General features: G+C 43.7%; 1 protein-coding gene across 1 annotated transcript; it reads left to right on the plus strand.

Annotated features, from left to right (window-relative positions):
• Positions 1–4,240: 4,240 nt before the first annotated feature.
• On the plus strand, positions 4,241–10,963 carry LOC142495609 (gastrokine-1-like). The gene is made up of 6 exons (XM_075601302.1): positions 4,241–4,364; positions 4,456–4,509; positions 5,470–5,607; positions 6,974–7,084; positions 8,456–8,585; positions 10,769–10,963. The coding sequence occupies exons 1-6, from the start codon at positions 4,353–4,355 to the stop codon at positions 10,840–10,842; spliced, it is 519 nt and encodes a 172-aa protein (XP_075457417.1). The 5' UTR covers positions 4,241–4,352; the 3' UTR covers positions 10,843–10,963.
• The last annotated feature ends 61,126 nt before the right edge of the window (positions 10,964–72,089 follow it).

Consider the following 72,089-nt stretch of genomic DNA (forward strand, 5'->3'; position numbering starts at 1 on the left):
AATGGGTTAGTCTGCTGTCTCCCCCTCTGTTCTGCCCACAGATGGTCTGTCCCCAGACTATCTGACACCCAGCATACACTGCTTCATCCTTTCCACCATTTGCCAGGACTCGTGAGTACCTCTCTGTAAAACCCTGTAATGGTGCTGAAGGAGAATCTTTTCACCTCCCTTGATCACTGAGCACACACAGAGACACCTACACCTCTACACAAGAGACTGTACCTTATCCTGTTTTCCCTCAATAAAACCAAGAAAAGAAACAGATCTTGTCGTGCTTAGGAAAGAGGGCGAGTTGGCACTATCTGAGCTAAGACATAACCACGTGATCCTCTAGCTTCCAGAATATTTTTATTCTTCATTGACAGACTATCACAAAGGAGACAGAATAGTATGCAACAAATGTAACCACTAAGAATCCTATAGTACCGTGATGTATTTGATTCTGCAACTATTTGCAATTTGTTTGTCTTTTAAATGTTTGTAAATGTGTTTTGTTCATTGTTGGTGTTCCCGTGGGCGTGACAACCGGCATCTGATTGGTGTAGCTTGCTCTGACAGTGCGCAACCAATTCCCTTCTGGATTCGCATACACTTAAATACCCTGAGCTGAGGTTTATGTGAATAGGGACCTTGACAAAGCGCTTGCAGCGCGAAACATGTTGGCCCGTTTTTGCCCTTTTTTATGATCAAATAAACTAAACTATTTTTGAAGTTACCCTCTCTACCTCGTTTTTGCCTTGGTGGTGCAAAGCAAACTCTGTCTACGTCTGTGCTATATCAGCGGACTGCACACCGGTGGATCCTAACCTTCCACCACCAGCAGCAGCAGCAGCAGCAGCAGCAGCAGCAGCAGCAGCAGTAGAGACAAACATCAAAAAACACGTTTTTATCCTTCATACAGGATTTCAATTGGAAAGACAAAAGGGGGGTTGTTATACATATATATGAAGGGCTTAGGAGTATTATTTTGCATTATTTAAATGTCCTGGGAGTTCACTCAGAGAGAGTTTTTCAGGACAAATGCTTTCTCCAAATCATTAGCCCACAAATCAATTCCCCCTCTACAATCAAGCATTCATTGTGGTTTGGAAAGGACTACCTCTTTCAGTATTTTAAAATATATTTACATTCTGTTTACTAACTCTAATTGAGACCCAGGATATATCTGGACTTTTTTGCTAAGGTAATGAAACTGGCTGTAATTTAATTTTTTTTACATAGGATTGAATCCGGGGGTCTTCCGAGCTAAAATAAATATGCAGGTCAGCTCCGGATGCCCCAGAGACCCCCGGAGACAATCCTATTCACTAAAAATAAAAGAAACGCCATGATATGTTGATCTCATCACCCTTTAGATTGTGAGAAAAGAATGCAAGTTGTTATAGTACGATGTGCATATCAGAGTTTAGTGGATAGCAGTTGCTGGCAAAAAAATGCGCGTTTGGGCTTTTTTTCTGCTACTGCACCACTTGTTATAGACAGAGTATTATAGCTCGGTAAAAAGCTGTTTTAGTGCGATATTGCCATGTAATCGAAGCTTTGTGAACAGCTACACCCGCAATATCGCTCTAAACGGGCACTTATAGTGCAATAATGCACTTATCGAAGTTCAGTAAATAGGCCCCTAACAGAGATAGCAGGTGAAGGAATAAGTGCAATAAATTGCAGATATGACCGATTATTAAACTAATCATTTATATTGACTAATACAAAAAAAAATACACATCATTCTATTTTAATTTAAATGGCATCAATCAGGTATTTATCATGAGGAATGCGTAAAAAATTATTTGAAAAAAACAAATTATGCGTAATATGTATAAAGTCTTCATTCCCACGATGCCCAATTTTTTAAGGTTTGTATTAATTTATAGCACAAAGGTCTGAGGTTGGACCGAAACAAGAGAACGAGAGAGAACGAGAGAGAACGAGAGAGAACGAGAGAGAGAGAGAGAGAGAGAGAGAGAGAGAGAGAGAGAGAGAGAGAGAGAGAGAGAGAGAGAGAAACATAGCTGGCACTCCAAGCAAACAACACAATTCAAGGTGCATGCTCCATAGCAAATAGCAGAACAACTAGTGCTTTCCCAGGTGAGAAAGCAAAGAAGCAATACTCAAACAAGTATAGTAAATCAATTGTATTAATAAAAATACATCAGCACACTTCAAACCAATGTTTCGGTCCAGGGCACGCCCATGAGGAAGGTCCTTTCTGGACCGAAACGTTGGTATGAAGTGTGCTGATGTATTTTTATTAATACAATTGATTTACTATACTTGTTTGAGTATTGCTTCTTTGCTTTCTCGCCTGGGAAAGCACTGGTTGTTATATATATATATATACATATATATATATATATATATTCAGAGTGCCTGGATATATTTTCAACCTACAAAATAGAAGTTCCGCTTGGATAGTTGATTCAGGAGCACCTGTCGCAGGACGTCAATATTGTGAGTGCTCACTATTCAGTTCATTTTCTTACTTTATTAGCACTGATATTTTTTTTGACTCTACACAAATGTGAAAACATAGGTTAGTACATAAACACTACAGACGAAGCCAAACATATTTGTCTCCGGTGCCGTCACTGCAAAAGTGAAAATCTGCAGCGCCGGAGCCAATGTCTACCATGCTTTTCTTTTTTGATACCCTAAAGGTTTTCTTTCACCAGGTCCGAACAGATCCAGCTTGTACTCTACGTAGCATTCTACTTTTTCAGTTTGCTGTAGGAATAAGATAAACTTTCTCTGGCTAACTGGGAAAGTAGAACAATGAATCAGTTGGAGTATCCTAATCCAACCCAGTAAGTAAATACAAAAAAACAATCTTGTGACTTTGATGGCAAACTTCGATATGGGTTAGGTCAAAATATATATATATATTTTTGCATATCTCTTGGCTTAAAGAAATGGTGACAGGTTGCAATGATTATTATTTCAATGGAGCAGCCTGTGGCACTGACGGGGTGGAATAATTTGCTGAAGGGTAATAAAAAGCAGAGGCAGTATGTGTACTGTAAGTGGTGGCAATCATAAGTTTAGAAAATAGTAATGCTTTTTTCAACAAGTATAAAGAAAAAGGATCAGAAAGTTAAGTGGCTCTATACTTGGCAGAGTTTTTTACTACTACATCATGGGGTCTGGCACTCCAGGGGCCCTATGACATAGTAGTGTAACCCTTTTGTAAAGTATACCGCTAAGATACACACTGCTCCCTGGCTGGCACCTTTTTTTGTGCTATGCACAGGATGTGACTCTTTGATAGACATGGCCCCCAGCCAATGACATTTGACTCAAGAGGAGGGATTAAAAGGGGGGGTCTTTCAGAGTCCCTGGCGGAGCACGAGGGGGCCAAGCTTTTTTTATTTCATTATACAGCAAATAAAAATACCCCTTATGAGCATATTCACAGGTCTCAGATAGGTTCACAACCCTGCCTTTCCCCATAATCGCTCAGCATGCAATGCTTCCGCTGCAGCAAGGGATTCTGCGTAATGACAGGCAAATGAGCACTCATTGTTTGCTCCTTATCTATTTGACACCCTGTGAGTGCTCATATGCCATTACCCAGAATCCCAGGCTGCAGTGGAAGCATTGTATGGTAAGAGATAATGGGGAAAGGCAGGGTTGCAGACCTGTCTGAGATGATAATGTGCTCACCATCGGTGTTGTTATTGTCTTTGCGCTGTACGGTGGAGGTTTTTGTCACTTTTTTACTCACCATAACTTACTTTTTGTTTTGTTTTTAGGAATACAGTGAAATATTCTTTGCAGTGACTCAAAAGGAAATACTTCTGTGAATTTCCTGAAAACTGCAACTCAATGTCTGATTAAAAATTACATTATACAAAATTATACAGGGCCTGGGAAGTTACCGAAAATGCCCATGTCTGCTTCAGGATTTGTACCTAAAACTGCTTAAAATAATTCATTTGTTGAAAAGTTGCGCATGCACAAGAAGCAGTAGCGCAAATTACACTGTTTCATGTTACTTATTGGTATTAGCCTTGGCAGTTAACACCAGCCGTTAATATGACAGGTAGACACTGCCCCATGCTCCTACTAATTTATATAAACAAACCTTTGCACGCCTAATTTGTTTCCGGAGAAATACGCCCAATTTTGATAAAACTGGGCAGTGCCATTTCTACTGTATCTTGAATTCTAGTTTCATAGATAATTATTAGATCAATATATCTTGCGTAAAGAATCTGGACTCGTTCCAAAACAGTTGTGCAGATATTGCATTTTTTCTGTTCCTTGAGCAAATATAACCTCCCGATATAAATATACACAGTGTGCTTAGGAATATTCTGCTCCTTCAATCTTTCCTGTAAAGAAGACACTCCAGCATGAAGTTCCTGGTGAGAATATTCAGCTGCATTATGTATTATCAGTGACATGAGATGATACATACTGTAGTAACATTTCCCCATTGTTTTCATTCTGTTTCAGATTGTGTCAGTTGTCCTGCTAGGAGTCTTCCTGGCTCAGTCTCTAGCAAATGATGTAAGTAAAGTACTGTAGTAGGCTATGTTGGTATCTTGCCTTTAACAAACTCAGTATATATTGTAGACCAGGAATCCTTCAGTATTGGGGGAAACTATTTAGAGACACCTTCTTTCCAGCCAGATAATATATATTTTTTATTTCAATGAAAGAAGAAACAAAGGCACCTAATCTATTAACAAAGTACTTGCGTTTGCTCAAGTTATTTCCCCAATAACATTACAAGAAGACACAAAAGAGGAAATGTGCCAAATGTTGCAAACTGGAGGAGTGGCTCAGTGAGTAAAGACACTGACCGAAAACAATGACACTGAGTTTGAATCAGGGGAACTTGGTTAAAATTGCGGTGTCAGCTCTTTGTGACTTTGTGCAAGTCACTGTATCTCCCTGTGCCTCAGGCACAGATTGTAAGCTCATCTGGGCAGGGACTGTCTGTAAAAATCCTATGTGCCATGTACTGCGCACTATACCGTAATTGGGAAGTGCGTTGAAGCTCATTGGAAGAAGAGTGCTAAAGGAAAAAAGGTTATTATAGTTCCAAAAGCAGATAAAAATCACATTGCTGTGACTATGCGTCACTTTGTATCACAAAGCTTTGATCCAGTATTGTGCCAATTGCCCCAGTGAGTGATATGGGGAGAGGTTATAGCAGTTAGGGGAACAGAGTGTCACCCCAATACTATAATGATAGGCCCGACTTTGCTCCTATAACTAGTGCAGTTTCCTTCTCTCTTTGGGTTTTTTAAATCCCCAGTATAACCTCTACCCGTGAGAGATCGGAAGCTAATATAAGAAGCTAGATTACTGGGTTTCATGCATGTGACGCTGGCACACATTGATGCAGATAGAAAGTGATTGATACATTTCTATCATAGTACATTATCATTCTAATTAGTGCTTTGAAATGAATAATTCTTGTACACATCTTAGCATTTATTTTTATATTGTTTTGCAACCCAGTCTGTCAATATCAACAACTCTGGGAATGTAGGCACCAACGTTAAACAGAATGTGAATATAAACAATCAGAACAATGTTGCCAACATCAACAACCTGAATGGATGGAACTCCTGGGATTCCGCATGCGACTATGGCAGAGTGAGTAACGATCAATGCGTGCTGTAAAACGTATAGGAATCTAACCCTATGTAATGTACCAGCCACAGACTGTACAGTGCTAGTATGTCCATATATCCAATGTCACATATTGCAGTGCTGGAACAATTAGAACCTTCCTTTCTATTGCTATCTTCAGTACATTACCTTACATTTCCTTGTTGATTTCCAAAGCAGGAAGTGGTTGTGTCCTATTAGAAGCTGCAGTGACTCCACCTGTTGATATACTTCTTTTTTGACAATCAATATTCACTGATTCAGAGGTTTTTTTAAACTCATTATCAGGACATTCCATTTATCTATTTAAATCACTTTTTAAAATATATTATTTATATTGTGGTTTTATATGTATTACTTTTACACGTTCATATACACATTTATCTCTAGATCGCTGATTACTCTCTTGTTCATAAATATATATATTTGTAGAGGTATCTGTACCGTGTTAGCCAAATGTACAATATAATTCTATCCCTTTATACCCAATAGGGACCACATAGTACCCACACACATGTACAGAAATGCAACACCCTATTACATTTCAACCCCTACCCACACCGTTGTTGTACACTCCCCCTATACATACACATTTTGTAAAGCGCTGTATACACTGATGCCACTCTAGAAATTAGGATTTACACATACTCACATATACACACACATACATACACATACACACATATACACACACACATGCTTACTCTAACATCACAAACATTCAGGGACCATTTAACACCTTAAGCTATAAATCGCATACTGCACAGGGGGGAGGGTTATGCTTCACCCACAGAGATAACATTCCTAGCTGTCCTGTTTGACAGTAAATTTCTTGGCTTAATTCATTGTAACGTCGCTCGAAGAAGAGATCACTATATCTCGAAAGCTCGCACAAATAAAAGCATTTCGGTAGTCCCAGAACGGTATCGACGCTTCATTTTTTATTTTATGTAGCAGCAGCCGGCACACACAAATACTGTTTTAAATCCAGATGCTAGTCCCATAGAGAATAATAAAAATAATTACCAGATGTTAGTACAGCAAGGAGAGACAGCACACAAGGAGTAAACTTTCAAAGTGATGTATTGAAGAGATGAACACTCAAAAAAATATATACACATACATACATATATTATTATATATATACATATATATTATTATTTATAACAGATAGAGAGGATGGGAAATTTAAAAAGAGAATAAGGGATTCACAAAAGATTCTACTACTCCCTATAAATTGTGCTTAACTCTGAGTGCACAAGAACACCTGTGAACAACACCAGGACAAAGCCACATGTCAAACAAGGGATCCTTACTTCAGTTCAGTATCTATACGACTCTTCTCCTGCAGGGATATGCTGCTACCCGACTGTTTTCCAAGAAGATGTGTATTGTCACCAAGATGAACAAAGATACCTTCCCCAGCCTGGCTCAGCTCAGCACCTTTGCTAAGGATGAGAAGGTGAGGAGTGTGAAGGATTAGCATGTGTCTTCTCATTGCTCAGGCACTGTAAAATAATGAAGGGTTTATTAACTGCTCCTTTGATAGAGGTGGAAAAGCAGGGGCAGTCGATACTAGGACCAAAGTGTACTAATGGCAGTGATATTTTTAAGAGGTTAATGCCCAGTAGGTCTCTTAAGACTTAAATATAGCCTTAAATCTGCTCAACTGACACCTTTTTTTCCCCATCAAATCAGACACCTAAAAGTATTTTTTAATTATTAAGTCAGTTTGTAAACACCGCGAGCTGAGACTTGGGAGGTGGTTTGATTGCCTCTGGCTGCTCCATTTTGTCTGATATCACTGTGTGTTCAGCAAGTTTTACAACCACGGCCCCTCTCTCCCGTTAAGTGTTTTGGCAACCTATTAAGGACAGGTAAAGGAAACACTTCATTGACAAACCCTCCCCCCAATCAGAGCAGAGTCGGATTAAGGATTTACTTTGCCGGATGCGATGCACCAGCTTGGACCCCCCATTACACCTCACTCTTATTAAGAGGGTATACAAAACAAAGATAGATACACACAGAGGCAGTCACACACACTTCCACATAAAGAGACTGACAGGCTCTTCTTCCTGCCTCATTAATGCATGTTGGGGTCACCCAGTCTCTGGACCCTAAACAGGTGCCTGTCAATTAATTTGTCCCTGATTCAGAGGCCCCTGTGGCAGCGAAGGGGTATAGATGTAATCTGTTTATGAATTTGGTGAATGATACACAGTTCCAAACCCTGCCATTAATTGCAATTAGCCCTTTATCATTGTACAGATGTAGCAGCCAGCAGGTGCAAGAGTGCAGTAGCCACACCCCTTTTTTGTACGTGGCTAATCCTTTTAAATGGCGTCTGCTCCTGCCGATCCGTTGTGTGTTTCAGCAAAACTGTCTGCTGCCCATATATCTTACTTAAAGAGCCCCCTTGACCCAAACTTTGGCACTTTACTTTCCAAAAGTTGGTTAAAATTGTCAAGTTTCACCAATATTTACATTTCAGAAATCAAGAATCAATAAAAAGCCTAACTCTCAAATATTTCTCTACTGACAAAATTTGTTGCAGAAAAAATGGCAGTGACATTTTCTAAGCAAACCAGGACATATCTCTAAAGTGTAAATCTGTCATCTACATTTTCAGAGCAATCCTGTTTTTTTTTAACTCTTGTTCCCTTAGGATTCTGGGATTTGTAGTCCGGACATTTATTGAGTAGAAGAAGGGTTAAAGACATTCTTATTGTGTAGGAGTTAGAAACGAGGACATTAAATCTGGAGTGAGTAGACCAGTATAATGATCATGCGTCCCGTTCTACCCTTCTAATATTGATATTTGTATGTTTAGAACCCTCCCAACCCACAGATGTTGACTTACACGATCAATCAAACCCCCATTGTTAACATTGGAGAGTATGGGGAGCACATCCAGTCCCTGTGCAAAGGATTGCCTACCTACACTGCTCAGAAGATGTCTGGTGAGCACATGTACTGTAGATACAATGTATTGGAATGGATAGCCCAACCATGTCAGGCACTGGGAATTAGAAATAATAATAAGAAAAATAGGGCCATATTTACTAAGCACTGCTACTACATACACTGGCGACACACTTTATTCGAGCTTGGCTAGTCCCACGAATTCGGGTATACCCGGGTGTATTGAGGTTTGTGACTGTTTTCTGCCCGAGTACATTGAGTTATTTTCCAAGCAGGGATTGAAGCATTTTATTCCCGCTGGCTGCAATACTGCACAGTATATATATATAAACTGCATTACAATTCATGAATTTATGCCATCTGGTAGACACGCGAAGCATTGCAGCCTATTAAATCCTAATCATTATCATTTAACAGATCAGCCGCCCATCAGCCAGGCATGAACCCAGGCTGGGAAGGCAAATGCAACGGGGCTTGTCAGAGGTTAGTAGTGGCTTATTCCAGGTATCTGCCAGGTACATACCGGGTATTTGCTCGAATAAAGTGTGTCGGTGCAGTAAGTCACCAGCACTGCTTAGTAAATATGACTCCTTATGACCCATTAAAGTGAACACTGTAATGGATCTTCTGAACTGGAAGGTGTCTTTTAGAGTAAACCGGTTTAGTAAATGTGCCCCTTTATGGCCTATTCATTTGAATAGGGCATTACGATGTCTTCCAGCATGGAAGGTGTCTTATGGAGTAGTGCTTCTTAATAAATATGGCCCACAGTGTTCCCGGACTTCATATCATAATACATAAAGGCCACAGGGAGATAAAGCACAGTTCATAAGGAACTTTCCCTACGGTTCGAACCTGGCTTACTTAGTTTAAGGGCAGTGATATTAAAACTGAGACATTCCACCAGCCTGATTTTAATAGGTGTGCCATTATCAAGGATAAAGCATCTAGTAGACCACTTGAATAGGCACTACAACAACATTCATGTAAGAACTGTATAGTAAATAACAGATTATAGGGTGGATGGAGTCATTGGAATACAATGTTTCGGGAAGCAACACACTCCTTTTTCAGGCTGGAAAGGAATTAAATGTGGGGATAACATATAGTATGCATATACAGCAGCTAGTATACACACCAAGAGCAGGGCAAGACATTGACATTGAGGTCTTGGGTACAGAAAAATGTGTACATTTTTTATGAGTCATAACACTCATACATATAAGCAAAAAGGCACAGGCGTACAATTTCAGCAGTATATAGCAGTAGGTAAGTATATGCCCCCATACCTGTGTGAGTGTGCATGTGCAATCTGTGTTTATCATGTATATAGTAGTGTGCATATCAGTGTGTCTGTTTCGACTATCGCATCAATGCATTTGTGTGTGTAAATGTATGTTAATGTGTGAGTACTATGTAAGCATCACATGTGTATCAGTGTGTTCAAGAATTTGTGCACTAAAACTGCATAGCTTCAGATACTGGCATTAGGGTTCAGCAGCTGTAAATGGCAAATTGCCCCATTAACCTCTCAGTGGAAAGTAATACACAATGCGTTGCTGGTCGCAGGGAACGGGGGGGGGGGGGTTAGGAGGGGGAATTCCTACAATTCGCTCTGTCATTAATTATCTGCCATGTAACTTTTCAGCAGTCATTTTAAGCTCCCTTAAGTACTAGTGAATAAACTGAAATGTGGAAAGTGGCTAAAGCGCTCAAATGCAGGTGCAATGAATAAAATAAGCCAAACCACTAAACCAGGGTACTAATAAGAATAATATAGTACTTAATGTGCAATAGTATGGGTACTATCCTCCTGAAGACAGGTGGTAGATGGTACAAGCCCACTCACCCTCAGTCTCATTGGCAGGTTCCCCTGAAAATAAGCAATACTCACATCCTGGTAGTAGATAGGCAAGCTGTGCAGCTACAATTATGCAATAACAGGAAAAGGGAGACCAAAAAGCGCACCAGCAAAAACAAAAGAGACCTCTTGTCACATTAAAGTGCCCTTTTAATCATTTTTTCGTTTTGGGTCCTTCCTGCTCCGTTTTTGCTGGTGCGCTTTTTGGTCTCCCTTTTCCTAGTAAACTGAAATGGCCTGTTAATCACCCTAAGCAAAAAAAAATAGCTATAGCAGATTCTTGCTTAACTCCTTCACTGCCAGACTGGCTTGCAAAGGGGTTAAATTGACATTTTTATTCTAACAAGCCTGTGTTTTCAGATTTTGGAGGACAGTTTGGACTCTGTACCAGTTCCAGCATCATCACAATTCTTGGTATCAGCTTCTGCTTTTAAGATGAGCACACAGAAGCCTTGTGACCTGCTTCACGTCAACATTCTTTACCACCGTGACCTCTCCCTGAGGCTTTTCATTCGTCCTCTGTGATGTCCAATAAAAATACTTTTCTGGGCTAAATTGCTTGTCTTTTCTCAGAGCGAACGGAAAACAGTTTTTCTTTATGATAAACATTTTACAAAAAAAGTTAGCAGTGCAAATAAAAATGGGAACACCAACTCGTAGATTGTAAGCAGAAAGGTGCGAAATCGTTGAACCCCTTGTTTGCGACAGGGGCCTGCAATGCATGGCTTCACAGGCCTCTTTGGCAGACAAGGGGTTAATATAGCTCATCATTCTGTGTCAGTTCCAGTTGAAGAAGGAATTTAAATGTTGCCACAGATGAAGTGCATATGGTTGATCCTTCAGTTTCTTATAGACATGTTTTGACTGCGAAATGAAGGTATTTAATATGAAAAAAAATACATATTCGGTGCAGTTAGATCAAAGCAGAAAATAACTTGAACATTGAATATGTGCGTTATTTAAACGGGCAGTCCCTCCTAGGACCAAAGTGTACTAATGCCAGTGACATGTTTAAGAGCTTACACTGGGTGTTTGGATGTCTTTTTTTAACCAAATCTGACACCTACAAGTTTTTTTTAAATCACTATTTAAGGTTAGTTTCTAAATATGATGAGCTGAGACTTGGGAGAGGTTTGATTTCATCTGGCCCTTTTATGTGATATCACTGAGGGGGTTATTGAACGTGGCAGTTGTGGGTAAATGCCAGGCCTGCTGTGGCCTAGCACTGAAGTTCTGACCTGGGTCCTGGGTTTAGGGTTGCCAGGTGGCTTCTCCAAAAATACTGGACACAATGGTAAAAGTTGCAAACCCCCCAATACATATAAAAATACCCGCACACCCCCAATACATATACAAAATACCCCTCCCCAATACATATAAAAATACCCGCACACGCCCAATACATATACAAAATACCCCTCCCCAATACATATAAAAATACACCCACACCAATACATATAAAATTCAGACTTACCTTGGGGATGGTCTAACGCCGGGTCCATCAGAGAGGCCCGGCGTGCGCCAGCATCAGACGCTCGGGCTGGGACAGAATGAGGAGAGACCTGCAGCTGGGGTAGAGCCGGGGCCCGGTGGCAACTACTTTGTCCCTGCTCTTCCACTGCAAGTTTAGAGAGGTAATACCAGACACATACATGTCCGGTATTATCTCTCATTTTTTACCGGACGCAGGGGCAAAATACCAGACTGTCTGGTTAAAAATTGGATACTTAGCAACCCTAACTGGGTTGTCGAGTGAGGGGAGAGATGTCATTGTCCAGTTGGCCTCCCCTGGCCTTGTGACACTTGTCCAGTGGTTGAGGGGGTCGGGGTGATGTGCGATGTATTGGGTGAGGGACCATGCCCCTTGTTAAGCAGGGCCGCCTATGAAACCTTATGTTTTTAGGACACAGACCTTCATGCAGACACTCTCCTGTTAAATGCCCCATGTTAAGGTTATATCCATATAAAGTTTACATTTTGTATGCAGCATGGCACCCAAGGGGTGTGTTTTTAAATTCTGTTGTTCATGAGGGTCTGTGTCCTAAAAGTTAAGGCTTAATGGCTTAATTGGTAATCAAACAATGAAGGAGGTACTTTGTCTTCTTATGACTACAGTTTTACCACGAACTGGCTCTGCTGGTTTATACAGTACTACAATGGCCGGCACGGCAAAGCAAGTTATGGCAGAGATACTGTGAGTATGGGTCTGAGAGCTTTAACAGCCTCATATATATTCCCTATAACCAGAGAACCTGAGGCTTATACTTGTAACCCACCTTTAATTACCCTTCAGGTTAACGGGTTTGCTGTAAGGGGTTAGTAGCAGAATGGCATATACTGGGTCCCACCCTGTGTTGCCACAGGGATGCTGACGTCCGAGGGAGTATATCACCTGAGATCTGACTCCAAAAGACTGTTCATGGTCCCAAGGTGCAACAAAGTATCCGGCCGCTCCTCCTCCTATCCCATGCACCCCAAAACTGGAACAGTCTATCGGAGACTCTCACATCCGCCACCAGTGTAAATTCTTTCAAAACTAAAGCTGTCTCACATTTTAATCTGGTCTGTAATTATCTCTAACTGTGCATGCAATATCTTGTAAAGAATGTACTGTGTAACCCTTTTCACTTAATGTAACTATGTATTTGTAACCGTGTATTTGTCATTATAACTCTGTGCCCAGGACTTACTTGAAAACGAGAGGTAACTCTCAATGTATTACTTCCTGGTAAAACATTTGTATAAATAAATAAATGTAGCCCCCTTTCCCGTGTCTAAGGGAACTACGTGTGCTGATGATTACCTGCATGGCTTTTAGGAGGCCTAGGCCTCCACTACAGGGAGCCTGGGGTGGTCTCGTTCCTCAGGTTACAGTGCCTCCACCTGAGAGGGATCCTAGCGCAGCAGGATAACCCCTCACAGGAACCAATAAAAGTCAGTAATTACACACATAGAGTATATAACAAGGAGTATTTACTGAACCGAAACAACACTAATATATAGCAGTACACACGCAATATAACACAATGTCATGCATGGCCCCACAATGCAATGCCCACACCATAACACCACCCCTGTGGAACAACCAATGTACTGAGGTGCCCTGGGCACCTAACCACCCCGGTGTCCACAGAGCCAGGCCCACCCAAAGAGTGTGTGGAGTAGCGCTACTCACTGTGTATGGCCATTGGTGCACGTAGGGTACCTTCCTGGTCTTAGGCCAGACCAGACCGACTTGGACGGTATATCCGTCAAAACCGCAACGTGGTCCCACGCTGTGGTCTGCTGGATCCTCTCTCTCTCTCGTCCTCAGGCGTCCGCCTCTGGAGGGAGCTCCAGCTGGAGGGTGTCCCTTTATATGTCTATTAGAATGCATGTAGTCTGGTCCCAGACCGCAGGCCACAGCTCACCGCATGGCGTCTGTCACCGGTGCACTAACCTGACACTAATGTGCTAATGGGAGCTCCCCAATTGGAGGTCTTCCCTACAGCACAACAAGCTATGGTGGTCAGGGTCTAGCTGGGGCCTAAGGGGATATCTGGCCTAGTCCAGCGGAGCACTACTCCCTGGACCTTACCTCACCCCTTGCCGTCCTGCTCCCGACTGGCGCACGGTCCTAAGCACACCAAATGTATCTTTCTCCTTTCCGTGGGTTCGGGAGCCCTATTGGCTATCAGGCCTCATGTGGTGTACAGCCCATGGGGCTGCTGAGATTCATAGTCCCGTGCGGAGCCTGGCTAATGGCTGCCGCACTAACGGTGTACTGCTCATGCGCATAGACTCTATCGCACATGCGCAACTAGTCAAGATGGCGGCCCCCGCTTGCCCGGTGTGCCCCGAAGCTCTGGTGATCCAATCACCAGCCTGCAGACTTCCCCCTACCTGGCCAGAGTGTAAAGGGTGAACCGGCTTCATAAATATAGGATAAACCAGTGAAACAAAAACTTAATAAAGCGCAACAAATATAGTGATAAAGTCAAGCTGCTGCCTGAACACCAGCGGTTATAGGATATAAGGAACGTACTGGAAGAGAGGTTTGTGAAGGACAAGAGGAGAGGAGCCTCTGGGAGCGTAGCTAGGGATGATGTTCAAGAAGTAATAGAAGAGATCAGGCCCCCCTTATTTGTTATGTTACAGATAGGGATAGTGCCAATATAGCGAGGATCCCAATTATATGGCCAACGGAAACATGCAGGTACCACATAGGGAGAAACAAACACGCCACAGCGGGCAATATGCAGAGGATCCCCGGATGTCAGCGGATCCACTTTACAGGCAGATCTATTTGAGTATTCTCCTCAATCAGTAGAGAAGTGGCATATGTTGTCCTGATCTTGGTCCGGGGTGGGGAGGGAGCGATGATTTCAGGAACACACCAAAAAATAAAGGACATAAAAATAATAGTGCTGTATATTAACACATTTGAAATATAATGAACTCTTGGCTCTGTAGAAATTCCTACTTACGACAAGTGGAATAAAAAAAACAATGGTCTGACTCTGTAAGTGAATGTAGAACCGGATCTCCAGCAGGGAAAGAGGCTCAAAGCGAGGGATTTTTCAAATAGGAGATGATGCAGGTGATGTAAACCCAGATCAGATTCAAAATGTGGTGTTCATGTAAGATAAAAGCGGACCATAGTGTAGATCAAAGATGAAAAATTTATCACATAAAGGCAAAGTAAGAAACGTACTTACAATAAGTACATCACATATGTACACATAAAGGTATCTTGAGACGGTAGAGTCCCGGTCCCGTATGGAGAAGCTTGCTATTTTGTCCTTCTATGGCTCCCGCTTTGCCGCCGATGGATGGCGTCTGACGTCACATCCGGTATGCGAGTGAAGACGTCCGTTCGGGAGTAAGAGGGATAAGTAGCAGGGGATCAACAGCAACTCAAGTGTCTTCACTTCAGGGGCAGCTGCAGCAGACTGACAAGTGGCTCTACGCGTTTCGCTGTACTTGGACAGCTTCCTCAGGAGCAAGATAACACCCCTAGTGGGTGGACACCAATTTATAGTGTAACGAATTGTAACCAATTACAAATCACATAAATAATCACATATAAAATATTACACACAGGTTCGCCTAAAACAGGTACATAACTCTGTGGTCAAAAAAACGACGCAATAATAGATTTAATTTAATAAGCTTGACTAACATAAAATATTAAGCTTGAGCAACATAAATTGTTGCATGATTAATGACAAATATATTAAAAAGGCAATTATTGAAAAACTCATAAAAAACTCATAAAAAACGAGAGAGGGAAGAAGAAATGGGGGGAGAGAAAGAAAAAACCAGTGATGAGCAATAAGTAAATATTAATATCCATTATAGAAACATTAAAAAACATACTTAAAAAAGGCAAGTGCAGAAGGTAATATCATATCCGTAAATTGAACGGCACATCAGGTCTATGGGATCCGAGTAAACAGAGAAATTAAACAAGGAATGGGGCTATTTCGAAATCTGCATTTTTTTTGGGTTCATCCTATTTCACAGTGTTTATTTTATTACACTATTATCACTTTTGTGGGTGTTTCTAGCGCCGATTCAAATCACTTGGGTTCACTTGTTTATCTGTATTTGATTTGGTGGCTGCCTCACACTCTTTATATATATATTATATATTTTGATACAAATGGATATTATTTCACCGATTATTTTTGCTAAAAGACATTCTAGGAAACTACAGTTTAATTATCAAGATATAGACACATCACATACACCTGCTTCACATGATCTTTTAGAAGAAGAATTTCACAAATTAGATAGATTACTTATTAAGGATACAAAAAAATGGCTAGATTTGAGTTTTTTAAATAAATACATGAAGTGTAATAGAATTCCAAGAGGCCTTAGATTTTCCAAAAATCCTTCATTTAATTTGGATGATGAGAAATTTGTGAAAAATTGGTATGAGACTGTAGATAAATGCTCATTTGATCTAATGTTGTCCTTGATTAACCAACACAAAAAAACATCAAAATAATAGACGAAGAAGTGACTATTATAGAAGAAAAATTAGCACATTTAGAGGACACAGCAGAATTTAAAATTAAAGATCGTGATCTCAAAAGAAAAATAGACAAATTAGAGAATGATCTTTATATATTAATAAAACTAATAAATTCTTGCGAGATGAAGGAGATTATCAAAGAGGAGAACAAAGAGATTGGAAGAAAAAGAAAAATAATTACCAAACTGAAAGAAAATATGATAATTATTATAATAAATCTGACTATAAATCTGACAAACCATATTCTTCTAACACCTCTTATCGTAAGGATAATACAAACCCCATATCTCACTACAAACCCAATATACCTCGGAAAGATCCAAAAGATTCAAGATATTCTGATCCTCATCAGACAACGGAACACATACAATCACATAGTAATACAATTTTAGAAAAGAAATCTGCTCAAGAAAGAGATCAACGCAGAGATCAGGAATATCAAAGAGAGCGGGATCGTGAAAGGGAGAGAGAGCAGAGATTTGAGGGAGAGAGACAGAGAGAGAGGGAGAGACAGAGGGAGAGGGAGAGACAGAGAGAAAAAGATTTAAGGAAAAAAGAACAAAGAGAGAGGGTTATTAGAGATAGAGAGACACACAGAGAAAGAGAATCTCATAGAGATAAAGAGTATTTATCCAATAGAAATCATAAAGATAGAGAATTGAGAGAAAAAGAACAGAAGGAGAAAGAATATCAAAGAGAGAGAGAGGCAAAGAGAGAGAGAGAGAGAGTTAAGAAGAGAGAGAGAGGAAAGAAGAAGGAGAGAAAGACAGATATCAGCCTACAAGGCAACAAAAGACAAGTAGATCCCGTTCCCCTATTGGAGCCACGGGATCTGATGATTTTTTAGAGTTGGACAAGACTCTCAGTATATGGGAAACGGCAAATCCCTACACCCCACTTCTGGAGAAAAAGGAAGACAGTGTACAACACAAAAAAAGAAAAAAACAGAGAGGGAAACGAGGGAGAGGAAGGAAAGGGGAGAGAGTGAAAAAAGAGAATCCTAAAGATTATAAAAGTATTTTTAATTTAAGTTCCACCATTTTCTCAACCCCACAATTGAATCTCATTTCGAAAGGATTATCCTTTGCTCCAACAATAGGGCCGAATAACTTTGAGCTATTTCTGGATGCTAACAAGTACCTAAGAAAACTCACTGTTAAAAGATTTTTTCTTAGCAAAAATGTAGAATCAAGATTAATTCATCCTAATCCAATAGTTCAAAAAGAACCAGAAAAATTCAAGCATACCACATTAAAGAATAAGTCCACCTTTTATCAGACATATTATAAGGGCAACCATTTGGAAGTCTTTTATGATTTAATTGTTAAGGACTTTGAAAATTTATCTAAAAACAATAAGTCTAAAATTAGAAATAATCTGACAAAAGAGGACAAAAGAGCCTTAGAAGAAATTACAGAAAATACAGACATAATTATAAAACCGGCTGATAAGGGAGGGGGAGTAGTAATTATTAATAGAGAGGATTACCTAATAGAAACTAGTCGCCTTTTGGGTGATCCCCACACCTATGAAGTCTTAAAGAAAAATCCAACGAAAGCATTTAGTAATGATCTACAAACACTTCTAGCTAAAGGGAAAGATATTGGTATTCTAACTGAGCAAGAATATAAATTTCTGATGAATAAAACACCACAAATACCAATATTCTATATATTACCGAACATCCATAAGTGCCTAAAGAACCCCCCTGGTAGACCAATAATCTCCGGTATAAACTCCCTCACCTCCAATTTATCAGCATATATTGATAATTTTTTACAAGGATATGTAAAAACCTTGAAATCATATTTGAAGGATACAACCGAAATACTTCAAATTCTAGAAGCATTTGTCTGGAAGGAGGACTATATACTGGCAACTATAAATGTTTCTTCATTATACACCACTATTGCACATAATTTAGGATGTGAAGCTATCAAGTACTTTTTGGATAAAGACTCGGAATTACATGAATTGAAGGCCAAATTCTTGTTGGAGAGCATAACTTTTATATTAGAAAAAAATTTCTTTTTATTTCATAACATCTTTTATATTAAGAAATGTGGCACCGCCATGGGACGAAGTTCGCCCCCAGTTATGCAAATCTCTTTATGGGATTCTGGGAGGACCATAACATCTGGTCCAATGGCATGCTGGGGGAGGGCGTTGTCCTGTGGCGGCGCTACATTGATGATATTATTTTAATTTGGCAAGGTGATCAACAAGGTTTGGATCAGTTTCTTTTAAATTTGAATGATAATGTGTTGAATCTAAATTTTACTTCTACAACCAGTAAGACTTCTATTGACTATTTAGACATAGTCATATATATAGAGGAAGGCACTTTGAAAACTAAATCTCATTTTAAAAATGTTGACAGTAACAATTATAGTCTGCACTCCAGTTGTCATCACCATTTATGGATGGATAATGTACCTTACAATCAGTACAGAAGAATGAGCAGGAACTGTACAGACGACACTGTTTTTAATGAACAATGCAAAATACTGGAATCACGCTTTATACAAAAAAAGTGCAAAAGAGATACACTAGATATAGCGTTTAATAAAGCTAAAATGTTACAAAGAAAAGAACTATTAGAACCTAAAAGTGGATTAAAAAATGACACCAATAATTATGATACAGCATTTCTAACTACATACAACAAAGAAGCAAACAATATTAGCAAAATTATAAGAAAAAATTGGCATGTTTTAAAAACCGATCCAATTTTAAATAACGTACTTCCTGAACACCCTAAAATAATTTTAAAAAAAGCACAAAATATAAAAAATATTGTGGCTCCGAGCGCCCTCAAAAAATTAGGGACAAAAAATAAGGGATGGTTTAAAAATATAGAAGGTTTTTAGGGCTGTTCATCGTGTAAGGCATGTGAACTTAAATAATCAGATAAAAAAAGTTTCATATGCAATAACAGTAAAGAAATTTTTAAGATTAAACAATACATAAACTGCTATACAGAATATGGTTTATATGTTTTGCAATGCCCATGTGGGCTACAATACGTGGGAAAAACTACAAGAGCTATTCGAACACGTATTGTAGAACACCTTAGCAATATTAGACGCGGCATTCTCACACATAGTGTATCAAAACATTTTGCAAACTACCATAATCCAAACCCAAAAGATCTAAAATTTATTGCTATTGAGAATGTTTTACAGCACTGGAGAGGCCGCAGCAGGGATATGGATCTGAGCAGATGAGAAATGTATTGGATCCACAAATTGAATACACTTATACCAAATGGACTCAATGCAGATTTCGAAATAGCCCCATTCCTTGTTTAATTTCTCTGTTTACTCGGATCCCATAGACCTGATGTGCCGTTCAATTTACGGATATGATATTACCTTCTGCACTTGCCTTTTTTAAAGATGTTTTTTAATGTTTCTATAATGGATATTAATATTTACTTATTGCTCATCACTGATTTTTTCTTTCTCTCCCCCCATTTCTTCTTCCCTCTCTCGTTTTTTATGAGTTTTTTATGAGTTTTTCAATAATTGCCTTTTTAATATATTTGTCATTAATCATGCAACAATTTATGTTGCTCAAGCTTAATATTTTAAGTTAGTCAAGCTTATTAAATTAAATCTATTATTGCGTCGTTTTTTTGACCACAGAGTTATGTACCTGTTTTAGGCGAACCTGTATGTAATATTTTATATGTGATTATTTATGTGATTTGTAATTGGTTACAATTAGTTACACTATAAATTGGTGTCCACCCACTAGGGGTGTTATCTTGCTCCTGAGGAAGCTGTCCAAGTACAGCGAAACGCGTAGAGCCACTTGTCAGTCTGCTGCAGCTGCCCCTGAAGTGAAGACGCTTGAGTTGCTGTTGATCCCCTGCTACTCGTCCCTCTTACTCCCGAACGGACGTCTTCACTCGCATACCGGATGTGACATCAGACGCCATTCATCGGCGGCAAAGCGGGAGCCATAGAAGGACGAAATAGCAAGCTTCTCCATACGGGACCGGCACTCTACTGTCTCAAGATACCTTTATGTGTACATATGTGATGTACTTATTGTAAGTACGTTTCTTACTTTGCCTTTATGTGATAAATTTTGCATCTTTGATCTACACTATGGTCCGCTTTTATCTTACATGAACACCACATTTTGAATCTGATCTGGGTTTACATCACCTGGATCATCTCCTATTTGAAAAATCCCTCGCTTTGAGCCTCTTTCCCTGCTGGAGATCCGGTTCTACATTCACTGACAGAGTCAGACCATTGTCTTTTTTTATTTGTCGTAAGTAGGAATTTCTACAGAGCCAAGAGTTCATTATATTTCAAATGTGTTAATATACTGCACTATTATTTTTATGTCCTTTATTTTTTGGTGTGTTCCCGAAATTATCGCTCTCCCACCCCCCCCCCCCCCCCCCCAGACCAAGATTTGTTTGTAGGGAATCTATACATATTCCTCGGAAGGTTGAAAAGTATTTTTTGGGGTTCACCCTATTTCACAGTGTTTCTTTTATTACACTATTATCACTTTTGTGGGTGTTTCTAGCGCCGATTCAAATCACTTGGGTTCATATGTTGTCCTGATGTCATGTGACGTCTGTCACCATGGCAACGCGACACTACAGAAGGCACGCCTCTCCGGATTAGGTAAGACCCCTCTCACAAACGAACACAGACACAGAGACACAGAAACACACACAGACACACACCTCTCTCTACCGTTTTTTTGCTTGGCTACTTTTTATTTTATAAACTGTCTGATCCTTATAACGGCATGTAACTTTATAATCCCTTTTTCTACACAAGCACTGTAACGTCTTTAGTTATATAAAACCTGCGTGTGTTTGTGCATTGATTGAACCTATGCCTTTATAGGAATTACCTTCATTTTCAGACACGTTTTGTGAAATTATGTTTTTCATAATTTGTCTATTCTTCGGGGGGACCAGAGTCTTGAGCTGTAAAGGTAAATGAATCTTGGGGATGGCAGCTTCACTGTGGTGTAATGTGACCGATTGGGCGGATGTGAGTACTCATTTATGGTGGCCAGTGGAGAGATGAGTGGGACCACTGGGAGGATAGTTGTTACCCTTTACATACACATGATACACCTAGTTCGGCTTCACTGCTTGATCAAGCTCTACGGCTTGACCAGGTGCATAAACCGACAATGGATCATAGTGACTAAGCCCCTGTGTGTTCTACAACAACAGTCAAAGTCAGAGACTCCCTCTCTCCTTTCTCCTCTTACTCTGGGGGAAACCCCAACAGGGTGTGGACAAGGCAGTTGGGGGCACGGTGGGGTTACAGCTGTGCGAGGCATGCAGTACATTTGTTATTCAATTATATATACTATATGTTCTTATTTGATGTTCAGTAAACCTGTAATCTATTATATATATATATATATATATATATATATATATATATATATATATATATAAATAAGTGTGTGTATTGTATTGGGTCCTGTGTGCAGTGCTAGGATCCTTCACAGGTGGAGGCGCTGTCACCGGACAAAAATCTATTTTTTAACCCCTCTTGCTGACCTGAAATTCTTATGAACAGTTCAACAAACAAAGCATTGCACTTCACATTAGTTTGGGAAAAAATAAATATAAAAACAAAAAATGCTTTTTAAAAATTATTATATTTTTATTGTTTAATCAATCATTTCTGTTAATAATGCAATAAAATGCTGTAGAAAAATACTATTTTCCTGCATTAAGGATTATCCAACATGTCTTCTGCCCAGCTCATGATACGGAACGGTGAGAGCAGGCTGGGGAAGATTAATGCAACCACAAAGAAAAGCATTTGAAAATGGATGGTTTGTCAGAGGTCTTGATAAGAGGTTGAAATCCTTGAGCCGTGTGTGTGCGGGGGGGGGGGGGGGAAGGGGGTGCAAGCTGTGCTAGCTGTATGAAGTTCCAAGCTGTAGTTCAAAGACATATTCTCAACAGGTCATCATAATGTTTTGATCCCCACACCCGAAAATAAAAATCACAGTACTACAGTATGCCACCCACCTCAGAAAGAACGTACATGACTAGTGTGGAATTAAAAAGCAACAGTACTGTTTGATTCTCATACTATCCATAATTGCTACAATATGCAAGCCCATGGTGATAACCCCCAAAAATATACAGTATACTGTACTGCATTTGTAAAACTTGAATCTCAGAATATCCATATTTGGTATGCAAGCCATGGCGATAACAAAAAATTGTTTTTGCGGATTTGCGAACATGTTACTGTAATACAGCACATGTTTTTTTCTTTAATAAAGTCTATTATTGCTTATTTGATTATACTACAGTATTGCAGACATGAATATCGCACACTGAACATGTGTGTGGGGTGTTTAAATCATCAGACCCCCCCTCCCACCCCCCAAATTTTTTTTTTGTTTAATCAATTATTTCTGGTTTTTATTTTCAGTACTGTACTGTACAGTACAGCAATACAGAACCATAACGAAGTTAAAGACAAGCCTGTACACAAATTATTGTATTTTTGCATTTTTGTATGATTCATTACCCAATAAAATTCTAAAGAACAATTATTAATGATTTGATTCAACTACTAAAGTGTGTGTGTGTGGGGGGCCAGCTTTGAAGGCCATATGGTAAACTTATTAACAGCTCTGTGGGGGGGAGGGGTGTTGTGTTGTTGATAAGCGGTGAACTCCAAGATGACTTGGCACAGCACTATAGAAGAAGCTTTGAAGAGCTTATGGCGTGCATGCGTGGCAGGCATCACAGTCGATTTCAGCCAACATGGTAATCTTATTAGCAGTTGAAGAAAAGCACGCCACATTTTCTTCAATGGCTCTGTGGGTGGGTGGGGGAGGCATCACAGCCGTTTTCAGCCAACATGGTAATCATGACATTGAATTGCTATTGGATTTTGACGACAACAACTCGCGATTGCCCACTTGAGTTTCTTGACGGAATTGCAGAACATGCTAAAATGCCATTTTCTAATCCGGACAAAACGATAACCAAATCGCGTGTTTAAGTCAGCACGATTAAATCAAAATGCGCGCCATCAAATGGGTATTCCGATCTACATACAGTACCGCGCTAATCGTTCGAATAGCCGCCGCTGCATCAGTATAAGCCGGTAAAACGTGTCACTGGCATTTGGGTACCCTATGCTCAGAGGAGAGACTGTCCCTTTAACTAACCCCTAATAAAGGCAGCATGTAATGTAAATTGCCTAAAATAACCCAGTTTGCAGGAATATATGATCTGGTGGGGTATACAAGCCTCTTGAAGTAAGCTGCTGCAGGCAAAAAAGCCACGCTAGTCGTGGCTGCCTGTAACGTGCCCAGTCTGCGTGCCTCCAGCAACCGATTTTTCCAGGTGTTTGATGACAATTCTTAGTGTCACCCTAATAATACAAAGTAAATTATTTTATTATCTTCTTAACTTATGGTAAGACATGTTCCATTTTAGATGCTTCTAACTCTTTTTAATGAGCGTAACAAGGAACTTGATATTAACAGGATGAAATAAACCCTGATCTCCATATTGAGAGTCTTAAGTTTTTTTGGTCACTTATCAGGGTCTTGCAATATAAACCAGAACAGCTGTGAACAACTACTAAATAACAAACATCTATGATAAAGGGGGCATGGACATTTGGACTTTTAGCACTTACATTGATCAGTGCTTTTGTTCCTCTGGGTGTGTCTATCCCCGCTCCCTTTTTTCCCCCTGGTGCCCACTGTTTGTAGGGTCTTTTCATCTGTGGGAATGGGGGACATTGTTTTATAGCATCATATTGCTTGCTTTTTCCACCTCTTGTTGGTGTTTTTCTCCCCATTTATTGCTGTTAATGAATACAATTTTAGTTTTTCCTTATGCTTCACTGATGTGAATTGCAGTCTTTTTATGTGATGTGGGCATTAGGGTTATTGGTATATCTTGTGAGGGTTTTGGAGATCCTCTTACTAGCGTGGACCATTATGGGATTTAATTATTGGCCTTTGTTACTGTTAGTGCTGACTCACCTCTTTATCCCCCTGTAATAGAATGTCCTTTAAATTGTGAAATATTTATGCCAGATTGGTTCATCACAGAGATTATCTAACTATTTTTTCTGGGGTAACGTGCACCACATCTCTCCAATATACAATAGATGAGTGATTCTACGCTTGGTTAAAGAAGATTCTACCAAGGTTCACATGTTTCATGTGTCTTAAATATTTGGATACTTTGTGAGTGTGCATTTTTTAGATCCTAAACACTTTTGTCACTATTTTTTGATACAGTATTGCACTATATTCTATTTCTTGTCTTTCCCCGTTTTTTGCGCTCCACTTGTATTCAAGATCAATACTTCCAGAACTTCAGAGGACAGTTCCTTTTGGGTTTAGAACTGCAAACTTGTTATCTTTATTTATTTTCACATTGAGTACTATTGTCACTAAACACGGTTGTATACAGTATATATCACATATGCGCCCAGATTTATCTTTTTATATGGTCCCAGTTGGTATTTGGGTTTTATACATTGAGAGCGCCAGATTCATTTTTGACAAAGGCCCCACGGGCTGAAACGCGTCAGAGGACCTGTCAGCACGTTGTTTCAATAAAGTCTATTTTTAATCTACACCATCAGCCTCTCTTCGTCTATTGCTGTGCTGCTGTTTGCCTTCCTTTTTCCCTGGGAGGATTTTCCTATATCACATATGCGCCCAGATTTATCTTTTTAAATGGAACCAATTGGTATTTGGGTTTTATAGATTGAGAGCGCCAGATTCATTTTTGTTCACAAATGTTATAGATAAGTCTATAGAGGTATTGTCTAGTGATGACAGAAAGACCAACAGGGGTTCAATGTTCCAAGTTAAATTGTATTTGGGCGTTATATTTCTCGACAATGTTGCACCTCTTAGTAAGTGGATGTATCGTTTTTGGGACAGTAAGCCCAAGTACTAGGGGACTGTAAGAGATGCGTGCAGATTTTGAAATAGGAGACTTGTTTTGGGAGAAAATAATATAGGCTTTTAATCCGCTGCAGTTAGAACACCATAAAATACAGCTTACGTTCAGCATAAAGGAGGAACACAAAGAAACGAGCCTAGCTCCTATCTGGAGCACTGATGATTTTCAGTGCTTAGTCCCTGTCTATCGATTGGAGGGCTAAACCCCTTACCAATGACAACACACAAAGTCAGTACGAGGTAAAGTTACCTTCGGGGTCCCGAGTTCCTCATGTCAGGGGCAAGAGGGTGAAAAAGACCAAGTGTGGCGTGGTCTCTAGAGCAGTCCAGGGTGAGCACCTCCCTGGATCAGAGTGTCCTGAGACTACTGTCAGCCATGCTTTTAAACCCTGCTAATGAGCCATGTTGAAGCTGGCTAATTGCCTCAGGCTGTGATTAACCAGCTCCCCGCTGGACTCAGTAGCTAGATACATGCATTTACTGAAAAACTATCAGACAGGGAAATCCACTTTTTCACAGATGCCTAGGGCCACACTGTATTACTTGCATGTGGAAGCCACCACACCCTTTTGAAACTTGTGTACTAAAAATTCTGAAACTGCTTCAATGGTAAGGTCTAGTTTGTTTTTTGGTCTATTGACATTATTCCAAGTTATGAACTCCTGAATAATTTCATTATACCTTTTTCTAGTACATGGTCTTACTGAGGAGTTAATGAATTCTTAAATAATTAAAGAGAGGGGCTACTCTTGTACACTATCAATTGTGCTGCCAGCTAAATGAATTGTGGGAGCGCCTGTAGGAGGTCCTTCATTCCCTGAAAGCAATTGAGGGTGATCCCTCATTGGACAGCTGAGCCTTTGGTGAGAAGGCGAATCAAGGGAAATCATGAGTTGGATGGCCATATTACGTATATCACGACCAAGGCTTTTACTTTGTCATTACTGATTTTTTGTAATACCCTCAGGAGAGGAATAGGGGAGGAAAGAAGTATGGAAGTTTTAGGTACATTAATGGGAATGCTAATGTGTCCATTCTACTGTACATGCTTACCTTGTCCAAACTCATGATACAAATCTCGTGATTTGTGCAAAGGTCGGAATGACAAATATGTCTACAGTACGTCTATTTCCCACAATGTCTCCTCCACTAGAATTATTCAGTCCCTCTTGAGAGACAATATGCTGAGGGTTAGCTTCTGATGAGATAGTGTGTCTTGCTATTTTGTTGGTCTCTCCCAGAACAAACATTTTTGAGAGGTACACTTGTTTGGCCAGTGCCCAAGACCATATTTCTCGAGCTTTGCTGCGTAGACCTTTGGAGTGAATGCTTCCCATCTTGTTGATATAGGACACTGCTTTTCTGTTGTCCATTTGAATCAATACCTTTAAGCCTGAAGGGATAGTTTGTCTGCTCTAAGTTCTAACAGACTTGTGTGGAGGTGGGATTCTGCCTTGGTCTCCACGCATAGCACATTTTTGGGAGAATCCTCCCCAAACTTAAAGAGAAGCGTCTGTGGCAATACCTGGAAGTGGTTCCAGAAATGGATGTGGAGGAGGGAGTGGAATAAGAAACTATCAAATAAATTCTGTCTTTGAGAGCTGGTCTAGACAGATTAGGACTGACCAGCGTAAGCCTTGGTGTACCAGAACCAATTGTGACTGTCTGCACAGGAGAGAAGCTTGGTGAATACCAGTACCCAGGGATAGGAATATCCCTAGTACTACTGCTAGTGTCCTCAGTGCAATTAGATTTTTGTGTAAGACCTGCGCTATATATTCCTTTATGGACATAAACTTGTGGGGATGTACACAGAGATAACGGACTATGATTGTATCAGGATTGATTTCTCTATGCTTATGCTAATTCCTAACTTCTCTAACAGAGCCATGGTGTAATTGCATTGCTCTGTCAGAGTACCTATAGCTTGTACCAGAAGCATTTTGTCTAGATAAATGAGATACTGAAACCCTTAGAGATGGAAATGGGACAGTATCAACTTCATAATCCTTGGAAAACTTTATGGAGCATTGGACAGGCCAAAAATAATTTTCACGTTAAAAAAATTTGGATGGACTAAAGTGGGTGACTGATAGACCCACAATTCTAAATTTCATTTGCCTGATGGATTTGTTTAGCTTTTTAACATTTAGAACTAGTTGAATTGAACCATCAGGCTTCTGTACGGAGAAGAGGTGGCTTACCTGGGCTGAAACTGCTAAATTTGCTAACTCTATTATGCTCTAGAGCTAAAGAGAGGTAGGAGTCTAAACGAAGGCTGCAGTTGTTTGAGGAAGGAGAAAACTGAGAACCCATTTGTCTGAGATGATTCCTTGCAACTGTAACAGTCTCCCTTTTAGGAATCTGGAAAGGGAACATACCTGGTTGTGGTCTACGTCAACCAGCCTTGAAAGTGCTTGAAAGAAGATGATCCACCGGTGTTTGAGATTAATCTGTTCTTAAAGGAGGTTTTTTTCACTTGGACCTGTTTAGAGGTGTCCCAGATTGGTCTGATAAACCGACCCTCTCTACCAAAGCGTGTTCTAGTATTTTCTAAGGAAGCTAGTTTCATGTACGAGAAAGACTTGCACGTCTTGTGCCATGACCTCATCTAAAAACTGAGGCCCAAATAAATTTGCATTTTCAAGGATCGGAAACGCACGAACCCATGGAGCAAAGTCAGACAATCCCACTGAATTATTATTCACAAGAATTATAAATATTGTCATGTCCCAACTGCCAGTCTGTTCTGGGTTTCCACTGTCTCTTCTCAAGCTCAGGAGTGATGCTCTTGCTCGCTCCAATTTCCCAGGGTTTGCATTTGTGCTCTGAAGGAACTCTACCCTTTTACTACTTGCTCAGAATGTGGGTTATAGCCTTCCGCTCGCGAAACGATGTTCTGGAGACCCCAAACAATTTGCTGCCTTCCACATGCAGTATTGATTGCAGTTTTTGATGAAGCCAGCGAATTTCCTGACAGATCAGTCAAAAATGATCTTTGTCATCTCCAATCTGGGAGGTAATGCTTTGGCCTGGGTAAGAATAACCCAATGATTCAAAACTATGCTCTGCTCTTACACGAATTCAGGCAAATGTTTGCAAGACGATATGCTAATCAAACCAAGGGCATTGAAATCCTAACTTTATGTCAAGGGGATCAGGATTTGCTCACTTACGCGACCCACTTTAAACAACAAACTGCTGAAGTAACTTGGTCAGAAGAATTTCTGGTGGCTGTTTTCCAACATGGGTTAAGTGAGGAACTCAAGGATTCCCTTGCTTTAGTTCTCCCTGCTCTCGTTACCATCGCCTATCTGGTCAATTTAACTATCATCACCAGAACCAATGAAAATTGGGGTTAGTAAGTGGCCTCTATCCTTGGATGAAAGAAGACTTAAACAAAATTAAAATGTATGTCTTTATTGTGGACAAAAAGGATATTTCATAAAAGAATGTTCACCACTAAATATGGGAAAACGACTCCACTCGGAGTTAGGAGTGTACCTCTGATCGATAGTCCTGTGGAAACCAACACTTCTAAACTGAAACAGGTGGTCAACCCCCTAGCATGTTTTTTGTTATCTGTAATTTTTGTGGGATCACATGATCAGTTAACTTTAGATGTAATGATCGCTTCTGGAGCCTCAGGAAACTTTAAGGATCTTCAGTACACCAAGATCAACTTCATACCCATGTTCTTAAAGAAAAAACCGGAACCCATAAGATTAGTAAATGGTTCATTGTTGATTTCTGGGGCCATCATATATGTGACCATTTTGTTTCGTATAAAGTCTATGGATCAGCCAAAACACATCTGTTTCGATTTAATAAATGTACATGTCAAGATGATCCTGGGCATGTCATGGCTAATTACGCACTATCCGGCTATTGATTGGGGAGCCTGTAAGATATCTTTCCAGTCATGCTTTTATCAATAGAAATACCTTCGACAGTCAACTAGTTTGACATCTAACTGGGACACTTCTAGTACGCCGGCGGAATATTTTATGGCCAATTCAATCCAGGACTTCAGGGATATTTTCGAGGCAGTGGATGCAGAAGGTACTCAGGGAGGATATCAACGAGACCCTACGGTAAAGATTTATACAACACTCCACGTCCCCGTTTTTTGTCCAGAAGAAGACAGGTGATCTTCATCCCTATTGACTACCAAGAACTAAATGAGATTACCATAAAAAATTATACCCTCTCACCCCAGACCTAATCAATCAAGTTCAGGATACAGGAAGGTGACGAGCACACAAGGCAGTGCACTCAGAATAGAATTCACTTAGATGCACACCACATACATTAAAATATAACCTTTATTAACATTACATAAAACATATATTACCGATAATGTAGGTGTAACCAAGATTAAAAATAGATTAAATTAAATATGACGACTGTCTTCCATCTACTCTAGATATAAGCCACTGAATAGCACATAAAGCTAATAATCTAGGAGATACAAGGCAGATACAGCCGTGGTATAGGTAGACCACCTAGGACCAAAGCTTAGTTCGCACCTATAAATCCCATATATTGATAATAACAGATAGGTGCAAGAAGTTACAATCATAGGTGGAGAGCTCACTAGATAGAAAGTAAGGTATGGAAAAGTCCTAATAACAGACTACTGCTCCTAATAAGGGGGTAATACTAGGTCAAATACACATAGTGATTGTCATAGATAGAGTGTGATCCAGACAGAGACTAGAGGTGTATGCAGCAGAAAAGGTGGAACTCCCAAGGAAAGCAGGTTTAAATGTGGCAAAGCCTAATATCCTGACCCAACACTGCACCAGAGTCACACAGATATCACCGCAGATGTTATGAGCCTTAGGCACCGCACATATATACAATAAAGTTGGAGCGCAGAGAGAAAAGGGTGGTGTTAGACAAAATCACTTTAATGGGTAAAATAACATTTAAAACTTACAATTAGTAAAGCTGCATCGCCCATGGGGTTCCCAAGCCTGTCCTCACTAACACTGCCTCCCTCGGCAGTGTCCTACTGCGAGGGGTTGCATAGAATATAGGGTACACACTCGGTCTTGGAGAGTGGTACCTATAGCCTATCGGGGGTTCATTTCTATTATCCAGCCAGAGCCAGCACTTCCTGAGTAGTGATCTCGCGAGAGAGCCCTGTATTGGACTTCTACTTCCGGGTTGTAGCAGGGCAGCGACTCGCAGTAGGACACTGCCGAGGGAGGCAGTGTTAGTGAGGACAGGCTTGGGAACCCCATGGGCGATGCAGCTTTACTAATTGTAAGTTTTAAATGTTATTTTACCCATTAAAGTGATTTTGTCTAACACCACCCTTTTCTCTCTGCGCTCCAACTTTATTGTATTTCTGACTGTTGTCCCGGGTGATCGCCGGAGGATTTGGGAGCTGCGGGGGAGAGGTGGATAAACAGAGATATCCAGGAGAGAACAGACGAGCGCAGTCTCCTTTTCTGCTGGGAACCGCACATATATACACAGGCACAGCAGATAAGTGCCAGTTAATGAAACCCACACTCAAACTATGAAAGTGTAACTATTGGTCAGCTGTAGATTCGTCACTTTTAAATAAAAAGACTTCCAAGTAGGAGTCTTACAACATCACTACGTGCTACCAAGTACTAAATGAGATTACCATAAAAAAAAAATGATACCCTCTCACCCCAGACCTAATCAATCAAGTTCAGGATACATCCTGGTTCTTCAAGTTGGATTTAAGAGGGGCGGACAGCCTAGTGAGGATCCGCATGAGAGATAATTGGCAAACCATGTTTAAGACTACACACGGACATTTAAAATATATGGAAATGCCATTCAGACGCTGCAATGCCCCTGTGACCTTTCAGTTTTTTGTCAATTACATTTTTAGGGATCTACTTGACCTTCTTTTGCAGTTTACCTAGCTGACATTTTCGCAGTGGAAAACGGAACATGTGAAACATGTACTTGAAGTGTTGAAAAGATTACTCATATACAGATTATACACAGATTACTGTATATGCAGGCTGGACAAGTGTTCTTTTCATGTAACAGTGGGGTTTCTTGGGTATATTCTAACCCCTGACTGCGTTTCCATGGGCAAATGGAAAATTCACACCATTCTAGATAGGACTATGCCACATACTGTAGCATCACAGAGGTGCAACAATTTATTGGCTTTGCACATTTCTTTCATCGTTTTATACTGTACATGAATACTGTCGACTAGTAACTCCATTAACTAATCTCACTCTCAACAGAATACCTTTAAAAAGAACCTCCGACATTGACTCAATGTATAAGCAGCTGAAAGTGATGTTTTGTGAAGTTTTGTCTTGATTCAAACGAACATCCGTACAACTTTTGTTCTAGAGACTGATGCCTCTCACAACACGATGAAGATACTGTTCTACACTCCAATGCATAGCATTTGCATAAATTGACTGGTCCAGAATTAAACTATCCCATATATGATAAAGAACTTTTAGCAATCAAGTTTTGTCAATGACAACATTGGCGACACTACCTGCAAAGTGCTTCCCATCCTGTCATGGTGATCACGGATCATAAAAATTATTATACCGCCCGGAACCACTGCCTATTTTAACCCTCTGAAAGTTATTGCAACTATTGTTCCGACCTTCTGGGAAACTCAATTGCAGGTCACCCTGAAGACTTGAAGGAATTACTGTTCTTCAAGAAACATCTTGAATGTACGACAAGGGTTGGAGGTTTGGTATATAAGGGGAGACACGAAGTGTTCCTGGAATGGTGTCACGACATTCCACTTACAGGCCATCAAGGAATACTGATACAGGCCATCAAGGTGACTCCTGACGAAGCTACACGCCTAGTGAAATGCATAGAGTCGCCCGTGTGACGTCATCAGAGGACACCACACTGCTCCCCCTTGGCTGTTGCACCGAGCTGTTCCACGGACGGGAGAACTTGCGCAAAAGACCCCCCACTATCAGGACATCTACCTGCAGCTTCACACACTATCGATTCGGACAGTGCTGAGCTGAGACGGAGAGGTCTGGGACGGAAGTAGCGGGGAGTAACCCAATCTGATGACATCAGCATTTTATGTGTCATTTCGTATGACACTGTTGACACCGTATGCTATCCTATCTGACTGAAGTTCCTGCATTCCACACACCAGAGTCAAGCTCATTGCCACTGATTTCTGAAACGCCCTATTTAGATTGACACCACGTGAGTCTCCATTTGATCGAGTATCTAAAACATATGATTGTTATAAACTTTATGTTAGGGACAGTAGGTAAGGCCAGAAACTGCATTTGTGTTAAACCATCCATTTTGTCTGTTCATAACCTGTTAAGATTCTGTAGTCAGCCTTTTGCTGAAATATAATTTCTAATGTATTCAGCTTCTGCCAAATTACATTTCCTCTTTCCTTTGGATTTTGCTAAGATACTTTTTATGTTGTCAGCTTCCTGCTGTTTAATAAACAATAGACTGGTTCTCTTGAGAGAGGTAAATTCGTCTAACAAAGTTGCTAGAGAAATTCAAGGTTTTTTGATAACAGACAATGAATGGGCTATGTATTTAGACAGTGCCTGTATAGGGAGAATTACGCCCCAAAATCATTCCACTAATATGTCCTGCCCATAAATCATGCCTCTAATCTACGCCACACCCAAGCCACACCCAGGTTACACCCAGGTTACACCTACGTTACGCCTCTAACCAAACCTTTCTTTTTTCTGTATAAAAATCTTTACCCTATGCTTAATAAACTGAGGCGGAAGGATTGAAACACTGTCTGTGTGTCGGTTCTTTCGTTTTCCCGGGCCTGTACGTTTATCAGATTGGAGATAACAGTGCCAGTGCGTGAATAAAGCTTCCTGCGGAGTCTGCAGCAGAGCGGTGCTGTGTGTTCATATCCAGTCACAGAAGCCTGCAGCTCATTGGCAGGGAAAAGGCTTCTTTCACTTTATTTGCACTATGTTCCATTTATTTTTTATTACATATTGAACCTGCACTCCCCCACACCTTGAGGCCATCAAGGAATACAAAAGACTCTCAAACTCATTCATTGTTGGTTTTGGTTGCCCAGCATGAAGGAAGAGGTAGAGAAATGTGTGCAACACTGCATAGTTTGTAAACGAATGAAGATGTTGACACAGAAACCCTATAGACACTGGCTCCCCTTACCGGCTAAGTCCTGACAGAGGCTCTCAATGCACTTCATAATGGGGCTCCCCTTGTCTAAAAAAAACTTTGTAATCTGGGTAATTATAAACTTGTCTTCCAAGAAGGGACACTTTGTCCCCCTACCCAGCCTGATCTATGCTCCAGTCTTGACCTCACCATTTATAACTCGTGTGTATCGCCTTCATGGATCCGACAACAACTATACCTATTCTTCCACCAGCATTTCACCTTTTTACTGTGTGTCCCTATTTCTTTGTCCACCTACAAAACAGTCAAGGATGTGCCCACTGCTCGGGACTCGGCATGTCATTTAATCCAAGTTCAGACGAGAGTAGTCCAGAGGCATTCACATGCCAAACTAACATATAAAAACATATAAAAGATGTGCGGACCTAAGATGGTTAACCTCTCCCCAGTATGCAGTAGAAGATCGAGTCTGGCTGTCCATGATTAGATTGCAGGCTACCACCCAAAACTCAAGCCCATATTCAATCTTAAATCCCGCTGTAGTGGAACCGCTTAGAATATCTTGTTGATTGGAAGGGCTATAGCTACCTTTCATGGGAGCCTGCCACAGATGTGCATGTCCCCGGGTTCACTTATTTCATGCACAGCATTTAACCAAGCCTGGGCCTCAGCTCGCTTACCGGGGGTAATACTGTCATGTCCTGACTGCGAGTCCATTCTGGTCGTCGCCAGTTTTACACGGTCTCTTTTCAAACTCAGTAGTGATGCTCTTTCCCACTCTGGTTTTCCAGGCTTCCTGATTTGGACTATAAAAGGTCCAGGCAGTACTGTTCTCATTACTGCTAAAGCTGATTATTTCCTGTTGCCTTTGTTTGTTGCCTTTTGCCTGCCTCTGTCTCTTTCTGCTGGCCTGGCCACCAGCTATTTGGACCCTTCTCTGGATTTCCTGTTGATGACCCCTGTCTGATTGACCATCCTCTTGCCTGCCGCATGTTCTGTACTTTGCCTGTCCATTCACTTTCCTTACTTCTGGACCCCGCTTTGCTCCCGAATCCCTTTTTCTGGGTACAGTTTGCTCTGCAAGTTTCCATTTCAGCCTCTGGGCGCAGCTTGCTACCCACTTGTGAATTATCAGAGGGGGTTGAGAGATTCTCTCAGCTAGCTCTGGTGGGCATCCATCTGCTCTTGTGTGCTCTGCTCTCCGTGTTGTCACAAATATATCTTTGTAACATTTGCAATTAGGCAAATTAAACGTTGTAAGAGTCCACGATTGCGAGAGTGCAAAGGTCAAATATCAATTTGCCTCTCAAATTTAGCAATAACCGTATTAAGTTTGATATCTACAGTACATGTGTATGTATTGTAATTATACCAATGCAACAGTGAAAGTGGTGTCCTTCCAGATATGATAGAAATGATAGGGTATTTCCTACATTCATGCAGCTTTTGATTCAAAAAGGAAGATATTTTTTCTCCTGAAGCCATAAAGGTGTCACTGCAGATTTGATGAGGGAGTGGGTTAAGGACATGTTCAGAAAGTGGGCTTATCAAGTTTCTAATGCAGGAAGTTTTTAGGATAAAAAACATGCATTTAGAATATAAATCGAGATTTCAACCAAGGGAGTGTAAAAGCTATGACACATGAAATGTCCTACTTTCAACTCAAGACCCTTTGAGGAATCTGATGGTGCATGCGGTAACGTAAATTAGATTTTCTTTGTTTATGCCATTATTTTGATGAAACTGTCTGTATATATTGCACTGTATGTTTTTTATAAGAATTTTGTTGTGTACTACTTTTGTATATTAAATCTAAAATGTAATAAGTATTGTGTCTTGGGGCCTTTACTGAACTTTGTACATTTTTAAGCGCGTGGGTACATTTTCAGACTAATTTTGCTACAGTACATTTTTCTGTGTTAATTACATATTTGTCCTAGTAAACGGGGACCATGGACCCTAGCGATTTTTTAAGGGGATACTTGTGATGGGTTGAGGAGAGCTATTGCTCATTTGAGGGAACCTGGGGGGTGGGGGAGTGGGTCAGCTAGATAGCTGTGTTTATTAACCCTTGTCACATAAACAAGTCACGTACTCACAAGTGTGCCGTGTGATGGATGGGGGAGTTATTTGTACTTACAGTGTAACCTGTCAGACTGAGCTGTGATCTATATGCCTCCTGAACATCTTTGATTAAGTGTCCTGGGTATACAAAAAATTCCCAGCTCTTCGACTTCATGATAAAGAGTCTGCCAGATGGGGATCAGTACCAGTAACATAAGGAACCCTGGAAAAGACTGCATGCCAGTGGCAAGTAACCTCACAAAATAATGCACATAAACATGGAAACTTATATGCACAAATAATAGCTATTTTGATAAATGAACTGAGCAAAATAGAAATTGGATGTTTGGAAACTTAGTTTAAATTCATGTCCTGTCCTACGGAAAATTGGAGCTAGAGCAAAAGATGCTAGTGAAATCTGCAAGTAAAAAGACACGGGGGGAGGACTAAACTGGCAGAGAGAGGGCCCCACCTTGGCCGGCATCCAACTGTACATATAACCCAGTCCCTACTTAGCAATGCAGTGAAGATTTCAACTCCACTAAGAATTCTAAGGAAATGAGATACAACTGGCAAATGTGCTTCTACTTTATTTCCATGGCATACAAAAAAAATCAAATAAAAAATAACACAAGAGGCATAAGTAACTCATTAAAGAAACTTGTATTCCTGGATTTGCGGTAGACACCTTAAGATTTCTGCCAATAAGACCTGGGACACTTTTGACTTAATGGGCATTATGTTGTGAATTGGTGCAATAATTTATATGATAGAATTATGTGGCATTACTTAGGACTGACCAGCATGGCTGCCTTGATGGCGGTTCCATCAGTGCAGTTGCACCGAGCCCCACACATACAGAAGACCCACGCTCTTCCCCACAACATTTAAACTGATTTAAGTCATGTTGCCATGACGTCATATTACGCCACAATGTTCCCTTGCCATGACAATGTGATGCCGAGACGTCATATAACGCCGCAACGTCGCAGGAGATGCAGGAGAAAGTTAGAGGTCTCACGCTCTCCCCTGACACTGAGCCCCTCTAAACTCCAAGCCGACCTTTCTGGCCAGTTCCATGCATATCTACTACGCATGTCTCTTTTTGGGTTAAATTTAGTATGTTTAATATCAATAAAGTATGTTTTTAGGATACTGTATTCTGGGGTATTAATTATGAAATTATGCTTAAATAATTTATATAGGTTTAATTTTTTATGGGTTTAAAATATTATGTAGTTGAAATTAGTCCTATAGCTCTCTCTAGTTTATTGTTGTTCACTATAGGAAGGTACATAAGACTGTGGTCTTAAAGTAATCCTCCCTTTTTTTTTTTTTTTTTTGGTATTTTCATATCTTACCAAGCAACTGTACCACAATTAGTCACAAGACTCCCGCTATAGTATACTGGGGTCCCATACAACAACAGAAATAATGTAAGAACAATGTACATCTTGATTTTGGATTTTGGCTTCTACGCCTTCAGACTCCGCATGACAAAGTTCGCTTATAAATATTCATTATTTCTTTCTTTTTTTCTTTTCTCATTACAATTGATACAGTATATATTTAAAGATTATCTAGGAAATTACTATTATTTCAGGTTTGAGATTGGCTTCACTAAACCTATCCACGGTTGAATCAGGATTTGTGTTTAAACCCCGGCCCTCCCCTCCCCCCCCTCCCCCCCCCCCCCCCCCCAGTGCAATGATAATTAACAGCAGCAAGGCAAAAAGGGTGTGGAGTTAAAATGTAAGCAGATCCTCCCAAGGATTGTGGATGAATGGAACATATTACACGCAGATTGTGTCCTAAACACATTTCTCAGCCAATCAGATAACTAGGTTTCTAAAAGTTCCATGATGCAATTATGTCATTTAAAATAATAAGCTTTCAATGGAACATTCTGATTGTCTGAGCTTACATTTTTAGAAAAAACACAATATCATTCAGACTTCGTTGAGTTTGTGTGCTAATGCAAAACAAAAAAAAGAAGCAAAAGACGGGATGAATGCAGTTATTTTTATTTTATTTATTATTTTTTTACGGTAGAAATAAAACAGGAACGACCTTGGTAAAATGACATTTAGCAGTCATACAGTATATTGTGTGCACAGTTTAACGAATGCTGCAAAAGGAGTAACCCTTATTGTGCTGGCCTGAAGGGGTTACACTGCATCACAGGAACACCCAGCACTTAATGAGTTAAATGGACAGAGAAATCATAGAAAATATCACTACAAACTTATCACTGACCCCGTGGTATAACATATAAGGTGATTGAACATGCTGTGATTATATTACAAAAATGTGTCACATAGGTTGACCATGAACTGTCTCAATAGAAACAAGATGGATTGCTGCCTAAAAAAACATGGGTTCTCTTAAAACCCAGAAAATGTCGATGCTTGGCGTTGGTTCTCTTGGGCCAAGTGCTCCAATCCAGGGAATATGTGGAAAAGGAGAGAAGACCACAGAAATGTTAATTTCTTCGATTAATCTGTAGTGTTTAAATTTCTCTTGAGTTTTGTGCCTTTATCGCGCCTGTACCATGTGATCTCCTCTGTTAATCAAGATCGTCCTTTCTTTACCCGGTAACTGGGTTAAAATGGGGAGCAAAACGACAAGAAAGAGTCTGTTTGTTTCTCAATAAGTATTGTTACTCAATAAGTATTGTTACTATATATTAGTACAGATGTATACTCACATTTGTGATGTCATGATGTTAGGCATATATAGGGAAAGTGTATCTCCCTCTAACTGGAATCACTGGATAGTAAGTCCTTCGATAGGGTTCCCCAAAAAAAGCGATGGGGAATACTTGGACATAAAAAACAGGATACTTTAATTCAAACACAAATATATGAAAATAGTAAAAATGCATATACTGTATCGACCAGAGTAGCCCATAAGGATCTCTTTAATGTGTTATATGCTTATAAACGCAGTCTGTGGGGGCAGAAGTAAATATCTTGCTGACATGCACTGACTCTCCTCTCAGCGTCTCTCCGTTCTCCGTGCGACTCCGTCTCTTGCTGGTCTCTCTATGATGACGTCATGGGCTTCGTCTTGCAAGTCGAATCCCACACCTGACCTCCTGCGTTTCACTATAATCACAGAGCGGGCAGACCCGAGGAGTTGGGTCCCATTGGAGTCCCGGATGACAGGGACTCCTCCGGCCAGTTCATAAATCTGCCCACGGTTCTCCATCTGGGTAGTACAACAGTCCACAGTAGAGGCACGACTGCTGTCTCTGGAGTACACGTGCGTCTAGCTCCTCACATCCTGTGTGTTCCGTCAGGGCACACCCAGCTCCTCCCCCTGGTGGATAGTAAAGTCCAATCCGGAGCAAGCAAGGGGGAGGGGTTTCAGCAGTTCGCGTGGTTTCTGCAAACTAATCCAGCAAAAGCTTGCAAGTTGATGCAACTTTTGCAAAAGAGCACATGGCTTCCCTGGTAGTGGTGGGAACCGCCATTTTGAGGTAGTAAAGAGTCCATGCGGTCCCCAGTTCTCTGGAACCACCATTTTGAAAGCACAAAATCCAGCACCATGCGGTCTCCTTCAGAGCAAAACCACCATCTTCTGAGGACTTGTGAGCACTTGCGTGGACCCTTTTCTTCAGTAAGGAGCCATACAAAATAAAGCACAATTCTTTCTTTCTTGCTTTTGAGTACCACGCACCCTGGTATAGCTTCAGGGAACGCCTCACGAATCTCTGCTGCAATAGTTAGGGTGACCAGATTTTCAAAATGAAAAGCCGAGACACATTAAAAAATTATTTATAAAACAAATAACATCACGTGACGCACCCCGTTGCCATGACAATGAGACACTGACATCAGGCGGTGACATGTTGCCATGACAATGTGGCATCACGTGATGCCTCGGCGCGATAATGTATCCCATTGTCATGACCCACACACACCCAGAGCCACTGACCCACACACAGAGCCACTGACCCACACACACAGAGCCACTGACCCCCACACACAGGGCTATTGACCCCCACACACAGAGCCACTGACCCACACACACAGAGACACACACACACACACACACACACACAAATAGAGCCACACATACACACACAGAGCCACACATACACACAGAGCCACACACACAGAGCCACATACACACACACACAGAGCCACACACACACAGAGCCACACTCACACAGAGCCACACACACAGAGCCACACACACACAGGCACACACACACAGAGCCACACACACACACACACACACACACACACACACACACACACACACACACACACACACACACACACACACACACACACACACACACACACACACACACACAGAGCCACACACACTCACAGAGCCAAACACACACACACACACTCACAGAGCCACCCACCCACTCACAGAGCCACACACACACACACTCACAGAGCCACACACACACACACACTCACAGAGCCACACAAACACTCAAAGAGCCACACACACACACACACACAGAGCCACACACACACACACACCCAGAGACACACACACACACACACACACACACACACACACACAGCCACACACACAGAGCCACACACACACAGAGCCACACACACACAGAGCCACACACACACAGAACCACAGAGCCACACACACACAGAACCACTGACCAACACACACACAGACCCTCTGACCCACACAGAGCCACACACAGAGACACACACAGAGACACACACACAGAGCCACTGACCCACACACAGAGACACACACAGAGACACACACACACAGAGCCACTGACCCACACATAGAGCCACTGACCCACTGACCCACACTCACAGAGCGCCACACACACACACACTCACAGAGTGCCACACACACACTCACAGAGCGCCACACACTCACAGAGCGCCACACACTCACTCACAGAGCCACACACACTCACACAGAGCCACACTCACAGAGCCACACACATTCACAGAGCCACACACACACACTCACACACACAGAGCCACACACACAGAGCCACACACACACAGAGACACACACACACAGACACCCACACAAAGCCACACACACAGAGCCACACACACACAGAACCACTGACCCACACACACAGAACCACTGACCAACACACACAGAACCACTGACCCACACACACAGACCCTCTGACCCACACAGTGCCACACAGAGAGACACACACAGAGAGACACACACACGCACACACAGAGCCACTGACCCACACACAGAGACACACACAGAGCCACTAACCCACACACAGACCCACTGACCCACTGACCCACACACAGACCCACACACACACTCACAGAGCACCACACACACACACTCACAGAGCTCCACACACTCACAGAGTGCCACACACACACACTCACAGAGCCACACACACTCACAGAGCCACACACTCACACACAGAGCCACACACAGAGCCACACACTCACACACAGAGCCACACACTCACACACAGAGCCACACACTCACACACACACAAAGCCACACACTCACACACAGAGCCACACACACACACACACACACACACACACACACACACACACACACACACACGCACACACACAAAGAGTCACACACAAAGAGTCACACACACAGAGCCACACACACAGAGCCACACATACAGAGAGCCACAGAGCCACACACTCACACACAGAGCCACACACTCACACACAGAGCTACACACTCTAACACAGATACACACACAGACACACAGATACACACACAGACACACAGATACACACACAGACACACACACACACACACACACAGAGCCACACACACACGCACACACTCACAGAGCCACACACAAACACTCACACACAGAGACAGACACACACACACCTCAACCTGCTCTGAGAAGGAAGCAGCTCAGGGTGCTCTGTCCTCCAACCAATCCCCTGTGGCCCGGCATCCTGCAAAGCCCCGCCCCGGCTTCCTCCGACATCCAACCAATCCCCTGCGGCCCGGTATCCTATAAAGACCCGCCCCGGCAACCTTCAACCAATTCCCTGCGGCCCGGCCGGCATTCTCCAAAAGCCCAACCCCCGGCATTCTGCAAATCCTCACCTGCTACCGCATCTTCTCCTCACCGCGCACCGCCCCGCGGCCTCGCGCAGCGCCCCCGCATTGCGCACCACTGCATCCTGCTACAAGAAGCGGGACCAGGGCCAAAAACCAGTACATTACCGGGACGGACCGGCAAACGGAACAGGAATGAAAAAAACGGGACTGTCCCGGCGAAACCGGGACAAATGTTCACCCTAGCAATAGTCTCTTTATTGCTGACTACACAGAGGTCTCTGATGCCACCTCAGAGGCCCTGTCCACTTACTGCTAGTCTTCGTAGTGGGATACAGTCGGGTCACCACTCCTCCCTGGTGTAGCCTCAGGTAGACACCCCATCTGCAGTGTCAGAATGGTCTTGCCTCAGGAACCTGATCCCCAATTCTTTCTTGGATAGTCTGATGTAAGACTTCGGGGAACACCTCTCCTAAAGAGGGTTCCTCCCTTGCCGCAACACACCCAGCGCTCCCCGGCCCCACAGACTCACCGCCGTGAGCGGGACCAATCTCCTGCCTCTCTGGTTCCCGCAGTTGCCTCAGGACGTGCGCATGCGCGCGCACACACTCAGGGACTCCTCTGCCCTCTCGCGGGATGAACTCCCGTTCCCTGCTCAGGCCGCGCACACACACAGGGACTCCTCTGCCCTCTCGTGGGATGAACTCCCATCCCCTGCTCAGGCCGTGCGCACCTTCTTCCACCTGCTGAGGCCGCGTGTTCCTCTCCCATGCGGCGCACACGCCTGATGCGCGTGCACCGCCCACAAGCCTCGCATCCAGCACAGCTGTGGCAATCTTGTCCCCACCAATCCCTATCTTTCCTGGGGCCGCTCCCTCATCACTCCCCCTCTCCCTATTGGTTCTTCCTCCTATTTATGCTCAGCCATTTCTTCTTTGAGCTTTACCTCCCGTCTCTGGCCCCCAGGCTCTCGGTACCAACTATCTTCTGGAACCTCCCTTCTCATCTGGCGAGTATCTTACTCTATCTTATACTCCCAGACGGTTCCAGACGCCTATTTTCCACTTTCCAGTCGTGTCCCCGTAGCTGTGGGTGCAGTTGTTACCCATCTCACCTCAGTTTCGGGTCCCTCCTTCTCCTTGGTGAGCACAGCGTGACATTTGATAGGCAGGGTAACCACGCTTCCTTGGTGTAGCCTCAAGGAAGACGCCCCAAATCCTATTTATACGGCGTGTAAGAGAAGAAGGAAGAATGGTGGAGCACTACAACAAATGTCCATAGAAAAATAAACAAACAGGAGAGTGCGTTTCCCATAAAAAATAATTATTTAATGGTCATGAGGGCAAGAAAAGGGCAAAAAAGCCCCACCAACGTTTCACGCTTCTCAGAGCGCTTTGTCAAGGTATACACAACAAACTTTATTAACATATATGTAACGGGTTCCCCCCCCCCCCAATCGCAGATTGGCCCCTCTAGGGAAATACTACTCTGGTTACACATAGCTATAGTGTGGTGCACCTGCTGGCTTACAGGACTCCTGAGTCTCCCGCTTGATGGTATTAAGGGGAATAGCATCAGGACTGGCTTGTGAGGTAATGTTGAGTTATACTCACTCATGGTACAGCGTCTCCATCTCTTCCAAACCCCCAGCATTGCAGGGAGGAGTCTCTGAAAGAGAACCTCTACAGTATGTGCACCTTCTTCCTTAGTGACTCCACACACAGGACAGAAGCGTTCTCTTTCTTTGGCATCCTTTATTAACAGCAGACATGGACAGCCGCCCATCATAGTGGCTTGGTCATCTAGCCACTCATTCTCAGGTTGCCAACCCAAAGGAAGTCCCTGACCTTACACTCCCAGGTAAGGGCCCCGAAAGCAAGTCTAACTCTTCCCCTACTCCCTAATGAAGTAGGAGGTATAGTCTTCCACACCACTCCCTAGAGGGAGGGCCACAAACACTGCCAGAGCCCTGACAGGTTGCTGGATAGACTCACCTCACTCAGATGGTGAGGCACACACACTAAATTGAGGAAGTTCTGCATATTATATAGCTTCAGTAGGCACCACCCCTGTGCCTGATGTCTCTTCCTTCTCTGAATAATATGCATCACAGGAGGTGAGGGCAAACCCCATGACCACTCCTGGCAAACCTGCCCTTTTAATAGGGATTATTGCACAGGAGGAGAAAGGCATGTAACCCCAAAATTACACAGGGCTACAATCTCCCTCTGGTGGATCCAATGGTCCCCAATTGATTCTGAATTTACTGGGTCTTCCTTCAAACAGACAACCTGCAATATAACAATACAAAATTTACATTAATACAAAAATACAAATACAACACAAGTGCATTACTGTAATACAGAACATATTCATTTTACCCTCCCATCACTTGGACTACTCCGTAGGAGAATCCACTCAATAATAGTGCCTGGGATCAGGTTTCTTAACTTCTCGCCCGTTGTAATCGATAATGGTGACACTATATGATCTGGTCGGCCCACTCTCTGGTCTGTATTCTAACTTGTGTTTGTAAGTGTTCCTGCCTACACTCCAGACACGCATGAGGTAACATACTCTAGCCTCTGTTCAGTACTCAGAGTGACTAGATTTAGATTTGAGGTAGTCCTCCACCGCTTCCCTTAACCATGTATCCCGGTTGTCTTCAATTTCCTGCATTACAGGCTCAGGAACATACGGATACTCAAAGCCATGAGACTGCTTATACCTAGCCACTATGGCTCTCTCAGCCCTGCTTACTCTCACCAATCTCTTGTTTTCCACTGTACCTGGTAGTATACAATAACATCATACAAAATAGATGACCCTTTAGGGGTGACTATCCCCTTCTGGATCTCATCCCATCTCCTCACTAGCTCTTCTTGGGTTTCCTTAGCCGAGTATACACCCACATCCCACCAGTGATCAATCACATCTCCTGTCATCAGAATGAATCTAGTGCGGTCCAACCATTCAGAGTAACCCTCATATAACGGAGCCCACCACTTAGTGCTATGATCCCTCAATTGATTTCTCACCACCAGGGCAGTCTCAAGCCCTTCTGAGTCCCCTCCTGATAATACCCCAGATGTGATGCTGGAATGTGTAGAGGCCCCATAACGCTTATACCTCCCTCTAACAATGTGGGTGTAGATAGTAGGATTCATCTTAGGTGGTTTCACATACGGTACAACCTCCTTCCTGGATCCCTCATCCAAACGATTACAGTCCCCCCAGTCCATGGCTTACACAGGCCCCTCCTCAGATGTGTCCCGTGACTTCCCAGACCACCCTTGGCTCGAACATGACCCCAAAGGTGACATGGTAGGGAAAGGGGCAAGGGCATTGGCCTTGGCACTGGGCAAAGGGAATGGGGAAGTGTTCTTATGCTTCGGCAGGTAAATCAGCAGCTTGGCGATGCCACGACCCGTCGTGGCCTTGGGGGTAGCAGAGTCATCAACCCGCTGTCCTCCATGGCCTCGCATAGCCTGCCGATATCTCTCTCCATCCTGCTGTACTAGACGGTTGCTGCTCAGCGCCACTGCCGGATGCTCCCGGTTGGTTCCGCTGCTAAACCCGGAAGTGACGTCATCTTCCTCTCGCGAGATGGCACCATCTTGGGTGGAGTCGTCCCACTCCGGAACTTCCTCTTCTATTTCGACGTCCGACACCGGATGTCCCGCGACGCTTCTCGGCTCAGCTTGGGCCTTGGTTGGGGCCTTCACTACGGCCGCCTCCATTGGAGCCTGTGGGGAGTAAGGAGGTTCCTCACCACTCCGCCAGCTTGCAATGGTCTCCTCTTCCTCCGGTCCCATCTCCGGATGTCCCTCTGCTGTACTGGGAGTCGCCACAGCCGTGGGACTCTTCCGCTGTTCCGGTCGCACCAGCGCTTGTTGGCGAGGGATGTCGATCTGTAGTGGGCCCAAATCGCAGGTAAGCCGCTCTTCTTCCACAGCACCGCTGCAGTGGTCCGCCGGTAGGCGCATCACCACCGATGTGCTGCTTCCATTGTCGTCGTCTGACGAGGATGATGCCGATGAAGGTAAGGGTACCTCCGCGGGGGACCGACATTGAGGCTCCGGTTTCCTGCTACGGTCACAGGCCTCTACGCTCTCTTTCTTCGGCGCTACCATCAGGAGAGATCCCTATTCTCCGGGATCTCTCTTCTCTGTCTTGATCTTTGGCGATTCTACGGCCGTCAGCATGGCTGTAGTTCCTCCCGCCTCTGCATGCCCAGGTACAAATGGCTCCACGGCCCACAAGCAGTGGATGCCGGATTGAGGGCATCTCGCCGTCGTACTGGCTTCTCCACCCGGTAGTCTACACTGCATGCATAGACACCGGAGAATCTCTCGATCACCCGTCTTCACTACCAGGAAGCCTCCTGGAAGTTGGTAGGGGTGTATAGCAAAGTCCGCCATGGCACAGTCAGTTGTTGTGCTGGGTAAGGGAGACATCCGACACAAAAGTCTCTCTTGCTCGCCAGTTCCTCGCAACTGAAGGATCGGAAGCTCACATCCGGCTCCTCCTTTACTCAAATCAGCTTTCCATTGGTGAGTGCAGTGACCCCTCCCTCTAGTGGAGATTAGAGGGTCCCACAGTGGCACATCATGACTCAGAATCGGCTCTGAGCCTATCACAGTATAGGGGGCGGGGCTTCAGCTTTCGCTCCAATTCCCGGTCAAGTCCCTGCAGAATTTCTTTCTGCACTCTGCCCACGCGGTTTCCCAGGGTGGCGGGAACCGCCATCTTTGATCACTTTGTAGTCCACACTTACTGCAGCTTTGACTTGCTCGGTAATCACCGACTGACACTCAGATACGTCGTCCGACATTTCACATGTAACTGCAATGTCTCACGGATCTCCTGTTCTGAAACACTCAGGGAATTCAAACAGGACAGAAAGGGTGCGGCCACAGCTTTCGCGGCACTCCACAGCCTACTCAGTATAGGCGTCTCCGCGCCCGATTCCTCCGCTGTCCACACAGCACGTGCGCTTCTCCTCTCTGGCACGAACCGCCATTTTGGGCTCTCCGCACCGCATGGGATCACATCACATATAGTCGCTATTTTTACTTCTTTGCTGAAATCGCACATGGTGCTCCTCTGCTGGGCGGCCGCCATGCTGATGCAATAAAGTAAGCCAACGTGCACATCTCTATGTATCTCAAGTGTATATATCTCAGATGTATTGCACTACCTCGGGCTAGGCTAAACTCTCTCTTGTGTATGCTGCACACGATATCAGTCCAGTGTAAGTGTTCTGTGGTGTACAATCTGGATACTGGCTAGAAGTAACTAGGATCAACCCCACTATACTTAACATGTCACCTATTGTCGGTTATACTGTACATAGCGTTGACCCATACCAGGAGTTCCTGACCAAGTTAACAGGCTACCCCCTAGGCATCAAACAACTACCCTCATCCAGGTGACCCAAGCAATAGCCTTGTCTCCAGAACTATATCACACCAATCAGGGGCATTTAGGGTGTGCTTTGTGAGCAGACAATCTACCCCTGACTACCCCTAAGCTCCCTTCCACTCTGCAGCACTTTCCTGGAAGCATACATGTTCCTACATCAGTTCGCCTAGCTGAAAGCCTGTCTTGTTGCCTATCTCAGCAGCGCCTCCAAAATGTAACAGGTTCCCCCCCCCCAATCGCAGATTGGCCCCTCTAGGGAAATACTACTCTGGTTACACATGGCTATAGTGTGGTGCACCTGCTGGCTTACAGGACTCCTGAGTCTCCCGCTTGATGGTATTAAGGGGTGTAGAAGGACGTTCACAGAGGTACACAATTGGAGACTATATAAGGTGAAATTATAACGAGGCTTTATTGTGCCTTTTCCTTTACATTAGGAAAACATCCAAACAAGGGGGAAACAAAGCTTCTATTCACTTGGGAGTGGTTCTAGTGAAATACCATGCAATTCACAACTCCTCGTTAAGCATGTCTCCCAGCCCCAAACACATAGCATGTAATAAGCAGATATAAGAAGTCTCTTAAGAATGAAAGTCTTATCTGTTAGCTGCTGTAGAGTAAGCTTCTCTGCTCTCCTGGAACCGCACCCGTGTGTGCACAAAAAATGTCAGCATCCAGGTTTAGAAATCTTATTTGTCAGCTCCAGAGGTCTGTGTTCTCTTGGTCAGTCTCTCCTGGGAGACACAAGAACCACTGCTCTGTCTCCAAGGTCAGCTCACAAGTGAGCTAAGGAGTCACTTCCTGTCTCACAAGATAGGCTTTTGTAAGCAATCTAAATCAGGCAGGTGGTGTTTATTAATTGACTACCAGCAGTTAACCACCACACTGCTAGATTAAAGGCACATTACTTTAACAGGGATTACTCCCGTTACAAGGGGAATAGCATCAGGACTGGCTTGTGAGGTAATGTCGAGTTATACTCACTCGTGGTACAGCGCCTCCATCTCTTTCAGACCCCCAGAGTAGCAGGGAGGAGTCTCTGAAAGAGAACCTCTATGTGCACCTTCTTCCTTAGTGACTCCACACACAGGACAGAAGCAATATCTTTCTTTGGCATCCATTATTAACAGCAGACATGGACAGCTGCCCATCATAGTGCCTCGGTCATCTAGCCACTCATTCTCAGGTTGCCAACCCAAAGGAAGTCCCTGACCTTACACTCCCAGGCAAGGGCCCTGAAAGCAGGTCTAAATCTTCCCCTACTCCCTAATGAAGTAGGAGGTATAGTCTTCCACACCACTCCCTAGAGGGAGGGCCAAAAACACTGCCAGAGCCCTGGCTAGATTGCGGCCGCCATTTGCGCACGAACACTGTTGCTACTTGCATATAGATTTTTGGCTCTCGTGTGCGTTTGTCACGGCCATTACTCAGCTACACTAAGGACTTTCAAGGCATCGTTTCCTGGAGGTACCTGTCTCGCTGAACACGCTGAACACCAAAGGCGAGGGATTCCATTTCCGGTTCCGGCTGCACGAAGGAGGTTCACGTGACGACGCCACTGACTTGGGCCGGACGCTGATGTTTGAGCTGCTGCCACATGAGAGCCTATCTCATACACGCTATTGATTGCTGTACCTTTGTGAGTGGGCATTTGATAGATTTTATGTTCCTTTAATACATTTTTATTATGGTAATGCACTAGGTGTGCGCCTGTTTCTTTCTCTTTCTTTTTTTCTAGATATCATTAGGGACTGGTGATCCCTTCAAAACGGGCTGCAGGAACCTGGAGTCAATGCCATCGGAACAGGACTTTATGTATTTGTAGCATTGGTGCCCCTAGACCACCAGAGACCCCCTCTCTTTTGTGTCAGCGCGGTCACGGGTGCCGTCGGAGGCAGCGACGGACCCGCAGGCTGTTCACAAAGGTGGGGGCCAGTACAGGGAGCGCTCGGCATCCCTGGAGCTCTGGCGGCACAATGCGAAGGTGGGGGCCAGTGCAGGGAGCACTGAGAGTCCCGGCGGTGCACCCGGTTAGCGGGGGCCGCCATTGCCGCTACTCGCGCATGCACAGTGATCGCGCATGCGTAGAAAGAGCCCCAGAGCCCTTAGGAAGTCGCGCGAGGGCAGGGACTGTTCAGGAGAGGATGCGACGGCCATTAGGGATTCGCGCAGGCGCAGGGAAGGCGCGCACGTGGCCCCAATGTAATTGCAGCCTCCACGGGACTACAACTCCCATGAGGCTTAGGGGCAAGCACACCAGGTGCCTCAGTGTGGCCAATGAGGGCCAAGGATCTCCAGAGGGAGAAAGTGGATACATTGTTTGGGCTTGCAGCACGCTAGTTAGTTGGAGCTGGGGAGCTGTGAGGGAAGGAAGGGTGCAGAGAGCATGTGCAGCTTCTGCATCGAGTAAGGTACCCCACATCCCAAGTAAGGCCCCAACTCCCCACCAGGTTAGTGGGTAAGTGCTGAGGGACGGCCCAGATAGGGACGCTGCCCTTAGTGCGTGTGAGTGCTGTCTTGTCAGGGTCACGGCTGGCAGTGCTGTGAGGCCTGACAAGAAGGCATAGTGTTAGTGTGCAGCAAGTTGCTGTACGCGTTCCGAAGGTTGCAGTACGTAGCTGCTAGTGTTAGTGTTTAGTGAGAGTCAGGACTGGGACGAGCTAGGGGAGTGGGGGCAGGTTATTACCCCTGTAGGCCCGTAGGAGTTTTCCCCAAAGTCATTACAGGTTGCTGTGCTGTAGGGACGGCCTATAGTATAGTGCATGTCACTTAGTGCTGTAGGGACAGGTCCTATGTTAGGGATCCTGTCACAATAGGGTAGCTTAGATAGGGACACAGCGGACGCTGCGGTTCCTGCTGAGAGGTTCGGATCCAAGTTGGGGTCCGCAGAGACTGTTTCCAGGTCCGGATCGCCCCTGGCGGTCCGCGTGTAAGGAGTCCGGTGTAGGATCAGACGGAACCATCACACGACAGATCCTTTGTGAAGCCAGTTGGAGATCCGAGCACGGGAGTGCTCGGCAGGTACTATCTAATACACAAGTGCACCAACGGGCCCTTAGTATAAATAGTGACTGCGCAGTCACCCACGTTCTCTCCTAGAGGGCGGGACATTGGGTGGGGATTCTCGGGACACTGGGTGGGATCACCTGGTGTTGGGGAAGTGTCCTGCGCGACGCAGTAAGTGTCTCCTCTAGAGAGGGACACAGGTTATTATGATATTGCCGTGATCTGTTGTCTTGCATGTTCAGTAAAGTCACTAGTTAATATATATCTGTGTGTGAGTATTGATTATTGTGATTGTCCTGCGAGGAACCACTCCCCCTCCGGTGAGAGCCATCGCAGGTGGAGGCGCTGCATTGTTGTAAGTGAATACCCCTAGTATAAATGCCCCAGGTTCCCCGTGGCGGAAGCTCAGCCCTCCTGTGAGCCAACAGGTATAGCACCACACTGAGAAGTAGTCAGATACACCTACCCACCCCAATCTCACAGGGGGGAGGGGGAAAGAGGGCTACATTTGGAGGCCCTGCTGAGATAGACCTGGGGTGCCCTGTTCCATTTTTTTCCAAATTGTCTAAGTCCCATTTTTTTCTCACCATGTTTGTAAAGTCCGGACACGAGGTCCTTGCCTGGGCTTTGAGGCAATGTATGGAACCTGGCCGGGTGGTGGCGGTAGGCGGCCTTCCCGCAACTACACCCGCTGTCGTGGTTCAGTACTATATGCGTAAAATTTCTGGGTGGCCGCACGCATGTTCCTTAGATGAAGAACACGATCCCACGTCCACATGGAAAACGATACTTTTTGTAGCGACCCCCACTGTGGATATATGCCTGGCAGAGGCACCGTCCGCCCTGTGTATGCCCGGGGGCCCGTCTGAGGGGTACCCCCTAGTCTACGCCGACCCAGCCAAATGGCGTCTCCCGCCAAAGCAGGAGAGCGCACGTGCTGCTGACTGCAAGCCTGCACTAAATTGTGTCGAAGAAATCTGTCCGGGTTTGGCGTGAAAATCAGAGCCCCTCCCATGTGATGTGAGTGACTCAGCACAGAGCCAGAACCACTCCCTTGTAGAAAGTGCCCCTCCTTCAGATTCCACCAGGGGGAGCAAGCCTTGTTATCTTCAACCATACAGTGATGCCGTAATAGACTCTTGGTTTTCTGAGGGGGATGATGAGATAGACTGTCAGGACATACACCCCAATGTGTATGTGGCCTGGCGAGCGCCAGGAGTAGATGTCCTTATGCTAATGTGCCCCTGCCTACAAGAAGCCTATGACGAGGGAGCCGAACTGTCCCAGTTACCGCTAGACTTCAAGACGACTGAGGTATGCGGAGAACCGGGTATACAATGTTTTAGTCCCACCTGTGACTGCTCTAGAGGTGCATTGGCGTGGGAGCCCGAATGTGAATGCTGCGGTGTGCGGTTCTTGAAGCCTATTACACCCCAGGCTACGGAGGCAGTTAAAGAAGAAGCGAGGAAGCCTGACCCCTCTGCAAAAGTGAGTGACATTGTTAATCAGTCTGTCCTAATTCCAGAGGCCTCAGGGGACCCGTGTGTCCAAAACCATGTGGCAGAAACGGTTCCAGACCCTCTCAAAGGGGACGGCTTAGTGGTAGAGCAGGAACCACAGAGCCCAGACCAGCCGATGCCGGAATCACAGGGTAAGGTGTCTATACCCCCATTTTCTTTTAGTGATTCCAGTGACCAACCTCTCATGGTGATGCGCCTGCCGGCGGACCACTCTAGTGAAGTCATCGAACCAATTTGTTCGTCGGATACAGAGCCTGCTGTGGGCCCGTGGGCCCTGGAGGAGGTGTATCTCGATGTTGCGGACCCTGCTGTGGGCCCCTGTGCCCTACAATGGCCAGTCCGGCCTACTACGATGGTACCATCGGTCCTAGGCTTGGGACCAGTACCTAACGAAGACAAGGGTGAGTCGACTGCCCCAGGGGTGTTGGGGGTGAGCCTCCAGGTGACCGCGGAGCACGATAATTCCTTAAGTCTGGTCACCAGGGCGAAGGGCTCCCCTCTGCATCGCGTCCTGGCGGAGGTGTCCTCCTTAGAAGGTAGCTGTCCAGTGGTGCGAGTGGACCCGTACCTACCTGATCGTGTTCCAGATGAAGAGGAACCCATCGCAAGCCAGCTGGAGTGGTGAGGAACCTCCTTACTTCGCAACGGCTCCTGATCTGAGTGTGAGCCCGTGCGCTCTGACACAAGTGGTCCCAGGACTGGGATACACCGCTCCCGATGTTCCAGCAAGTAAGTGGACTGTCCCAGAAGTGCCAGGGACAGGTCCCAATACAGCCGAGGTGGGAACAGACAGCGTCCCCGAGGACCTGCTGGCCACCGTGAATCACCGCAGTGGTAAGGTATCTACCCTTTACCCCCTGCCAGGTGACACTGAGACTTTGCCGAAAGAGACATTGTATATTGCTCGCTTCCCAGTGGGAGCCTCGCAAGTGTGTAGGGACAAAGACTGTATGGAGAAGGATTCAAGGAAAGTGGCCTCCTTTAAGCCCAACAAGGAGCGCTCCATTCACCATGTAGTGGACCGCGGGAAAGGTCCTGGCCTCTGGGTCTACCGCATCCCTGCCGCGGATGACTGGGTAAAGGCCTGGTTAAGAGACACTGTGCTATTCCTTCCACCAGGGGGAGGAAGTAGTACAGAACCGGTAGGAGTTTTCCCCAAAGTCATTACAGGTTGCTGTGCTGTAGGGACGGCCTATAGTATAGTGCATGTCACTTAGTGCTGTAGGGACAGGTCCTATGTTAGGGATCCTGTCACAATAGGGTAGCTTAGATAGGGACACAGCGGACGCTGCGGTTCCTGCTGAGAGGTTCGGATCCAAGTTGGGGTCCGCAGAGACTGTTTCCAGGTCCGGATCGCCCCTGGCGGTCCGCGTGTAAGGAGTCCGGTGTAGGATCAGACGGAACCATCACACGACAGATCCTTTGTGAAGCCAGTTGGAGATCCGAGCACGGGAGTGCTCGGCAGGTACTATCTAATACACAAGTGCACCAACGGGCCCTTAGTATAAATAGTGACTGCGCAGTCACCCACGTTCTCTCCTAGAGGGCGGGACATTGGGTGGGGATTCTCGGGACACTGGGTGGGATCACCTGGTGTTGGGGAAGTGTCCTGCGCGACGCAGTAAGTGTCTCCTCTAGAGAGGGACACAGGTTATTATGATATTGCCGTGATCTGTTGTCTTTCATGTTCAGTAAAGTAACTAGTTAATATATATATCTGTGTGTGAGTATTGATTATTGTGATTGTCCTGCGAGGAACCACTCCCCCTCCGGTGGGAGCCATCGCAGGTGGAGGCGCTGCATCGTTGTAAGTGAATACCCCTAGTATAAATGCCCCAGGTTCCCCGTGGCGGAAGCTCAGCCCTCCTGTGAGCCAACAGGTATAGCACCACACTGAGAAGTAGTCAGATACACCTACCCACCCCAATCTCACAAGGGGGGGGGGGGAAGAGGGCTACATATTAATGGTTTTTTAATCTTCATTTTTATTTTTTGACAATTTTTTCTATTTTTTACATATTAAACTTATTTTTTAGATTTTTATTCACTTATTTTTTTTAGGGTCATATTGTCAAGAGATTGCACTAATATTGTATTAATTTATTGTCTGTATCATAGTGTACTAGCCTATATTTAGCCGCCCCGCTAAGCGCATTCATGATTAGCAATTGGTTCTTCTAAGAATTTATTTTTAATCAGGATATTTTAGAGGCGCTACTTCAATTTCTGCTCCCCCAAAGTACTGAGAGTGCCCTGGGCACCTCTTGAGGGAGCTCCTGCTGGAGTGTGTCCCTTAATGTCTGTGGTTGCCTGTGGTCTTTTCCCGGACCGCAGGCCGTGTACATTGCGTGGTGTCCGCCACCGGTGTACTACTACTAAATAGCTAAGTGCTACTGGGGAAGCGTCCCTATCTATGGGCCTTCTCTGCAACAGCCACAAGCAGAGATGAGTCGGGGCATATATGGGATCTAGGGGGATATCTGGCCTAGTTCAGGGGCCACTTGCACCCTGAACACATCCTCACACCTTGCTGTCCCTGCTCCGACTAGAGTGGTCCCTTGCTCGTGCCAAACACAACCCTCTACTTGCCGTGGACCTAGCAACCCTATTGGCTGTGCACCCTCACATGGTAAGCAGCCCCAGGGGCTGCTGGGACCTGTAGTCCCTTGCAGAGCCGGTCTAATGGCCGCTGCAACTCTGCTGTACTGCACATGCGCCAGAACTCTATCGCGCATGTACAACAATTCAAGATGGCAGGCAATTGGAACTTTTGGCTGTTAGTGGCCCACATGTCTGCGTTGGACTTTATTGAATCAGCTCCTAAATTGTAAAAGCTTTAGATACTGTGGGGCCTATTCTTGTAGCTCCGAAGTTGTCATTGCCAAACTGCGCTGTTTGGCATGCTCACAAGAAGCGAAATGAAATGTGAGAAAAAACGGTATTGTCTATTGCAAATCACTTCTTCTAAACCGCTTATAAAAAAATATGACTAACCGCATGCTTAAACATCCAAAACGCCTGGTTTGTACTTGCTTTAGAAGTGGAATGACTCGAGGTGCTGCTAACACCATCCTCACTCTGAATTTGGCTGAGAAAACAAAACCAATATTTCAGGCTCTGGATGTACTGTAACTTGCAATACCAATCTCGCCACCCTTTAGATGTTGTTATAAAAATGCACGTTTTAAGAAGCGGATTGCAAAACGAAGCTACGAGAATAGTAGTTGTGGACAAAAAATGCGTTTGAGGCTTTTTTGACCAACCGATCGTTTAGATGCGGTTTGGACAAGCAAGGCTTACAGAATAGCAAAGTATGCCAATCCGCTACTAAAGTGAACGTCAGAAGCGGGTTTGTCACACATCATAGCTACTAGAATAATAGGCCACCTTACATACTGTGGGGTCCATTCTCGTAGCTCCGAAGTTATCATTGCCAAATCGCAACGTTTCATACGTTGCATCGTTTCATATGTTCAAAGGTAGCAGAATGAAATGTGAGAAAATCCCTATTCTCTATTGCAAATCACTTCTTCTAAACCGCTTCTATAAAAGGTGACAAATCGCACGGTTTAACAGCCAAACCAGATTGTACTTGCTTTAGAAGCGGAATGACCTGAGGTGGTACTAACTTCATCCCCAGTCTGACATTTTGGTTTAGCTCTCTCATCCACCCCTTATTTCAGGCTTGGTAACTCACAATACCAATCTCGTCACCCTTGAGGGTGAAAAAAATGTTGAGGCTTTAGAAGTGGTTTGCATAACGGAGCTACGAGAATTTCAGTATTTGTCCAAAAAATGTGAGTTGGAGTTTTTTTTTTAAAAACCAATTGGATTTTCAGAGCCAGAGTGAAACTGCTTCTTAAAAAGCCTTTCAGACACATATTGAATATTCAAGTTGCGCTTACAGAAGGCAAAGCATGCCAATCCGCTTCTAAAGGGCACTTAATCCCACTTCTGAGCTACGAGAATAGGCTCTGTGTGTCTAATCTACAGTTCTTTGTGTTTTTTTGGGGGTATAACCTGTCAAACTGAGCTCTGCTCTATGAATATCTTCTGAGGCCAGGTATCCTAAGTGTTCTGAGAAAACAAAAAAATACCAGCCCTTAGACTTCATGATAAAGAGTTTATGTGCAAATGGGAAGCTATCCCATTTTATAGAACAAGTGTAGCTACGATTTAATTATTTTAGTAATTCAACAAGCCAAAAAGATCACCATACCAGAAGCATGGTCAGAGCTGGAGGTTGGGCCAGCTGGGATTATTGCAGGGCTCGGTGTAGGATTATTTGCGTGGCCTCATTTTATCTGGTGCGGCATTTAATCCTCAGACGATGCGGCATCATGACGTCGTGACATGGCAACGCGACACCATTTGACAACGTGGCACCATGATAATGAGTAGAAAGGTCCAGTTAAGGAATCTGGGGCTCGAGTGTTCAAACAAGAGGGGCGAGATTGCTATTCTCCATCTGTGACGGTGAAGGGGTACGCAGGCCAGTAAATAAAAGTATTATGCCCGGCTGGGTGCCCCTGAGCCTTATTGGGAAATGTAGATGGTCAGCTCTGCGACCCAGTAATGGCAGTAACACTGTGCTTGTAATAAAAATGTCGGTCTGTCTCCCACCAGATATAAGGTGGCGAAAATAATGTTATTTCTACTGTAAAATGTATTTCAATAGCAGTGTTTCCCTGTACACAGTGCAAAGGAAAAATGGTTCTAAAACCCAGTGGCCCACAGCACAGCGCACGGCTTTTAGCTAACTTCTGCTAGGAAGGTCCTAGCGCGCTGACATTTGCTGTGAGCGCTGGTGGGGTAAAATCATGAAAAAGGTTATAAACGTAATTTTTAGAAAGTTTTATAAAAATTGATGAATGAAAGTCCCCCTATTTTATTTGTTCCAACATTATAGGCATAAGGGGATTTTCATTCCGACGGCCGGAACAGAGGGAAACACTTAAGTTGTAATTAATGTACTTTAGAAGTGTATAGCTGGAAACTCCTGTGAGGGGTGCAATGCATATGTAACTCGGACTTCTAAGACACCCCGCTGGTTTGGTTCCACAGTGTCTGAAAAAGTCTGTAGTTGAAAAGCGTTTGCCGACTAAAGTGTGAAATGGGGAGTGGTAATCCAAATACCCCATCTTAGCAAATGTCCGGGCAACTGGCCCAGATGTCCGGCCAGCTCAGACAAAATGTCGCCAGGTAAAGGGGCTTGGTCTGGTATGTTAAGCGGCAAAAGTTCAAAGTTCATGCATGCCCTTAGCGTTTTGGCGTGGTGACGTCAGCGTGAGGGAACTGAGAGAGACTGGTAGTATCGTTACATTGTGTCTGTGTTCTCTGCTGTTGCTCAATTTTAAACGCGATCGCATCCAAGTTATAGCAGGCTCTATTCACTCAGTGGTTTATGTCCTAGCCTGTCTCTGTACTGTCAGCTATTGTGTCATCTTGCTTTGTGGTTATCAGATATCTAGTTGCGAATTGTTGCGATTCACGTGACATTTAACACCAGTACAGCTAGCCTGTCAGCATCTGCTATACAGAGCCACTTATTCACTTGCGAATTGTTTTGTGAATTGTTAAAATGGCTTTGTGTGTGCAGTGATTTTGCTGGGGACAAGTACTCACAGTATTGATTATATTTGGACGGCATGTCTATAGACCACAGTAATAATTTGTTTACTGCTTTAACAATTAGCAGAGTGTTTAGTATCAGCTTATCCTGGTTTTTTATAAATAGTAGCTTTCCTTATATACCATCTGTGTATAGTGTTTGTTAAATGTCATTGGGCGCAGAATCAATCCACTTACCACCAACCTGTTATTGAGTTGCACATACAGTGACAATAATTATCCATTGGCCTAAATATTATATTTATTAGCTGAACACTGTTTTGGGCTATTATATCAATACAGGTTGGTTTGATCGATATGCTACGCCACATGACGCACAATACACTTATACAGGGCAAGCACCTTTGAGCTCTCACAGCAGAGTAACCCACTCCCTTATCAAGGCCAATTTGGTATCCACAGCTTTTGCTAACTTATTTAGGCACAAGCACACTTTACTATATACCTTGGCCATCCACCATCTCTCCATTCCCTCTCGCCTCAGTATATTATATGTAGTTAATTAAATTCACTTTATGTTACGAACTTATTTTATTATATGTATTAATTAAATGTTAAGTTTTAATTGCCAAGGAGTGCACTCCCAAATGAGCTGCTAAGCGTTGGCAATAAATATGCCTTCACTCCACAGCTGTTGTTAACCTTAGCAAACTAAGAAGCCCCTCTGTCTGGTTTTCCAAGTATGGGAAACTCTGGGATAGGTGGGAATATTATTCCCATGAACAAGATTGGCTGCAGAGGTTACAGATAGGGATTCTTACTGTATAAGAGTCCTTGCAGCCGGATTTTAAACTTTGCAACATCGTAACCCAAGTCAAGAGTTCGTAAGAACTAAGGAATCCAGAACCAAGTCTACTGCGGTAGAACGAAGTAAGCAGCTGTGGAGGAGAAACAGGGGTTGCGGGAGACGCCCCTATCCAAAGACTGTTTATGGCTCTGTTTGCGCACAACTCCCGCTCCTGGGAAATTGTGCCTAAAGCCACTATTTCTAAAGATTTCGTTTTGGGAATAGAAGATTTCATTTTGCCCCGTCCCAGTAAGTGTATTTCAAGTGTTTTTTGTAAACTAAGCTGTGTATGTTCTTCTGTAAATAAATTACAATTTATTTTATCTCTTGCTTTGCTCAATCAAATGATCTGGGTATTTTGGTGTTAAAAGCATTTGTCTCCCGTGAGAGTATATAAGGGATTCCAATCAAGTCCTTATGTACATATAGGGAGCAATAGTCTGGGGGCTTCCAGTGACAGGTAAATATAATAAAGATGGAGCCTACCTGGCTTCACTCTTAATAAGAGCCTGCGACCTCCAGGAACGATATATGACAACCAATATTTTTTTATAAGTAAGTTTGACTACTGACATAGGCCCCCAATAAAGATTGTGATCCTCTCCAGCCAGATAGAGTAACTCACTGTTGCCGTGGTGTGTTGCTCTTGTCCACCTCAATCAGGCCGTGATCGGAATCTACGGTGTGCTGTCCACAATGGAGCTGTAGTGAAGAAGTGGAAAAATTGCGACGCACCACCAATAGGAATGAGAAAGCGATTGTGGCTTCCAAAAAAATCTATGCCTTTTTGCTATTAGAAGTTGTTTTATTGTTTCTAGGGAGTTGACACTGTTACATTGCAGCCTTAGTATTTTAACTACATTTAAATATAGGTTGTGGATAGTTATGTGTCAATTCTTGTCCTCTAGTTCATTGTCTTTCTGAATAAAGTTGTTAAAAAAGGTTTTTTAACTATGCTTACATTGTATCCCACGTCATGACGTAACCACGTTGCGTGGTACAGCGTGAGTCCTGGCGTATTTAAATGTCCCTGATGGAGGCTAGATCTGAAGGAACCTTGAGAAAGCGTCTTACGCACGAAACATGTCGGTTCTTTAATTGGCCATGATAGTTAGACCCTGCAGGAGGAGATCCCACCAAACAAGGTAAGAGACAGTTGGAAAGGCCCCAGCAATCAGTTTATTGTTCTCAGGAAGGGCCCCTGTAATTGTGGGGCTCGGTGTGAAGGCAACGATTAAACCGCCATAAACCCGGCCCTGGATGGAGGAGTCACTTACTCCAAGGGTGTGAGGATTTCACCAGACGGGAATCAGTACCAAGGACTTAAGGAACCCCAGGAATGGACTTTGTGCCAATTTAAATTGGTGGCACGTACCCTCATGAAATATTGCACACAAACATGAAACAATATATGCACAAATAATAGCCGTTGTGATGAATGAACTGAGCAAAATATAAACGGGACGTTTGGGGACTTTGTTTAAGTCCGTGTCCTGTCCTACTGAAAATTGGAGCGTCAGCAAAAGATGCTAGTGAAATCTGCACAAATTAAAGAGACACGGGGGGAAGAACTAAACTGGAAGAGCAAAGGGAGGGCCCCACCTTGGCCGGCATCCAACTGTACATATAACCCAGTCCCTACTTAGCAATGCAGTGAAGATTTAAACTCCACTAGGAATTCCAAGGAAATAGGATAATACAACTTGCAAATGTGTTTCTACTTAATTTCCATGGCATTTAGAAAAAATAACACAAGAGGCAGATAACACATGAAATAGACTTTTATACCTGAATTTGCGGTATACACTTTGAGTTGTCTGTCAATAAGACCTGGGACACTAGAAAACCATAGTGATGTGCTTTTGACTTGATGGGCAGTATGTTGTGAATTAATGCAATATTTATATGATGTAATTACATAGTATTACTTAGGACTGGCAAGTACCATGCAAGTCTGCGTACGTCTTTTTTTAAGGTTATTTTTAGTATGTTTAATATCAATAATATATGCTTTTAGGATACTTTATTTTTGGGTATTATTTATGAAATGATGCTTACATAATTTATATGGGTTTTATTTTTTAATGGATTTAGTAGATTATGTAGTTGAAATCGATCATATAGCTCACTCTAGTTTATTATTGTTTACTAAAGGAAGGTACCTAAGACTGTGGTCTTACAGTAACCCTCCCTTTTTTCTTTTTGGTATTTTCATATCTTACTCTGGTTGCCAGGCAACTGTACCACAATTAGTCACAAGATCCACCCTATTCTGGGGTCCCATACAACAACAGAAATGTATGTAATAACAATGGACATCTTCGTTTGGATTTTGGCTGCTCCGCATGACAAAGTTCTCTTATAATACTCATTTATTTTCTCATTACAATTGATACAGTATATATTTAACCATTAGGTAGGAAATCATTATTATTTCAGGTTTGAGATTGGCTTCACTAAACCTATCCACTGTTAAATCCGGATTTCATTAAAAAAAAACAATGATCATTAATTGACAGCAAGGCAAAATGGGTGTGTGGAGTTAAAATGTAAGCAGATCCTCCTAAGGATTGTGGATGAATGGAACATATTACATGCAGATTGTGTCCTAAACACATTTCTCAGCCAATCAGATAACTAGGTTTCTAAAAGTTCCATGAGTGATGTAAAATAATAAGCTTTCAATGGAACACTCTGATTGTCTGAGCTTTAATTTTTACCATAAACACAATATCCTCAGACTTAGTTGAGTTTGTGTGTTAATGCAAAGAACAAAAAACAAACAAAAGATGGGATGAATGCAGTTATTATTTTTAACTTTATTTACGGTAAAAGAAAACAGGAGGCGCTTTTGTAAAATTACATTTAGCAGTCATATATTGTGTGCACAGTTTAACAAATGCTGCCGGAGGAGTAGTCCTTATTGTGCTGGCCTGAAGGGGTTGCACTACGTCACACGAACATCCAGCACTGAAGGGGTTAAACTCCAGAGAAAGTCGTAGGCTGTTTTTTCTCCTGCTTCAGAAGATCTGTGCTCCTCCCCAGATTGAAATGCCCAGCTGTTATCTTGCAATAACCCAATTCATATATCCCGCAATCATTATTATGTCACATGGGAGTCTTTGGCTGGTTCTATAGTGCAGGGGCATGCTGCGCCGTGCGCGCACACGGCAGTTATAGATGACCGAGGTCAGCCAGCCCTTCTATACAAGGGCCTTTGGGGACCCAAACAGTGGTCATTTTCATTTACGCCCGAGAACAAAACAAAAGGGGGTAGTACCAAATGCAAGCCCATTTTTTGGGGGTGGGTGGGGAGAGAGGGGCACAGTTTAAAGGATTTTGAACCACTGCCTTACCCCTTCCCTTCCAAAAGGTTAAAAGATTCCACTTATGTGAGATTACAACACCATACACACACATTAGCATGCACATACTCGCAGGTACACACTGATACACACATTAACATACTTAAACACATTAATACACACACATTAATACACTGATACCCACACATTAATACACACATATTAGCATGCACATACTCGCAGGTACACACTGATACCCACATTAACATACTTAAACACATTAATACACACACATTAACACACTGATACCTACATATTAATACACTGATACCCACACATTAATATACTGATACCCACACATTATTACACACACATTAACACAGATTAACACACTGATACCTACATATTAATACACTGATACACACACATTAATACACTGATAAACACACATGAATATACTGATACCCACACATTAATACACACACATTAACAGACTGATACTTACATATTAATACAATGATACACACACACATTAATACACTGATAAATACACATTAATACACTGATACCCACACATTAACACACTGATACACACACATTAAAGCAGCAATCCAGGTTTACTTTTTTGTTTTTAATACTGCATTGATTTCAGCTCTGGGGACCCCCTGCTTCCTGAGACACTTTCCTTCGTAGGGGTGAAAGTATCTCTGTGAAGTTTTAATGTCCAGGTCATGTGGGCCAATAGGAAAGATAGCATTGCAGCATGACACGGGACATTTAAACACTGCCATTATGTTAGGAACACAAGTTCCCTGCCTGCAGAGATACCGGCACCCCTTCTGAGGTATCTCTGGAAGCACGGGGTCCCTGGAGCTGAAATGAACACAGTTCAGGTTCAAAAAAACCCTGATAAACTCACACATTAACACTGATACCTACATGTAGCCCTGGCTGGTTTTGGGCTATAAGTCTGCCCTACTCCTGGCAGTAATCCCTAGTGAGGGTAGGTTTGCCAGGAGTAATAATGGGTTTTCCCCACACAAAACAGCTCAGTGAGTCAGAGAAGGTAGTGCAATCAGGCCTGCTGTCCAATCAGGGACAGGGGGCTGGTTCTTACTGGAACTGACTTAAGGAGCTGCACATATCAATTTAGTGAGTGTTGTGCCTCTATCGTGATAGAGGTGTGGTCTCTCCAACTCAGAAGTGCAGGGCTCTGCTTACTGAGACCTTCCCTACGGGGACAGGTGGAAGACTATTCCCCTTACCCCACAAGGGGGCAAGGGAAGAGCAAGAACCCACAACATGCGGTCAATGGAGCTCTCAATGCAAGTGAAACAGGGCATCCTTAGGCTACAAAAAAAAGAAAACCCATCAGAGAGATATCAGGAACATTAGGAGTGGCCAAATCAACAGTTTGGTACATTCTGAGAAAAAAAGAACGCACTGGTGAGCTCTGCAACACAAAAAGGCCTGGACATCCACAGATGATAACAGTGGTGGATGATCATAGGATCCTTTCCATGGTAAAGAAAATCCCCTTCACAACATACAGCCAAGTGAAGAACACTCTCCAGGAGGTAGGCAAATCATTATCCAAGTCTACCATAAAGAGAAGACTTCACGAGAGCAAATACAGAGGGTTCACCACAAGGTGCATACCATTCATAAGCCTCAAGTACATGAAAGGCCAGATTAGACTTTACCAAACAATAAAAAAGCCAGCCCAGTTCTGGAACAGCATTCTTTGGACAGATGAAACTAAGATCAACCTGAACCAAAATGATGGGAAGAAAAAAGTATGGAGAAGGCTTGGAACGGCTCATGATCCGAAGCATACCACATCATCTGTAAAACACGGTGAAGGCAGTGTGATGGCATGGGCATGCATGGCTTACAATGGCACTGGGTCACTAGTGTTTATTGATGATGTGACAGAAGACAGAAGCAGCCGGATTAATTCTGAAGTGTATAGGGATATATTGTTTGCTCAGATTCAGCCAAATTCAGCGAAGTTGATTAGACGGCGCTTCACTTTACTGGTGGACAATGACCCAAAACATACTGCGAAAGCAACCCAGGAGTTTTTTAAGGCAAAGAAGTGGAATATTCTGCAATGGCCGAGTCAATCACCTGATCTCAACCCGATCGAGCATGCATTTCACTTGCTGAAGACAAAACTTAAGGGAGAAAGACCCACGAACAAACAACAACTGAAGACAGCTGCAGTAAAGGCCTGGCAAAGCATCACAAAGGAGGAAACCCAGCGTTTGGTGATGTCCATGCATTCAAGACTTCAAGCAGTCATTGCCTGCAAAGGATTCTCGACAAAGTATTAAAAATGAACATTTTATTTATGATTGTGTTAATTTGTCCAATTACATTTGAGCCCCTGAAATAAGGGGACTGTGTATGAAAATGGTTGCAATTCCTAAACGTTTCATACGATATTTTTGTTCAACCCCTTGAATTAAAGCTGAAAGTCTGCACTTCTATTGCATCTCGGTTGTTTCATTTCAAATCCATTGTGGTGGCGTACAGAGCCAAAATTATGAAAATGGTGTCAGTGTCCAATTATTTCCGGACCTAACTGTATGCGGTCCACCACGCTGACACTCGTGGAGGTCTGATAGCGTTACAGCGCTACAGGGACAGCCCCAGCGCGCGGGACTGATTTCTGAGGAGTGATACTTCCCCTGCTCACCCTATTTTGATGCCCTACCATAGAAGTGACGATCGAGACCGGGGATTATTAAAGTTTTTATTCATGTAAGTGGTTACTATTGTTTATTGCTTGTAATACACTTTATTTCTCTCAACATAACAGAACATAATACCCGTATCAAATAAACAAAAGCATACAATGTCAGCACTATATGTGGATCTCTGCATATATATGTCATTGTGTACAGTATATCAGTGCAACCCCCTGTGGGATTACTATGGGCTTGTAGGGGTTAATGTTGTGGACGACATACAGATGCAGCCACGAGTATCCAAACACTTGCCTTCTAAAATCTGGGGCAATCTGTAAGGGACTCACGGTTTCCCTCCTTGCGGTCCGGTGCGCCCGGTCGCGGCAGAGGCACGCGTGCTCCCGCGCCAACAGGGAGGAGCGTGCGGAGGCTCCGATCCCTGGCCACGGCCGCAGCGTTCCAGGATGTGTTCTATGTGCACGCGCAGCCGCGGCAGGTCTCCTCTCTCATCTGACACCCATCTCGGGAATGCGCCTGACATCTCGCGTGCCGCGCACACGCAGACCTGAACCGGATCACAGTGATCTCCCTAATACCTTCACACCTGTCCCTCATCCTGCCTACTCCTATCAGCGCTCCACATACCGATGACACCACCTTTGGGGATTCCTCCTATTGGATCCTGGTGCTCATATATACCCAATCAGCCCTATGCTGATTGCTGAGCATATACTTTGTTCCGTGTGCTTGCTACAAGCTGCTGCTGTTTTGTTCTGTCACTGTTTAAGCCTGTGTACCTAGACCCGAGCCTGAAACCAGACCTCTGACCTCTGACATCCTTGGACCTCAGCTCGCCTTCCGGATCTCTCCTCTCTCCCTTCCTCGACCTTGGCTTTGGACCTCGTCTATTCTTGATCTCTCCACTCCTGACTACGGCAAGTACTTTTACGATCCCACACTCTCCTACCCTGACCCGGCTAACCAACACCAACTCTGCTTACTGGACCTGCCTTCGCAGTTGTAGGGCGGCGGTTATTCTGAGGCCAGAGTCACGTGTGGTATGAATAGCCTAGATAGCTTCAACTCATTCCTCTTAAAAGCACAACAAGTTCTTTATCTTTTCTTACTTTAATGAGGAAAGCATAAATACACAAAGGCACTTGTGGAAGATGGTGTTGTGAGAGAATGTCTCTTAAAGTGAATGTGCTTGATAGTGGGGAAAGGTGAAAAGGATAAGGCCTTGCCAGTAGAGAAGTAACAGAACGTACTCACTCAGCCAATGTTGGAAGTAAAAGGTAGTGTGAGGGAATTCTGGGTAGCAGGAATAGTCTTGGGACAGACTATCTGGAAACAAACAAGAGGGGAGGGCAGACTAGCCCATTCTGAGAAGAATCTCAGAGGTTGCTGTAGCAACTCACTGGTTACCTGCTTACAGGCAGAAAGGGCAACATATTGATACATCACACAGGCACGGTGTGTGTATGTGGAACAAATGCATGCAGCTGAACTTAAGGAGCTGACAAGCAGAAGGGGGGTCAGGCAGAAATGTGATTCTTGTTCCATGATAGCGGTTCTATATATCCCCACCTCAGTCTCGCGGTCTAGTCCGGTTTGTGGTGAGCATCCATGACACAATCTCCCAGTAATGCTGCAACATTTCTGTGACATTTCTGCAGAAAGACTAATGGTTGTTGCAGCATTACTGGAGATTGCCCCAGATTTTCCAAGGCAAGTGTTCGGATACTCGTGGCTGCATCTGTATAGAGTGATACTTTCCTATTACACAGGATTAACGAGTCACCAGATTGTTAAGCCCTGCCCTGTGTTGCCTGGGGAACAATGACGTCACAGAGAGTATATAGGAAAAGGAGAAGATTCTAGAGGTTATGTTCCTAGAGGAAAAGAGGAGAGGAGCCTCAGTGTATATAGTTAAGAAGTATTTCCTGCGTGTATATGATAGACCGGTCTCTCTTTGTTATGTTCTAGATAGGAACAGTGCGCCTTATAATAATAATAATAATAGCATGTTCTTGTATAGCGCTGCTAGTTGTACACAGCGCTTTACAGAGACATTTTGCAGGCTGAGGTCCCTGCCCCGTGGAGGTTACAATCTATTTTTTTGGTGCCTGAGGCACAGGGAGATAAAGTGACTTGCCCAAAGTCACAAGGAGCCGACACCGGGAATTGAACCAGGCTCACCTGCTTCAAACTCTCAGTGCCAGTCAGTGTCTTTACTCAATGAGGAACTCAAAGCTGTAAACAGGAACAGATCCCTATGGTAAGTGGCCCGTGATCGTCTCAGGACTCTTTCTCAGTTCTCCGTGAGTGGTAGTATCTCCCACAGATGCACCACGTGCGAAACGCGTAGAGTGTCACGTGAAGCTGCCCCTGTGACTTTGTATCCGGCGGAGGTTGTGTTGGAGAACGCGGGTCTCTTTGCTGATAACTGCTCGCTACGTAAGTAGATTGGGTCCGGACCCTTTTGTGGCTTCAGCTTGGAGTTTCCCGGATTCTCTCACTCCTCCATCAATTATTATTTATTTTTTAGCCCTTTTTTAGCGTTTTTATCCCATTAAATTGTATGCCCTTTGGTCTGTGTATTTCACCCTTTTGGGGTCATTAAATATTAGATCTCTCAGTGTGCCATTCTGCCTCTTTGTTTCCTCTTGTCTGTGAGCTCCCTTCCAGGAGCTCACGTTTCTAGGGGTGTGGAGTCCCTTATAGGCAGACGGCTGCAAGAGAGCTCTTCCCCGTTCCCCTTCATTCCATCAGACAGCACCAGCACGGAGTGACTACCCTGTTTCCTATCTCCCACAGATAGTGTAGTCAATCAATCATGGAGTATCCGTCTCATCAGGGAGAGCTCCCCATATCAGATGGTCTCAAAGTTCCAGAATGGTGTATAGTCCATAGTTGTAGGCAAAAATGTGCATACTCTCTGGAACTTTGAGACCATTTGATATGGGGAGCTCTCCTTGATGAGACGGATACTCCATGATTGATTGACTACACCATCTGTGGGAGATACTACCACTCATGGAGAACTGAGAAGGAGTCCTGAGACGATCACGGGCCACTTACCAGAGGGATCTGTTCCTGTTAACAGCTTTGAGTTCCGCTAACTGGTAACCTGTGTGTTTAACTCATGCTCATGTTTCTACTCCTTGATGTACCCTAATTATATTGTTAATAACATTTTGATATACTTCACCAGTCGCGTTTTTTGCGCTTTTTGTTTCCGTCTCTCTAGTGTTTGGGGGTGCTGAGCCACCCCTCCATTACAGCTGCAGATGCACTCACGAGATATATTTCACAGTTTTGTATGTATTACATATTTTTTTTAAATTATTGTGTTGCTCTCACTAATTAGTTATAGCTTTAGGGTATGTACTAGTTGCACATTCATCACTTAATTACTGTCACATTACCATTAGTGGTTATTTAGATGTGCACTTAACTTCTATATTAGTATGCCACAGAGGTCTCTATGAGGAGGGCCCCGGGTGCCATTGGATCAGCTGCACACATCCCTTACATCCTAGTCTGCCTTGAAGTTGCAGTTCAGAGACTGAAATAGGGTAAAGATCCCTTAAATATATTGAGTCGGTCAGGGCCCAAGGAGCACATAATAACAGAGCGTAATGAACGTTATGTAGAACAGGGACGGGTCCATTAAGAGAAGTCAGTCAAGTGTCCGCACATCCCCAGTGTGTTGCGCCAAATGGACAACAGCTATGTCAATGTATATTGTAAATGAATGAGAAGGGCCCCAGTACCAAGGGGGCATAAATAAAGAGTGTGTTTGTCCAACAAAAGTTTCTGGTCCCCATCATCTCCATCTTTGCTACCTCATTGCTTAAACATAAGAATCCAGAACCCTGAATAAGGTAATGCCTTCTGAGGAGCCAACTATATAGACACTAATGTACAGTAAACTCCCTAGATAGCTGGGCCGGGAGGGTTACATCAGTATGTCTTTGTTTATTCTATGTGCCTTTGCAGGGTGTGTAGAAAACTTGTTGAGGGGGGAGGGGTGGAGCATCGGGCCAACTGTCCCAAGCCTGGCGGAGACCGGAGGCCTGGAAGTTAGGCCTTTTTCTCTGATAGGCTAAGCTCAACAGTTGGGCAAATCAACCGCACTCCCTCCCCCCTCCCACCTGCTTAACGATATGGGGGCCCAGATGTAAACTTCTCTTTATGTGTTGTAGCCATGTATTTTATTGGCTACTAATTTGCCCTGCCTAACACATAAATCCTGGTACCAGTGCAGGCAGTGTTGGGGTTAATCTGTGTTTTCCCCTGCCATCAGCATCTCCCTTAAGTGACAGGGGGGTCTAGGGCCTGTGTGCTGCCCTATCAGGGGCTCAGACCTAAGACCTTCCCCCTGGGTGCAAAAGGAGCTGCAGAGCCTAACTTTGGTTCTGGATCTGATAGTGTTCCTAGAGAGTTCAGAGTGTTGAAGAGACCCTCTCTCTCATGGGAGTGGGGTACTACCCCTTATTCCGCCAGGAAATAAGGGAGCTAAGGATAGACCTTTGGGGCCTCAAGCTCACTGAGTTTATTCCAGGGACTCATAGAAGAAATGTACCTGTTGTATGCTGTTGAACAATAAAGAGCTGTTCCTGTTTATTACTCCTGCCTAAGAGTGCAGTTAATCAGGGGGAGTACCGGAGGGTTTTCCTGCAGGGACTGCACCCAGTTCTGCTGGGGCCTGCGAGGAATGGAGGCGCTGCCCCAAGTAAAGAACTTATGCGAAATCCTAAAGCCTGTCCTGTTCGTCCCCACTACTATCAGCGGACACTCAGTATCCTCTAAGCCTAGCAGGTGAGTAGCACAAGAACAATAGGTAGCAGTGAAATCTCCCACAGGGTCAGGGAACACCTGTTACAGTGTATTAGTGTGTGTATATCAGTATGTCTGTGTGTATTGTATTGTATGTCTTTATTTATATAGCGCCAAAAGTGTACTCAGCGCTTCACAAAGAATACAGTACAGGGAATTATAATAATACAACAAGTGCAGCAAATTCAGGCAATAGGAAAGGAAATCCCTGCCCCGAAGAGCTTACAATCTAAGAAAATATTTGCATGATTTGACCAACCTAAATATGTCAATGGATTTGTTTTACATGTCAGCAATCAAGAAAACATGTCATTTTTACAGAGAGACACAAGTTGTATATTGCAATAAATATAAACTAATTTACTAGGATAATATAATGAGCATACCTCGGTAAACAATTCGGGATGTTACTGACAATGCCCATGCTTTGTATATTACGATTAATGTGACCCATATTTTATGTGATAAAATGGTACAGGAGATTCATAGAATCCTCAACACTATTAACTTATTACAAACTAGGGGGGTCATGCACTAAGCTCCGATAAGTCGTTTTTAGAACGCAAAGTGCTCTTAGAACGTGATGTTGCGCTGAACACAATTCACTAAGTCACGCAAACAGGCACTTTGCGTTCTAAAACTGACTTTTTTCAGGAATTTTTTCTAAGTCCAACTTTGCTCGTTCGTTACCCTGTTTGTGTTCCATTCTGCCCTTCTACGGGATGCACTAAGCTATGCAACCTTAGCGTACGCGAAAGTTGTGTTCAAGAAAACACGTCAGCTCAGGGTAGCCGCTAAAAAAGCTGGACTTAGAAACATTTCTTTGTTTACATTTTTGCAGATGCAACACCCATACAACAGGCCGGGGGTGCCCCGGCTGACCCCGCGGGGGTCCGGGTATCCCTGGCTCACCAACGAAGGTCCCTGCGGGAGTCCCGGGGTACCCGCGGGCCTGCGGTACCAATGTTGTGCCTACAAAAATAATAAACAATATTTATAACTAAATACACCCCCCCAACACATACAATACGGTAATGGGCAAAATTACTATTATCCACATATGGATAATAATGCATTTGCCCATTTTAAATACATATAAATTACAATAAATACAGTAAATACATATTACACTTACCTTTTCCAGGCATCCACGATGAAGGCCGTATTCATCCTCATCTTCATCCTGCCCATGTCCCTCCGGTGCTGCAAAACATACACAAGAATAAAAATAGCCCCTAACCCCTTAATCAACTTAGCGGTCATTAACCGCTACAGTCATTAAGGGGTTAACCAACCCTCACCCACCACTCGGGAGGCCTAAATACCCTCCCCCACTACCCATCCCATGAGGCCTAACCACCCTCACCCACTAACACAGGCGGGAGGCCTACCCAAATACCCTTGGGGCCCATACCCCCTTCCCCCACCCCCAGTACCCACAAGAAAAACAATACTCAGCCCCACAATAAACATCATTATATTTATTCTATACATAACCCATCCCCTGTGCCCCCCATAAATACATGATTTATTATTTTACATACAGGGTTAAAACCCCAAGCCCACGGGAGTCCCCGGTGGCCCTGACTGGTCACCTCACAGACCTCACAGTAGCCCAGCACCATGTTTCAAACCTGGGTCTGGAGGCCTACGGGTGGCCCTGCCAGGTGCCCTGGTGCACCAGGTGGTCTCCGCGGGTCACCATGGGCCACAATGGGGTCTCCACGGGTAGGCTCGCGGCTGTCTGGGGGGCCCCGGGTCAGACCCCAGGTGTCTGAGGGGCCTCGGGTGGTTCCCACGGGGTCTGTGGGCCACAGGTGGTCCCTACGGGTCTGCAGTGCCCCCAACAGACGTGGGGCCACTGGTTCTTCCTGCAGGTATCCCCCGTGGACACCTCCAGCCTGGTACCCATGGAAAGCCAGAGGAGACCTCAGATGGTCTCCAGAGGTCCCCCGCAGATCAAAAGGAACCAACCCTGTATGTAAAAAAAATAAACCTGACCTATACATTAAATACATCAACCCCCCCCACCCCCCCAACACATACAGTACAATAATGTGCAAAATAACTATTATCCAGATATGAATAATAGATTATTTGTCCATTATGAAACACATAAAATATGCATAAATAAAAACATGTAATTTAATCTGAAAATCACCACATTGCATCTTACAATTAAACCAGCAGCTAGACAAATGTATATCAAATGTCACACAATTGCATTGAGTGTGTACATGATGCAATTAATCTGTGCATCATGTAACACTTTTCAAAATATATTTCAAAATAAAATACACTATGAACAATGTCCCCTAACCACCAATGCCATCCACAAAATCAAATAGAAACTAAGCAACATAAATACATTTTCCATCAATCAATTAATCAATTTCCTAAACCAATTACAATACAATCCAAATCAATTATACAATTCACTATTCAATTCCTAAAGCAAAACCATTGCCAAATAAATTCTAAGTCAAAGTAACCACCATCATTCAAATCTTACTAGCAGAAATAAACCATTAAAAATTACATGTTACTAAATAAAAATTACATTACACACACCAATGTATAAATAAAGCTGCTAAATACATTTGTAATACATGAAAAGAACATAAACATTAGCAAAACAATCAATTATTATCCCTGTATGTATATCCATATAGATAGATATACATAACATACAGGGTGTCACAGGAGACTCCTGTGGCGGGTAGGATCTCGGTGGCCTGAACAGTAGGAGCGTAGTAGGGGTCACAAGCAGAGATCAGAGGCAGGCGGCAGATAGCGAAGTCAGGTAACAAGCAGGGGTCCGAGGCAGGCGGCAGGTAGCAAAGTCAGGTAACAAGCAGAGGTCGGCAACGAGGAGACTGGAATAGGACAGGCGAGCAGGGACAGGTCTGGGAACAGGGACTGAGAACGGGAACAAACAAGCCAGATTACCAGCAAGGGCCTTACTGCGAACAGACTCAAATACAGGTACAGGAACAAATCAGGATCAGAGGCATGTGCATAGGAGTCTGACTTTGAACAGAGGCAAGGGAGGAACAGGAAAGGGAGGTTTATATATGCAGGCTGAGAGGGAGCACAGGTGCAGGTGTGTCAGGTATCAGAGTCTGGAATGTTCCTTAGTTTAGCAGCAGCAATCCCGGTGGACAAGTATAGGTACTGCAGGCTAGAACAAGACATTGAGAGTGGCAGCAGTCCCGGTGGCCAAGCATGGGTACAGCAGGCTAGAGAATATGACACGGGCAATAAAAGACAGTGTTCGACAATCC

Source organism: Ascaphus truei, chromosome 5 (genome assembly GCF_040206685.1).
Source record: "Ascaphus truei isolate aAscTru1 chromosome 5, aAscTru1.hap1, whole genome shotgun sequence".
Lineage (NCBI taxonomy): Eukaryota > Metazoa > Chordata > Amphibia > Anura > Ascaphidae > Ascaphus > Ascaphus truei.

Bases quoted from the DNA above. Each gene is read 5' to 3' on its own strand.
- LOC142495609 (XM_075601302.1), top strand. The intron at 4,510-5,469 runs GTAAGTAAAGTA...TTTGCAACCCAG, and splicing joins CTCAGTCTCTAGCAAATGAT to TCTGTCAATATCAACAACTC. The intron at 7,085-8,455 runs GTGAGGAGTGTG...TTGTATGTTTAG, and splicing joins CCTTTGCTAAGGATGAGAAG to AACCCTCCCAACCCACAGAT.